This window comes from Benincasa hispida, chromosome 3 (assembly GCF_027475165.1).
Source record: "Benincasa hispida cultivar pf3 chromosome 3, pf3_genome.v1.1, whole genome shotgun sequence".
Lineage (NCBI taxonomy): Eukaryota > Viridiplantae > Streptophyta > Magnoliopsida > Cucurbitales > Cucurbitaceae > Benincasa > Benincasa hispida.
This window is the reverse complement of record NC_143480.1, coordinates 54,370,489-54,442,577: the sequence shown is the minus strand read 5'-3', so window position 1 is coordinate 54,442,577 and position 72,089 is coordinate 54,370,489. Positions and strand designations below refer to the sequence as shown.

Here is a 72,089-nt window from a genome sequence, read left to right as displayed (position 1 = left end):
TTGAGTCGGCAATCTGGCCATTCGCACCTATGCAAATCAAAGAACTGCCCTTCTAGGCAGGAGTTCCCAACTCACTCAGGATTAAGGTCGTGTTACTTATAGTCATCCTAGCAAAATGAAAGTCTCTGTCATGAACTGTTGATGATTTTCTTGTAGACACAAGGCTCATGAACGTTTTGGCCAAAGCCGTAAGATTTGATCGCAGTAACAAACCTAATGTTCCAAGATCGAGACACATGTTTTAACCCATAAATGGAACGATTCAGTTTACAAACCTTTTACTCTTGACCTTAGGCTATGAATCCCTTGTGATGCACCATGTTAATGGTCTCCTCAAGATTGCCATTCACAAAGGTAGTCTTGATATCCATTTTCCATATCTCATAGTCATAATATAAGGCAATGGACAAGAGGATGCGGATAGACTTCAACATGGCAACAGGTAAGAAAGTTTCCTCATAGTCAACTCCCTTCACCTGGGTATATGATATGCAAAATTTGTATCCTTAAGCATAAGGACAATGATGAATGTGATGACATGAACAAGTTAAGTCCCCATTACCAGTTCCCCAGCAACGACGCCATAAACTTGATGACATAAAATTAGTCCATAAACTTGTAACGCATAAAATTTATCTTCTTATGTCATACAACACATGGATGATTGCGATGATATACGATACTACTTCTAGATGTATGCATTATTAACGATATGCTTATATTATACTACGCGTTGTCACAAGTTTCCTTGCATTGAAACCAAGTATAATTTCACCGCAAGTTTCTCGGAATGATCGAAGGTCGAACATGGGGATTGTTTTAGGTTAATTGTGTTACATTCGTGATATATGCAACCGGGGGTTTTTCAATTTAATAAAAGTGTGGCTTATACATGCGATAAAGTAAATTGTGCAGTAAAGTAAAGGTAAGCGATAAAAATGCGATAATAAAGTAAATTGCGATAAAAGTAAGGTGCGATAAAATAAACCTAAGCTATGATGATACAAGATACAGGTTACATGATACAAGATACCGAGGTTGAGGCTGACTGTGAAGATTATACAAAGGTCGTGTTATGCGGTGGCAAGGCTTATGTGCGAAATAGAAAGAGAAAGGATAATTAATATAAACATCGCAAGTTCCTTAATTGCGTTAAAGATATAAGTACAGTTCCGCTTTCCCTTGGCATACACCTCTCGGTGATCGGTAGCGTTTCCCACATCTCTGTAGTGAAACAGGGACGAACGTAGTGAACGCAAGGTTGATTCCATCTCTGGAAGTACTTCTTGCTTTAGTTAACGCATTCTTCTAACCTTCTCTCGACAGATCAGAATGGCATCTTTACTTCTGCTCTCACAGGTGAAGTTGACGTCTAGCATACTTTAGCTAAACATCCTTATTTCTTTAGCACAGATTAAATTACTTGCTTAATTCACATTAATCACCAAGATATTAAGAAGACATCGTGGAGAAAGCGATTCATGGAGGAACGGAAATAGATAGAAATGTGGACATGAAAGTGATCATGACAATTAATTATAAAATCAAGCGTCTGATACATGGTTGTGAATGATTTAGACTAAGAAGATGAAGTACAATTGATGAATAAGAGTTAGAAACAGATACAGAAGAGTGCAAACGTCTTGACACCAATCTGGATGGAGAGATTGCTTGCCGGCGTAGATGGAGTGAATGGAAGGATGAGCTTCCCTCTCAGGCTTGCTCAACCGGTAGAATTGATCTAGGTACAGAGCTTCACGGCTGGGATTTGGAATGATTCTGCCCTGAGACTCACCTCTCGGCCTTGTCTCTTTTCTTCCCAGATCTTCTCCGATCAGCATTCAGATCAGTCTCTCTCTCAATAGCCTCGTATCAATTATCCCCCGTATCAAGTATATCTTTTCAACGAATTCTCTGAAGGTATTTATAGATGAATGCTCTGACTATCTACCGTGTGGTCCCCACTTTATTGTTATGGAAATTCTAAAAATGGTGGAATAAATATTCCTTCTGTTATGCAATCAATCCGTCGAAAATGCACAACGGTTAGTTGTACACGTGTCAAAATCCTCCGCGATTGCATTGATCATTTGCATCTTTCGATTGTGTGTCCGCATGCGGTGTTGTTTATTATTACCGCATGCGGTTGAAGTTGCGTTGATCACAAAGCTCTTGATCGATTGTCACATGCGCCATCCCTGCTTTGATCGTCTATTCATTCCTGAATGTTGGGTGTAATGCGACATAGATGCGTTAATCTTTTTCTCTTGAGCCATGAACGCATACGGTGACTTGATTTCCTACAAAACAGACTTGAAATATTCTTTTCTACCATCGTAATGGTGTCAGTGGGTGTATTGACGACAATTTATAATTATTGTACTTCTTAGCCAATTTCCATACAATTGACGTAACTTTCCTTTCTTTTGGTCGCAATATCTAAATAAAGCAGTACAAATAACTTGTATTTCTACAAGTTATCAGTATAACCCTTTGCTACAAGTCTAGCCTTGAAGGTTTGCACCTTCCCATCAGCACCCTATTTCCTCTTGTAGATCCATTTACAACCTATAGGTTTAACCCCATCAGGTTGATCTGCAAGATCCCATACTGAGTTGAAGTATATAGAATCCATCTCGAGATCTATGGCTTTGACCCATTCATCCCAGTCAACATCCTCCATTGCCTTCTGATAAGACAACGGATCCTTAACCTCACCATCGGCTACCATAGCCAAGATTTTAATGAAACCCATACAGCGAACAGATGGGTTCGCAACCTCTCACTACGTCAAGGTTCCCTCAACTCTTGAGATGGATTTGACCTACCAGATGAAATTCCATCAACAACTCTTGTTGATTCAGCAGACTCTTCAACAACTCTTGTTGAAGTTTCAGTAGTTTCATTGGAAAGTTCACGTAACATGATTTTACTACGTGGATTGTGCTCCCTCATATGATCTTCTTCAAGGAAGGTAGCGTTCGTCGACTCAAACACCTTGTTTTCCTTAGGATCATAAAAGTAACCCCCTCGTGTACCTTTGGAGTAGCCTCAAGCACGTGTTGGAAAACCTCATATGCGGAAGTGATGCAAACTAGCTTTATGCCCGTTCCACAACTTCAAAGGTGTTTTAGCAACACTCTTGGAAGGAACACATTTGAGGATATAAGCTATAGTCTCCACTACAAAACCCCAAAATGAGTTCGGTAAGGAAGCATAACTCAGCATCGACCGAACCATGTCCAATAGGGTTTTGTTTCTCCTCTCCAATACACCATTCTACTGAGGTGTACCAAGTGCTGAGAGTTAAGAAACGATTCCATGTTCTATCATATAGTTCTAGAACTCAGAATCTAAAAACTCTCCACCCCGATCTGATCGAAGTGTTTTAATCCACTTATCCAATGCGTTTTCAACTACAACCTTGAACTCTTTGAACTTTTCAAAGGATTCTGACTTCCGTTGCATCAAATAAACATACCCATACTGGGAGTAGTCATCAGTAAAGTGATGAAATATTCATAGCCTCCCCTGGCTCACACATTCATCGGACCACAAAGGTCTGAATGCACTAACTCTAGAGGCTCTTTGGCTTGATAACCTTTTCCAGTAAAAGGTCTTTTTTTCATCTTGCCTTTAAGGCATGACTCGCACACCGGTAAAGAATTTTCCTCTAACTTGCTTAGAAGTCTATTCTTCACCAACCTCTCAATCCTATTGAGCTTGATGTGCCCTAATCAAAGGTGCCAAAAATGGGCATTTTCCTTAGGAGAAACCTTAAGCCATTTATTTTGAGTTATAACAGTTTTAAACATCTCTATGTTATGGAGGGAATTTGTTGTTAACGACCTTAGCACATACAAATTATTTTCCAGTTTTGCTGAACAAATCTCAACACCATCTTTTAGAATAAACACTTTATTCACCGAAAATTTGAGAGTATATTTACATTCAATCAGACATTTGACATAAATTAAGTTTCGCTTTAACTCGGGAACAACATAGACATCATTCAAAATGATAAATTTATTCTGTAAAGTCAACTGGAGTCCTCGCATCGTCATCTCACCAATCTCAAGCTGTCGCAAGGATCTAATCCCATAAATAGAAGAACAAACATGCTTAGTGGCCCCAGAGTCAATAATCCAAGCAGAATCACCATTCTCCACTAAACAAGTTTTCAAAACTAGTAAATCATATTTACCTTGTTTTGCCTTGGCCTTAGCCTTCTTCTTCTCTTTCAACTAGCAAGGACAGTTCTGCTTCCAATGCCCATTCTGGTTGCAATGGAAACATTTTCCTTTTTCAACCGGCACTGGTCGCCTACCTCGTTGTGCGACAGGTTGTGGGTTAGCAGGTGCCTTCCCCTTTCCCTTACCACCCTTCTTCTTCTTCCACTTAGAAGTGTTAAAAGTAGAAAGTGCAGACTTTGTTCCTGAGGTCGAACCCCGATGGAACTTCTTTGATGATAAAGCAACATTTGCCTCACCAACCTTTTTCTCCTTACTTTTTAGCAAGGATTGGAATGTCTGCAACTCGTTGAGGAGAGTTGTAAGGGTATAGTCTACTTTGTTCAGCATAGCATTGCTGACAAAGTATAGGAAGCTATCTGACAACGAGTGTAGAATGATGCTAACCTGGCTGCCCTCATCGATGTGGGACCCATTCATCTCCGCCACATTGAAATGGACCATCATGTTCAGAACGTGTTCTCAAACAGATGTACCCTCTTCTATTTTGGAGTTGAAGATGCATTTTAGAGCTTCATGCTTGAGCTGTCCAGACGGTTGTTCGAACATCCCATGCAAGGACTCTATGATCTCACGCACAGAGACCTTATGCTCATACTTCTTGGTCAAAACGTCGTTCAGACTGGCCAAGATGTAAGCTCGGGCCTTCTCATTTTCTCGTATCCATTTCTCATATGCCTTCTGAACATTTCGAGTGGTCGTCTGAGTTGGAATAGAAGGACACTCCTCCGTAAGGACGAACCTGAGTAAACGATTAGTAATCCACTAATGAAGCGATCTCTTTGTAAAATGAAAACTTTTTCCATTTTATCCTTCACTTATTAAAAACTGAAAATAACCTCCCACTTTCACGATTAATGGAGAAAATAACCAACCACAATTATCATATATTTTTTTTTATTATAAATAAATATAATAACTAACTTATGATATTATATTTATAACCTATAGTTTTAATATCACATCAAATGTAATATTTAAACCATAGTTCTTTTCTCCTATATTTAATATAAATCATATTTATATTAATTCCTTCAATTAATGTATCTTATACACAAAAACAATTATATCATATAAAATTGAACCAATTTAATTACATCATATATAATCAAATTCCCTCTTGTTAATTTGAACACTTCAAACTAACCCAAAAACTGATTTTCAACTTGAATCCATTGAGCTACCAAGGGGACCTTATGGACCTGTAGCTTGAAGCTGCAACGGTACGTGAATAACTGACTAAACTCTTTAATCACGAATTTCACCATTTGTTAACTGTCGTGCACCCTACTAAAGACCGACAACTGCACTCTTCTCACTACAGATATATTTTTGTGTCCATTGGATATAACCAATCAACAGTACAATAACCCTTCACAGATCACTCGTAAGTACGTTGGGCCAATTTACCGTTTTGCTCCTGTAGTTACATCTAACTTCTTAAGTACCATTGTTTCCTCTAATGAACAATACATCATAGTCCTACTATGAGCGAACACCTCGTGCCATGAGAAAGTGTGGCACCACATCGTTCAATCCCTAAAATCAACCCTTAAGGGAGCAATCTATCTACTTACCCCTGCTTCGGGGAAGGAGTGAATTCCATCTTATGTAGCTGAGTTTCTAGCTTCTCAATTAGAAGAATCTCCAAAGTGGTAGGTTTGAGTCAGCAATCTGGCCACTTGCACCCATGCAAATCAAAGGACTGCCCTCATAGGCAGAAGTTCCCAACTCAGGATTAAGGTTATGTTATTGATGTCATCCTAGTGAAATGAAAGTCTCTATCATGAATAGGACACCCCCGTTCGCATGTCTCCACATGAATGATCCGGATCAGACCATCTATAGCACTTTACAACACTTGTAATATCTACAAAGTGAGTCGCATCTGTAGTGTCACCAGGATAAGGTTTCCCTCATTTATCCATATACTACAGACCATTTAGGTTATCACTTAAGACATGATCCACTTGTATGTCTCTACATACATGTTTAAGTTATAATTATAACCAGGGATCTTAGTTTATTGGTTTGTGGTTAAAACAAATAAAATATCCCATATTTCATAGACAACAGTGAAGAAAATATCTCATATTATTACATCACAAGCGTTTGTTCATACAGTTGTTTACAAACTATAGGACCCTACGAGATTTAGGATATCAACTAGTTAGGTTCCTATTTCAATTTGATGATCTAGGCAACTTAGTCTTAATCTTGAGTTTATAACTCTTGTTCATGAGGGAATGTCCTTTGACTTGTATAGGTGAGGTTGGCCAGTCGACCCAATATGCCTGCCATCTTGGGGACAAAACCGAGTGAGGAGCTGAGTACATAATGATACAAGATGGAATTCACTCATTCCTACCTTAAGGGTAAATAGATGAATGTTCCCTTAGTGGTGTCTCTGGGACTTGAACAAAGGCCCTACCCTCTCATTGGTTAGACCATAAACAGGTTGTTCATTAGAGAAACATTAGTACTTTAGGACTCAGAGGTAACCCAAGGGTAAAATGATAATTTGACCCAGCTGGTGTTACGAACACTCATAAAAGACTAACTTGCTGGTATTGATCTACATCCATAGACAAAAATTATATTTGTAGTGAGAAGAGTGCAGTTGTCGGTCTTTAGTGGAGTATACCTACAGTTAACAAATATTGATTAATTTGGTTAACGAGTTTAGCCAATTAATCTCATATCGTTAGAGCTTCTGATCTATAGGTCCACCAGGTCCCCTCGTTAAATCACTAAAGGATACTTAAAAGGGATAATTAAATTGTTCAAATTAATTTGAAGAAACTATATACTAATGTGAATAATATATAATTAATTATGGGATATGATCTATAATTAAATTGGACAATTATATTTGAATAAGATTTAAATAAATTAATTCAAGTGAATTAGATTCATAAAGAATTAATTAATAAGAGGTATTACACATATACATGCAATGTATATGATAATTAAATATATACATTAAATTGGATTTAACGTATAATTGGCTATTTAATTATTGTGCAAATTAAAATTAAATAAGTATTATTTAATTGTGTAAATTAGATAAGTATTATTTAATTGGGCTAATTAATTAAATAAGTGTTATTTAATTAATTACAGAAAAGGAAAATATATATTAGAGAAAGGAAAATATATTAGAGAAATGCCTTGGTCCTTCCCCATATAAAGACCTCCCTATGACCATTTGTAGAACACACAATACAGTTTCATTGTAGAGAAACTCTGACAATACACAACTCCTTAGTGTTATTGTACAGAATTTTCTTGAGCCTCTCTACTCTAAATAAAAATACTATTCTCATCTCCCTCTCCCAATAGTTGGATACCACCCATTCTCTATTGGAATCCTAAGATAAAAATGAGGTTTCTGTCGTGGTAGTGTTCGAGATCATTAAAGGAGTTGTTCGTGATCAAGACCTTTTGGAGATCCGTTCGTTGGAACCTTGGAGAGACTTGTTTGTGGCATTGGGTAATCTACAAAGGTAAGAATCATCTAATCCTTTCTATAAAATCATGCTAATTTACGTTCTTATTTATTTTATTTAGTGTAGTGATTTTGTTTAATGTAAAATCGAATTGTGGGATGCAAGGCATTATTCGTCGAAACGCTTCCTCTGTAGGATCCGATCCCTTCAATATCCATACCTTCCTCATGCTTTGACATTGATTGTACTACAGAGGTCTGAATGCACGAGTTCTAAGGGTTCTTTTGCTTTAAGACCTTTTCTTGTAAAATATTTTTTGGTCATTTTACCCTCAAGACAAAATTCACACGGAGGTAAAGAGTTGTCTTCTAACTAACTTAGTAGTCCACTCTTGACCAATTTCCCAATCCTATTAAGATTAATGTGTCCAAGTCTTAACTGTCAAAGAAAGGTATTAGGAGAAACCTTTCGCCTTTTATTTTGAGTTTCAGCTATTTTAAACGTCTCCATATTCAAAATAACTTTTGTCTCGGTTGATTTTAACACATATAAGTTGTTTTCAAGTTTTGTAGAACATGTTTGAACACCTCTTGAAATAATAAATACTTCATTGATTTCAAAAGAAACTTTGTACAATTGTTCTAACATACAAGAAATATCTTCTCATATTAGGTACAAAAAATATACTTTCAAGTAAAATGTGCCTATCTCCGAAAAAATACTTCATATCTCCTTATGCATTGGCTGAGACGATCTCTCCTATTCCAATCTTGAAAGTCATCTCGCCCTCCGCAAACTGTCTCCAAGAACTAGTTTCCTAAATAAAAGTGCAAATGTGGTTAGCAGCGCCCAAATTTATTAATCTAGGTCAGATGGATATTCTCCACTAAATTTGTTTCAAGTACGAAAAAATCATATTTACCTTGTTTTTCCTTTTCATCTTTCTTCTTAACAAGTTATTTTGGGCAGTTTCTCTTCCAGTGCCCATCTTCGTTCCAGTGGTAACATTTACCTTTTGCAACTTTCGCCTTGCCTTTCTTTACAGGAGTCTTCTTTTCCCATTTTCCCTTCTTATTCATCTGAATACTTTTATCCTTAGAAGTTGAAGGTCCAGACTTTTTTCCCGATTAAGATCCCTTTTGGAACTTGTTAAGGATAACAACATTTGCTTCTCCTTCTTGTCCCTTATTCTTCATAAGAGACTAATAAGTCTAGAGCTCTTTCAGAAGAGTAGTTAGATTATATTCGATTTTATTCGTCATTGCATTAGTTTTCAATTGCAGGAAACTCTTCGGAAGAGATTCCATGATGAAATCGACTTGATTTTTCTTATCTATGACAGCTTCGTTTGCCTCTGCTATATTGAAGTGGACCATCATATCCAGGACATGTTCTCTAACAGAGGTCCCTTTCTTCATACGAGAGTTGTAAACATATTTGAAAGTATCATGCCTAATAGATGTAGACGGTTGTCTAAACATCGCTTGCAATGAATCCATGATCGCCTTAGTAGTGACCATGCTCTCATGTTTCTTAGTCAAGACATCAAATATGCTTGCTAAGATGTAGGCTCAAGCCTTTTCATTTACCCTTACCAATTTATTATAAACATTTCGAACATTTCGGTTTGTGGTCAAGCTAAGAACTGGATGACATTCCTCAGTTAAAACGAACCTTAAATCCTCAATCACTAGTATTGTGTTTATATTCGATTTTCACGTTAAGTAGTTATCACCGTTAAATTTATCGAAAGCAAGTAGTTGTATGATAGAGTTCGACATCCTAAAAATATAAACAAATTCTATTAGTGAAAAGCTAATAAATCCAATAAATTTTTAGCAAAAGTATTATTGTGTCCACTTAATTTTATCTCATTATTAATTGCAATAATATTTCAGTGAGTCAGAATAACCACTTCCGAGAGGCAGTCAATTACTCCTTCACTGAATCAAGACATTCTTGACTAAATACTAATACCAGAATAACTCTTATTCTTATAGTATTTTAGTTATCGCTTTTCAGTCAAGAACTTACTAATATTTAGTAATTTTAACTGTAACCCTCCATTTTTAGATCTCAGAGAACGATATCAACAAGCTACCAAAGGGTAGAAAATGTTGAAGACGAAACTAAAAGACCCTATCCATTTCTGGAGTTTGCGGTGCTCAGATCCCTAAGTCACAACCTTCCGAATGGGTGGTCACCTAAAAATGACATGCAGGCAGAACATGGGAATCACACAGTGCAAACTAATGGAGGAGACAGTAGGATGTGTTGACACACTTCTTTCTCCCACTTACTATGAACAACTTCCCCTATTCACCTTTCTATTGACCCATGCAAACACTTTTTGAATGGAGTGATCACCTAAAAATTACACAAAGCCGAGCATGAATCTCACGGTGTGAACTCTTAAAGACGTGAGAGCTAAAAATAATATATTATATATCATTTACTCCTAGTGAAGTGTTCTAGATGGTTTAGGTATACTTTACTTAGGTATATTCCAGATAACTAAAACAACCTAAGTCTAGGTGTTTATCCAAGAATAAACTTTTATACTGGATTTAACCTGCAATGTCTAAGTGATAAACTAATTATTACCTCATATCGCTCACGCATGCTCATAAAACTGGGTTAACAAAACTCAAGAATCGGCTTGATCCCTAGGTAGCAGGTGTTCTGTAAACCATCAACTTAAGTACTTCCTACCTTAGACAGGATCTTGCCAAGTGAGTTTGTAACCGAAGTTTAACAAGATAACGACCTATTTTAACTATTAAAACAAGTTGTTATTTGTCAACCCTAGGTGAGCATGGAATTATCTTTGTTATAGATTTTAACTATCTAATTCTTTTTATAACAATTATAACTTAGATAAATTTATAACATACATCAGCATTTCATAATTTAATATAATAGCTTATATCAAATCTCATGAAATTATATACAAGCATACTATACATTATAACACTTATAACATACTTTAAATGCATGGAACATGCTTTCCTATAGTGGGATTTTAAATCTACATGACATACTTTATGCACATAGAAGATCAATTTAATTAATACATACATTCACAATGCATAATTAATTAAACACACATTAAAATGGACCAGTTTTGGCATCCTTATCAAGCAAACACCTAAAATATTACAATAATAATCCATAAACTGCTCCGAATCGCTCCCGAACCATTCAAACTAGCCCAAACTAGCTAAAAAAAGCTTGAACCAGACCTCAAAGGCTGAAAATACGATGAACCAGACCGTCGAGGCTTAAAACCAGTGGAATCGAACAAAAAAATGGCTGAATTGGTTCAACTGGACCAGATCCTCATGCGCACACGCTTCTGGGTTGGATGAAGAACAATGTTATGGTGCTATTGAAGAGTGTTGTGGTGCCTCTTGATAGAAGGAAAACCAGCTTCATTTTTCTATTTCGCATGCTTCAAATCTTCTCTAGTTACTGCCTAATTTTAACTCTCATGACTTATAGACCCTTCTTCACACATTAAGACCCATAAACAATCAGCCAATTGCAACATAATTGAAGGTAAATCTACATGCCAAAATTGTAATATATCCATTTCAGCAACCATTCCATTCATCTCATGAAAAACACTCACCAAGCTAAAATTAACGTAAATTGAGTGCTTAAATTACGGGTGTACATGGGTTGGGTTGGATTGGGTTGAAGGTGTTTTTAGGATCAACCCGAAATTTCGAGTTGGTTGGGTTGACAACTCAAATGATCCAAATTTCGAGTTGGTTGGGTTGGCAACTCTTAAAATTTGGGTTGGGTTGGGTTGTCGGGTTATAACTTATTTTTTTTCTTTTTAATTTAAAATATGTAAATTTATATAACTAATAACTAAAATCTCATAAAATTCAAATGCTAAACACCAAATATCTATGATATTTATTACAAACTTTAAACAAAGGCAAATATCATAACAATTTTAAAAGAAAAATATTAAAAAATCACAAATTAATTAATACAAACTATTCAAACTTTAGACAAATATGTATATATATTATTAATATATATAAAATTTGGGTTGGGTTGGGTCAACCCAATTTTTTTTTAGCCAACCTACGATCCAACCCAACCCAACAAAAGTAGAAAAAGTCAAACCCAACCCAACCCTAACATTTTGGGTTGGGTAGTTCGGGTTGTTAAAGGAACTCTTATTCAAGAGAACCTATGAGTGGAAGCAAGATCTTTCTAAGCCTATTGACAGAATTAAAAACACAAGATCTTTCTAAGCCCATTGACAAAATTAAAAACATTCACATACATACAAACCAGTTATGCATCTTAGAACAAAATTACAGCATGCTTTCATAATTAAATACAAAAGGAGAGAGGCTTACCTTTACAGAACGTTTCTTCTTAAGATCTCTCGCTGTCGTGAAGAATTGGAACAACAACCTCTCGTTGTCGCTACAATCGTCTAGCCAATCTCTCATTGTTGCTTAGATCACGAACAATCTTCTCCACGAACAAGCAACCCCTTAGACACCACCACTCGGCAACCTTGGTATTCTCGCAGTGAGAATCCAGGAGGTGTGGGCTCTGTTGGATTTGGTAGAGGAATGGAGGAAAGAAACGATCGAACTATACGATCAAGCAAGTGGAAGAATGTACTGTATATCACATAGACTGAGATGCTTGATTGTTTAGTAAATTTCGCTAGGTACACGACGGTTTAGAAAAACACATTTGATCGTTTAGTAAATCTTGCTTGGTACTCGATCGCTTAGTAAATCACGCTGGATCGTTTACATGATCGTTTAGTAAAAGGCGCTTTACACGATCGTTTAGGCTCTCGCTTAAAAGGCTATCGTGTAGTCTCTGGTCAACTAAACAATTAAGAAAAGCACTTAATGAAGTGATCTCTTTCAAAATGAAAACATTTTTCATTTTTATCCTTCAGTTACTCAAAACTGAAAATAACCTCCCATTTTCACGGTTAATGGAGAAAAATAACCAACCACGATTAATTATAAATATAATAACTAACTTGTCATATTATATTTATAACATATAGTCTTAATATCACATCACATCTAATATTTAAACCATATTTCTTTTCTCCTTTATTCAATATAAATCATATTTATATTCAATTCCTCCAATTAATGTATCTCATACATCATGTCAACTATATCACATATAATTGAACCAGTTTAATTATATCATATATAATCAAACTCATTCTTGTTAGTTTGAACACTTCAAACTAACCCAAAAACTAATTCTCGACCCGAATCCATTGAGCTACCAAGGGGACCTTATGAATGTGTAGCTTAAAGCTCCAACAGTACGTGAATAGCTGACTAAACTCTTTAATCACGAGATCCACCATCCATTAACTATTGGGCACTCCACTAAAGACTGACAGTTGCACTCTTCTCACTACAAATATATTTCTATGTCCATTGGATATAACCAGTCAACAGTACGATAACCCTTCACAGATTGCTCGTAAGTACAGCTGGTCCAATTTACCATTTTGTACATGTAGTTACATCTAACTCCTTAAGTACCACTGATTCCTCTAATGAACAATATATCATAGTTCTACTATGAGTGAACACCTCTCGGGCCATGAGAAAGTATATGGCGCCACATCGTTCAAGCCCCGGAATCAGACTTTAAGGGAGCAATCTATCTACTTACCCCTACTTCGAGGAAGGAGTGAATTCCATCTTGTGTAGTTAAGTTTCCAGCTCCCCAATCAAACAAATCCCCAAAATGGTAGGTTTGAGTCGACAATCTAGCCACTCGCACCCATGAAAATCAAAGGACCGCCCTCATAGGCAGGAATTTCCAATTCACTTAGGATTAAGGTCATGTTACCTATGTCATCCTAGTGAAATGAAAGTCTCTGTCATGAACGGCATTATATAACGAGACTAAACACTTCGTGGTCCGATATTATACAAACTCCTTTGTATAGGACACCCCTGCTTGCATGTCTCTACATGAATGATCAGGATCAAACCATCTATAGCATTTTACAACACTTGTAACATCTACAAAGCGAGTCGTATCCGTAATGTCACCAGGATAAGGTTTCCCTACTTTATTCATATACTACAGACCATTTAGGTTATCACTTAAGGCATGATCCACTTGTATGTCTTCACATACATGCTTAAGTTACAACGACAACCAGGGATCTTAGTTTATTGGTTTACGGTAAATGCAAATAAAATATCTCATATTTTATAGACAATAGTGAAGAAAATATCTCATATTATTACATTACAAGTGTTTGTTCATACAGGTGTTTACAAACTAAAGGACTCTACGAGATTTACGACATCAACCTCAACAGTTTGGGTATTCGGGTTGTTTGAACACCCCTAGCTTAAATCATGCTCTGATACCAATTGTAAGTGCTAACAATTATCATGGAGAAGCAATTAGGATCTTAAGCACTCTAACTACATTAATTTTAGAGATCATGCTAGCAAATTCATAAGGGAAATTTAGGGTTTTAGAGCATAACCTTTGTAGAACTCGAAATCAACAACTCCTTTACACAAATCAGAACACAAGCTCATCGTGGACCACCGCTAGAGTCTTCCCTACTATTCTTTGGCCTTACAACGGATTCTGGGATCCCAATTGTGGTGAGATTGAAGAGAATTTTGAGATAGGATGTGTGTTCTAGTGTCAAAGTTGAGAAGAACAAATTCTTCTCTAGAAAAACAAATTGCATGAAGTTTTTCCCTTAATCTTTTCTCTTATTTATAGAATAAATATATGCAATCCAATTGCATGTTTAAATGACACCAAATCCACTCAAACAATAGTGGAAATTTATTTGTTTTCGTAGTGGAAAATGTGGGATCTTCCCACTTTCCAAATTTTCATAAAATTAATTTAAAAGAAATTTTGATTTTTAATTTTGAATTTGATAAAATTCAATTTTAATTTTATATAAAATTAATTCAAATAATTAATTTTAAATAAAATTAATTTTAAATAATTAACTAAACTATTTAATTAATTAAATTAATTTAATATCAAATATTAAACTAATAAAACACCAATCCCGAACGTGAGTCTCCAATCACATGTATAATATTTAAATAAAATTTAAATATTTACAACTTTCCAATTTTTTTAATTCGACAATTAAACATTTTAACTATATCACATATAATTAACATTTTATTTCTTAATCCGAATTTAAACATTTCAAAATTTCTCACCACACTGTTCTAAGGTTTAGTCCATTATGAGCTAGCAGGGGGACCTAATGGACCTAAAAATCATGAGCTCCAATGATCTGAGATTAACCGGCTAATCTCATGATAGAGTAAAGATGCAAAATGCGGAAGCAAACAGAATCATTAACTATTCTAATTACACTTAATTTGAGCTCGAAGCATGCAAAAAACAGTTTTTCAAGTAAAATGGTTTTAAGTATGTATACCTTTTGTAGAATCTCTCTTGATCGTTGAACTCCAAGAAATTGATCTCCAAATCCTTAGTAGACTACCAAGAGGAGCTTCTCTACTATTCTCAACCTTGAAATGAGTGGCGGAAACTTAGATTTGAGAGGAATTAAGAGGGTTTTAGAGAGTTTGAAAGAAAAAACAATTTCTGATTGAAAATCTCAGAAAATTAGGTTGCATGACCTTCAAATTTCTGAAAGATGAAATATTTAATAAGTTTAAACATGCAAACACTCAAACATTTAGCTAATTGAAACGTCAATTAGCACTAAGTGAGTGTACAAGGTGTCCAAATGTGGAAAATCCACTAAAAATCTCAATGTTGGATTTTTTCACTCAACTCAATTTCAATTTAAATTTAATTCAATTTTTTTTCAACTTAATTAAATTAAATTAAATTTAAATTTCTGAAATTAAATTTTCTAGTTTGCATAGGATGCCCCCACTGAAATTAAACTCTTTTACATAGGATGTCTCCACTCCCATGTCTCCACATGAACTATTTTGGGATCACATTGTTTATATCAATATACAAAGTAGGCTACATATATATTGTCCCCAGGACGAGTTACCTAATCTCATCCATATATTTATAGACCTTTTTGGCTATATACTAATATGAATCCAATTAAACAAATGAATACAATTTTAAGTAATAAGTAATTTAAACAATAAACTCATGGAAACAATTTTACTTTGAATTAAACAAGAAAATAAGAATCACACTTTAAAGCACAATGTTTAATTGTAATAAAAAGATTGGTGATGAATATAGAGAATTTAAAACTACCAATCAAAAAAAATAAATATGAACAATTAATTTAAAGAATAAATATTGCAATTAATTTAATGTACTATACTATAATAACACAATAATTGCAAAATTAAAGTAGTATAGAGATAGAGAAATTAACATCGAAGATTTTTATAGTGGTTTGGCACAATCGGCCTACATCCACTTTCTAAGCTCCTATTGGGTATGTGAATATAAATCTTACCGACTCTTTGCGCGGATTAGAACCTAACACGAACATAAATCTTACCGACTCTTTCCATGGATTAGAACCTAACCGGTACACCGCTCTTTTTGCGAGTTTAAGAGCAAACTCAATCGTTTCCACGGGTAACGATCAAACCGTTACAACCACTCTTTTTTCGGGATCAAGAGCAACCTTTACAAAATTTTGGAAATGTTAAAGAATACTCTTACAACTCTCTTAATAAAGTGGATTTACAATATTAAGCTCACAATGAATCAATCCTCACAACATAAAATATCTCTCTCAAGAAGAAAATGAAAAGAAGAAAGTTGAAGCTTGGAGAGAGAGCAACGATGGTGGCTTAATGAGTTATGGAGGATTGAAAATGATAAAAATTGTTATGTTAATTTAGAGGAGAAGATGTGTTTAAATAGAGAAGAAAAATGGTTGAAAACCACATTTAATTAGGGTCATTGGATCTTGGAAAAGAAAAATCAATAGTGAAGGTTTTGAATCCAACTAGCTTTTAGACACAAACAAAAAATAATATAATAATATATATCTTTTAAAATCATTTCTTTTAAAACCCAACAAAAAGCACATGGCCACCATGTGTGCAAAATTAGTCGTTAGATACAAATATAAAATAATATTAAATTCATTTTCCTGTTACATTCATTTTCTTTTTAAAACAATCCAAAGATCAAAAGCCCACCATGCGTCACTCATCCATTACTTCAAGTGGCACCTTTCAATTTATCCACTTTGATGAGAAAACTTATGCCACGTCATCAACTCAGGATTTTTCTGTTAAGCTTGTTTCGCTTATATTTTCTTCGTTTAAGTTCCAATTTGGACAATTCAAATTGCGTTAAAATCGTTCTTCCATATGCAATAGATACTTCAAAATACTAAAATGGTCACTAAATAAAAGCAAGTTTGTTATCATCAAAATATTAGTTAATTAAAATTAATTAATTTGAAGTTAAAGGTAAAAAAGCCAAACCTCTTTTATGTCTCTACATAAAGTCACAGTATTCATACTATAGCCATGGATTCATTTATTGGATTTTATAACATAATGCAATTTCAATTTCAATAATACTTTTATTGAATAAATTTTTTAATAATACTTTTATTGATAAATAGAATATGTTTTCATGATTACGAATGGTGAGTTTTAGGACATTCCCAACAATTTTCCACTTGGACTAAAACTCTAGTGGACTACAAATATATACAAATATATAATATTGAGAAAACAAAAAATACAATAAACTAGGGTATGTTTATACCCTTGATATTCTCCTACTTGCCTTAGATTTATGAAGCTCGTAGTCCCAGTTCGACCAAGTGACCCTTAAACACTTTAGCCGTGAGGGCCTTCGTAAATGGATCGGCAAGATTATCTTCTTTTTGTGACTATCACGTCTCTTCTGTGTACTATCTCTCTTATGAGATGGTACATTCCCTCGATGTGTTTATCACATTTGTGGCTTTTCGGTTCCTTTTAGTTAGCAACTTTTCCACTGTTATCACAATACAGGGTGATATACAGATGCATATTTGGAACCACTTCCAAATTCATCAGAAACTTTCTGAGCCATACTGCTTCTTTAGTTGCTTCATATGCAGCTACATATTTGCCTCCATCGTGGAATCAGCAGTACAACTTTGTTTTATGCTTCTTCACACTATTGCTCGTCCGTTAAGAGTGAATACCGATCCTGAAGTAGATTTCCTAGAATCTACATCAGTCTGAAAATCAGAATCAGTGTATCCCATAAGAATCAAATCCTTAGGATCATATACGAGTATCTAGTCTCTCATTCTCCGAAGATACTTGAGGATGTTCTAAACAACAGTCCAATGGTTATGTCTAAGATTTGACTGAAACCTACTGACGGTTCCTACTACAAAGCATATATCGGGACGTGTACATAACATAGCGTACATCAAGCTCCCGACTGCTGATGCATAAGGAATTCTTTTCATTTCCTCAACTTCTTAAAGTGTCTTAGAACAATATTCCTTAGACAAATGAATTCCGTGTCTAAAAGGTAGCATAACCTTTTTGGAATTACGCATGTTACATCTTGACAACATCTTATCTATATAAGATGTTTGGGATAGCACTAGCGTTTGTTCTTGCAATTCTGAACAATTTGAATTCCAAGAACATATTGGACATCTCCCAAATCTTTCATTTGAAATTGCGATGCTAACCATTTCTTTATGTCAGCAAAGAATCGTGTATCATTCCTAATGAGCAGGATATCATCAACATAAAGGATCAATAAAGTTATAGTCTTGTTGATTATCTTCTAACACAAGATTTGTCAACATTCTGCTCAAAACCATAAGATTTTATCACAGTATCAAACCTTATATTCCAGGATCGAGATGTCTGTTTTAATCCATAAATGGATCTATTAAGCTTGGAAACTTTTTGCTTTTGACCCTATTCAATGAACCCTTCTAGATGAGACATGTAAATACTTTCGTCAAGATGACCATTCAAAAAGGCTGTCTTGACATACATTTGCTAAATTTCATTATCATAGAAAGCAATAGTGGATAAAAGTAATCTTATTAATTTAATCATGGAAATAGGAGAGAAGGTTTCTTCATAGTTTACCCCCTCTCTTTGGGTAAAACCTATTGCCACGAGTCTGGCTTTATAGTTTTGCACCTTACCAATTTGGTCTCGTCTTGTAGATTCACTTACAACTAATAGGTTTTACCTAGGGATGGCAACGAGGTCGGGGCGGGGATGGGGAACCGTGGGGATTTTTAATCCCCATCCCTATCCCCGCCCCATTCCCCGTTTTGGGGGGTGGAGGTCGAGGTCGGGGATTCGGGTTCCCACGGGAAAAAATCCCTACTTTTTATTTTATTATTTCATTATTTAAAATGAACTAAATTAGTATTTCTATTGAAATTTTGAATTTTATGTAATAAATTAATATTATTGTTAGATATATTTATTTAAATTAACAATTAAAAATGTATTTTAATGTTTTTTATTATAAAATTTATTATATTAAAAAATTAAAAAAAAAACTAACTGAAACAGTAGCTTAAAGCTACTATTTTAGTGGTTTATATGTGTGTGTATGTTAGTAATTAAAAAAATCGTGGCGGAGGTGTGGATTGAGTTCGGGGTGGGGGATGGGGCGGTGATCCCCTCTCCGTCCCCGACTGGGGACCCGATTTAAATTCTCGGTTTGACCCCCATACCTGGTCAAATCGGGAACCCGACCCCTCGGGAAATTTTGCCATCCCTAGTTGATCTACAAGTTTCCAGGCATAATTGAAGTACATCGACCCCATTTCTAGGTTCATGGCTTCTATCCATCGATCTCTATCTACATCATCCATTACCTGTTTAAAGGTTAATGGATCCTCTCAGCCATCATCAAGTATGATGACATGAGTTTATGTTAAACCTATATAGCGGTCAGGATGTTGAACAATCCTCCTACTACGTCGAGGCATACTCATCTCATGAGAAGTATGTGATGGAGCAACAACTTTTGTTGAAGGACCAGTTTGATCAACAACTCTTGTTGATTTATCTCTCTAGACATCTCATCAAATACTAGTTTGCTACAAGGTTGATGATTTCTTGTGTGATCCTCTTCTAAAAATGTAGCATTTGTCAATACAAATACCTTACCTTCTTGGGGATCATAAATATTCCACATTTTGTATCTTTAGGGTATCCTACAAATAGGCATATCTTTGAACGTCATTCCAACTTCTTAAGGTTTTGCACCAACAAGTGTGTCGGGTATCCCCAAATTTTAAAGTGATGTAAACTACCTTTACGTCCTCTCCATAACTCATACGGTGTCTATGAAACACTTTTTGAGGGAACTATGTTTAGTATATGTATAGCAACTTTATTGCATAACCCGAAAAGGATTGAGGTAACTAGGCATAACTCATCATTGAACGAACCATGTCTAACAAGGTTCAATTTCTTCTTTCTGCTACACCATTCTGTTGTGGTGTATCAGATGTTGTGAGTTGGGATTGAATTCCATGTTCTATTAAATAGTTCTGGAATTGTAAATCCATATACTCACCACCCCGATTTGATCGAAGTGTCTTTATTCTTTTACCTAATAGGTTGTCACACCCCGCTTCAGATTACCCTCTTAACCTGGATGGTGTGGTGCCTGCAGTAGTTACCAACCCTCTTGCTGGCACTTATTGCCTATCTAACCTGTTAAATTTGTTCAAACCCTGAATACGTACATTTCAACAATATACTGAACTAATTCACTCAGAACCTAACACATTTACATTACAGGGTTTTATAGCATTTCATACATAAATATAACAACTTAATGAGCCCCATCTAGGATACTAATCCCTATCTTACAGATACATGTGTACTAACTAATACAGGTCTTCAATTAAGCTTCCTTCGACCTGACTCTTTAAGTGGCAGAGTAGCAGCAGAAAAGTATTTTGGGAACTGACCACTACCTGAAAGGAAAACATTTGAAAACATGAGCTAACAGCCCAGTGAGTGACTAACATTTAAAACATAACGTTCATACATAAATTTGATATTAAAACTGAAAGCTTTAACTGAAAACATAAACTTGGCAACTATTATTCTTGTCATCATCAACATCATATAGCCCTATTTTATGCTTTGTTGGACTATGTCTTAGTCTATTAGTCTAGAGTGGCCCTCTTGCTCACTCTTTATCATCCTTTATTGCATTACTACTTAACTAGGAAGGAACCCTTTTGTTCTCTTCCTAAAAACATAATTTGCAACCTTATTTGAGAGAGAACCTTTACTCAATTCCTCAACGTCAAACCATAGTTAGTGTAGAGTGATCTCTACACTAACGCTAACAACTTTTCTTACACTCATGTGATTCTAGTTTAAGTACTGTCATACCTTAGGTACTACTGCTCAGATACCTTCTCCGTGTATTTCAGTATCGAGCTGCTCGGATACCTTCTCCATATCCTTCAATATCGAGTTATTCAAATTCTAGGACAAAGCTTCAGTATCTTCTCATCTAGTCTTTCAGTACTGAGCTATTCAAATCTAGGACTAAGCTTCAGTACCTTCTCATTTAGTCCTTCAGTACCGAGCTACTCACACTGAACTTTCTTATTCTTATCTCTTAATGACTTAGTTGACCAAAAGTTTTCTATACTAATGCATCCTCTTGTTTATTGAAAAGCATAGCATAAATATAACATTAATGTGAGATGCATTGCTTGGTAACTATTTGAGAATAATTGTCATAAATAGCTTTCAGTAAACATGCATTGCTAAACATTCATAAGCTTTAGCAATTTACTTAAAACATTTAAAGTATTTAGAGTCACTCACAGCTCATCGGGGCTCCTAACAGTTTATATGCCTCTCCTAGCTCCTCTTGACCTGAAAGGACATAATCCCCGATTAGATTCCTTTGAATTCTCAGCAAAATGCTTCAGGTAGCTCGCTTACTAATGGAACTTTCACCAACAAAATAGCATTACTAGTAAGATGATCATCATGAGCGAGATCATCCTCATCAACGAGACTTACCACTTCCAGCGAGATTTGTGACTTTTCTAGCGAGATTTGTGACTTCTAGCAAGATTTGCATCCTTAGCGAGATCCTCCTCTTCCTAACATTCAACGTCTATCGTCTAGCACTTGTCGTGCAGCTCATCGTCTAGCGCTGATGTCGATCGTGCAGTACCAACGCCCATCGCTTAATGCTATCGTCCAACGTATAGCGCTATCGTTTAGCGAGATCCTTCGTATCGTCTAGCGCCCAGCGCCTATCGTCTAGCTCAATCGTTTAGCAAACAATCTCGCTCTCAACGATCTCACTGATCTCGCTCTCAACGATCTCACTGATCTCGCACATAGCCTATCGCTTAGCTAGTGTGAGCATTGTTTACCTCCGCGCAATTACTATACGATCACCCAACGCCCGCCTACACGATCGCCTACCTCATCGTGTAGTGTCGTTCACTTACTAGACGATTGCATACCCAATCGTATAATGTCGCTCATCTGCTACACGATCGTCCAGCACCTTTGCTCGCACACACTTGAGGCTGCCGCAAGCCTTATCAACGCATCATGTCTTTCAACTCATGCGTTCATCCTTAGTACCAACGCATAATTTATCCTTGCCTTCAACACTTAACCTCTACAAGCCTTGATTGCTTCACACGCAACCTCATGCGTCTACACTTCTCCATCAACGCATGCCTACACTTTGCTTCCATACTTAGCCAATTTTCACTTGTTATATTATCTAAAACTCACCTGACTAAGTATTTCTAACACTTAAAATTTTCTTCCTCCATCTTCCTACTTTCTTTACCTCCTTTCATATTTTTACTTAACATGCTTGTTACTCACTTTTGTAGAAAAATAGAGTACGGGGTTTATATAGGTTCTCAACCTCAGTCTTATATTCTTTGAACTTTTCAAGAGTCTCAAACTTACGACGTATTTGGTAAACATAGCTATATCTGGAATAATCATCAATGAAACGACATAATATTCAGATCCTCCTCGAGCTTTAACATTCATCGGACTACAAAGGTCTGAATGTATAAGTTCCAAAGGCTTTTTTGGCTCTAAGACCTTTTTTTGAAAAAGATATTTTAGTGATTTTTCCCTCAAGACATGATTTAGATGGAGGCAAAGGCCTGTCTTCTAACTAATTTAGATGACCATTTTTTACCGACCTCTCAATCCTATTGAGATTTATGTGACCAAGTCTTAAGTGCCAAAGATAGGCGTTAGGAGAAATCTTTCTTTTCTTATTTTGAGTTTCTGTCGTCTTAAACATCTCTATATTTAAAATAACTTTTGCCTCAGTTGGTTTTAACACATATAAGTTATTTTCAAGTTTAGTTGTACACATTTGAACATCTTTTGAACTAATGAACACTTCATTTACATCAAAAGTGACTTTATACATATATTCCAGCAAATAAGATACAGAGATTAAGTTCCTTTTCATTTTAGGTACAAAATATACATTTTCAGGTAAATGTAAGAATCTCCAAAAAAAAAAATAACTTGATGTCTCCCACTACTTCTGCTGAAATGACTCCATCTGTTCCCACCTTGAAAGTCATTTCATTTTCTGATAGCTGCTTCCAGGAACTAGTTTCCTGTAAGAAAGTGCAAATATGATTAGTGGTGCCTGAATCCAGTATCTAGGTTAAGTGAGAACTTTCCATTAAACATATTTCTATGACAAGTAAATCGTATTTACCTTGATTTGCCTTCTCAACTTTCTTATCCCCACTTGTAGTAAAACTCTATAAATAAGAACTTTCCCCTCTTGTATGAAACACATTATTCATTCTAATAAAATATTTACAATCTTGATTTTTTGAGGAATACTCCTTTTAACATTTAGGCTACATCATTGTCGATGTGAACAAAAATATTGAGATCTTAATTTTACTTGATAGGAATATCAATAACATATCGATATCGATGAATATTTATGGATAAATATAAAAACAAAAAAAAATTCAAAGAATATTTAACTTAGTAAGTAAATATTTTAGGATTATTAAATAAGTTGACATATTTATCATTTATGATATTTATATTGGTGACATTTTATGACGATAATCAAATGTGTGGACATGTGAAAATGTAAATATTGATGAAAATATGGAAAATTGCCCAAAAAAAAAAAAAACTTCTCTATGGTTGATCATTTCTTGAAAACATGTTTTTTTATTTGTTTGTTTGTTTTTCTTACCATTTTTAAATGTGAAATACCATCTATACCCTCAATGTTTAATACTTCCCTTCTCTTATTCCTATCTTTCTTTTGCTCTCCCCTTTCAACAACTAAAAGACGAAAACTCAACACAACATGAATACTCCATTCCATTCTCAGTCAGTATTTATTCTAAACCAACATTGTACCATCGACATTCAATATTTTTGATAAAGCACGAGACAAGTAATGGAATATCACTTTCAGTCCATCTCTCTCACTTTTTGCATTGTCTCACTTTCAGTCGATTTAATATTTTCAAGTAAAGGAAGATGTTTGAACATTTTTCTCCATTTTATAAACATGGTTGGAAATAACACAAAAAAACATATGAAAATTAGTGGTCATTTAGCTAAAATGGAGTTTATCAACGAAGATATGACCAAAACAAGATTATAGTTTGCGAAGAAAAAATATGCGATTGCTGACCTTAGGTGTGCGAATGTTGAGTTCTTGCCGACCTCAGATATGAGCCAAACAAAATTGCAAGATGAGACCTTATCAACTGTGCATTTTTTCTATGTGAACAATAATTTTATCTTAAACATATCTTGGTCAATACAACTTCATTTTAGCTAAATGACCACTCCTTTTCATACATTTTTTCGTGTTCTTTCTAATCATGCTTATAAAATAGGAAAAAAAACGTTAAAGCATCTTTGCTTTCAATTGACTTCACAAAATTTAAACTTAGGTCATCCTTTGATATTTGATATCTTGGTAACATAAAAGAAGAGATATAGATAGGAGAAACCAAAAAAAGGAAAGAGAGAAGTGAGAAGAGATTCATTTAAAATTGAGGGCAAAATGGGTATTTTACGGTCAAAAAACAACCATGTTTTCAAAAAAAAAAGTTTTTAGATTTTAGGTCGTTTGGGCAAGTTTCCCAAAATTTGAAAGAAAAGGAAAGAAAGAAACCTGATCGGTGACTGTAGTTCTTCACACAATCTTGGAACTGTCAATTTGACGAAAGGGACAATGCAGCAATGCCCTAACTAAATCCTTTCATTAGCTTCATTTCATTCACTGACCATCACTCCTTTCGATTTTTTGCAATCCATTGAGCTCAAGAAAGGAGATTAAAGCAGTAGCGGAGGCAATGGCGATCACTGGCGGCGGAGGCGGCTATGGAGGAAAGATTTTCAAGTCAAAGATATGACAGCCACGAATTCTTTCACACAAGGTGATGTTATAGTCCGTTGTTTTGTTTGGATTCAATCGAAGGACATTCAAGCTTTTTTAGGCATTTCAACGCTGATCGCCGGAGCTACCTTCAGGTAATTGTTTTCGTTGGCCTTCTCCTATGCTGCGGCATCTTTTCTCTTCCTGTTTCCTGTGGTCTGTTACGTGATGAGAAACTGTTCTTTGTCGCTTCTTGTGTTGAAGATGTTGATAATTTGTGACGATGATTTTTGTGCATGTTATTGTGATGTTTTCTTGTTCAAATTTAGCATTCTAAAGTAGAGGCATCTTGATGATGAAACTGGTATGGTTTGTAGAGTATCTTTAGAGTTAATTATGGCAACAGGAGGATGAATCTTGACAATTATTTAACAGAGCTAAGAGAGAGAATGAAACAGAAAGAAGAATCGTGATTTTATTGACCACTACTTATCAAATCGTAATTACGGACTCGATGCTTTTAGAAATGGAAGCAATTGTAGCTCTTCTTACTTACTCCATTATAGTGTACTATCTTCAGCTTCTCTACTTATGTTTCAACTACAGTTGGGAGCTGTGAGAATTTACTCATTGTCCACACTACAAGTAGAAGATATTCTTTTATGGGTGTTATTATTGTCCTTCCGTGGTGGGCTTCTACTTGAGATTTTGTATGGAACAGCTGAAACATTGCTAGGTACCCTAGCATAGGTGCGAGTCATGTTAAGGGAAGAAAACAAGTTTTCAAGAGATACCGAGTATGAGTCTAGTACAGTACTATGAATTAAGTGAGCTGTAAGTTTTGAACATTGGTTTCTGGATTTTGCCTTCCTTTCTTTGTCAGTATAACATCATGATCTAATAGGTATCCCTGTAGAGCTATTGATGATCTATCCTAATTTCTCTGTACTCCATTTTTTGTCCTTGTATTAATACAATAGTTAACTCTATTCACGACCGGACAGAAGATTTCTTACCTTTCATTAACAACTCATATATAATCTAGATTCAAATAGGATCTGTGAACCTCCAATTAAGTTTATGTTTATGCATGCAACGAGGGAGCATGGATATTCAGCATGCCAAAATAGTTAGTTATATGATAGGAGTGTCTTTTGTTGAAAAGAGTAGTATGTGCCTCTTCAAGATCACAAGATAGTATATAATAGATGAGCTATCTTTTGGACTTTGGAGGCACTAAACTTCTTGGATGGAAATTTAAGTGTTCTTGTAGATGAATTGGTTATCAGAAATAGTGAAAAGGAGACTATAGTTTGGTCTATAGAAAAAGAGGAAATGGTTTGGTTTGGTTAGACATGTATATGGTGATGCAAGAAAAATTGTTGTATGAAAGTGTTAGTTGGACAATTGTTGAATAAACTTGATTTCATTGTGGAGGGAAACTTTGTAAATGGGCTGAAAATGGAGTTACTAGCATTGTTATGTGTGCTCAAATAACTGGGCCAATCAGATAAAATGGAGGCAACCCAATTAGCAGGCCTTAATATTACGTTGGAATAGGGGAGGGTATGAATCATATGATTCAGTAGCATATTTGACTGCAGGGTTGGAAAACCCAATGTCATATTAGTTGGACAAGTGTTGAATAAACTTGATTTCATTGTGGAGGGCAGCTAGATAAATGGGTTGAAAATGGAGTTACAAGGATTGTCATGGGTTCTTAAATCATTGGGCCACCAAATAAAATGGAGACAACTCAATTGATGGACCTTAATATGACGCTGGGAATTGGAATAGAGGGGAGGGTATGATTCTGTAGCATATTGGATCGTGGGGGTGGAAATTTGTTTGGGGAAACTTTGTCTAAATGCTCCCTTCTCTCCCTCATGTTGCCTCGGCTTTTGCAGGCTATTTGAAAGAGTAAAAGTTTAAAGACTTGCGATTTATGGAGGCCATTATAAGTTCTTGGTCATTCTATTTAGCCTTTCCAAAGTACTTTCGACCTTAAGCCTACTGATCAATATAAAGAAATGCAGTTTTTGGATTGAAATTGATTAAGTATGCAGAGTGCATAAAGTGTGGGTTGAGGGGATGCAAAATGCTCTGAAGTCCAAATACTACTAGACGCAATTTGTGATATATCATGTATCTGGTCAAGCTTAATACTTGAAGTTATATTTTCATATTAAAGGTAATTACATTAGCTATACTGCAATTCGATCTACTAACGAATTGATGCTTGATGGCACCATTGGACTCTTGGAGAAGTTGAGTTCAACTTGAAGATCTCAGGGATTAATGCAAAGATAGAGAGTGAAATACCTTGCTAGCTTTTTACATATCAACTTGTACAAGTTTTAACCAAAAGCTATTGTTATTTATGTCATAACTAACAACCATAATGCTAACTATCTTCAATTCTAACAGTGATCATTGTGTGCACATGGCGTTATTGTACAAGAGTCTGAGTAGGAGAGTCCTACATACATCTGCAGCTATGAAAAGAAGAATCACAACAGATGCCCGTCAGATTTTAATGTCTCCACCTCTCATATCCATTGATTTTCCTGATATTTGGACTAGTTCCAGCTGTTCTGATTATTCTTCCATCACAACATCGTATGGTGAGTCACCATTTCACTCTAACCCTTATCGCATGTCATCTCCTTTTCCCCAGTTCAAATTCAGATGGTGTCATTGTATAGGTTTAGTATATTAATTTGTTCATCATTGAACTTTTTCTTATTTGTGTTTGGCGTCTGATGATCTAACGTCACTTGCAGACAACCTACAGAATGCAACAGTAATTGATGGTAGAGTGATTGCTGAGGAAATTACATCAGGAATAACTAGTGAGGTGAAGAGGATGAAGAACTCTACTGGAAACGTTCCTGGCTTGGCTGTAATCATGGTTGGCCAAAGAAGGGACTCACAGACTTATGTTCGTAACAAAATAGCTGCATGTGAAGAAGCTGGGATCAAGTCAGAGATTTCTAATTTGCCTGAAAATTGTACAGAAGATCAAGTTCTTAGTGCTTTGTCACGTTTTCATGAAGATCCATCTATTCATGGTATACTTGTGCAGCTTCCTCTACCGCAAGTAATTTCTAAAACTGGGCCATGATGACATTTAATTTTGCAAATTTCATCCGAATACCACCAACATGATCGCACAACTATCTTCCTTGGTTTCCGGTTTTTGGGGAAGCATTTTTCATCTGTTATCATCTCCTCACTGCTCATATCTGTTCATTGTTTCCATAAAGTACTTCCCAATATCAATTAAACATAGATGTTTTGCAAATCATGATTTGGTAATTGTTGTCTAGCATGGTAGTTTCTATTTCGCTATTAACTCGAATTTAGAACTCATTGTGGGGATTTCTTAAGGATTATGGAGGGAGACTGACAATTCAATGTTGTGGAACAGCATTTGGATGAGGGGAAAATCTTGAACTCTGTGCACCTAGAAAAAGATGTTGACGGATTTCATCCGCTTAACATGGGGAATCTTGCCATGAGGGGTAGGGAACCACTTTTCTTACCCTGCACTCCCAAAGGCTGCATCGAGTTGTTGATCAGATCCGGTGTAGAAATCGCAGGGAAGAGGGCTGTGGTGATTGGAAGAAGTAATATTGTTGGATTACCCACGTCTTTGCTGTTGCAGGTCCACATTCACTTTTATGTCAAAAATTTCTTGTGGGTTGTAGAATTACATTGGTATAGAAAATGAAATATTATTCTCCATTTTTCTGGTTTTGGTTATCTGCAGAGGCACCATGCTACTGTGAGTATTGTGCATGCATTTACTAGAAATCCTGAACAGATTGCTCGAGAAGCTGACATAGTGGTTGCTGCTGCTGGAGTTCCCAATTTGGTTCGTGGTAGTTGGCTTAAACCTGGTGCAGTAGTTATTGACGTGGGGACTAATCCAATTGAGGTAATTGATTTAAGACCTTTATGCATCCTTGATGCCCATTTGGTAACTATTTCCATTTTTTTATTTTTGGTTTTTGAAAATTGAATTTATTTCATTTTATTTTCTTACGTGATTAGTACAAGAGTTGAATTCTTAGTCAAATTCCAAAAACAAAAATAAGTCTTCAAAAAATTTTCCCCAAAAATTGACTTGATTTAAAGGTGGAATGAGTGTTTATAGACTTTATTTTCAAAAACTATTCTCATCCTTTCAACTTTTAAAATTCTTTTTGGCACTTTGTTTGCCAGAATGTCATTAACCGTATTAGATTTTAGACTTTATTGATGATTAAAAATTTTTATATGTCGATGAATATGTAACTTCTCAACATATTTTCCATGCATAATTTTAAATGTCTATTTTTTCCCTCCCATGATAGCAAACATCAATTTATCTCCCTAAATTTTGGGTGTTGTATCAATTTAAACCCTAAACTAATAATTGTAATTTAGGGGATTGTATTAATTTAAATCTCAAACTAATAATTGTATCAATTTAACTCTTATAAGTGTGTCCGTTTAAATCCTAAACTTTCATGATTGTATTAACTTAAACCCTCTATTATGTTTTATTTGTGTTTAGGGTTTAAATTGATGTATTTATGAAAGTGCAGGTTTAAATGAGGTTTAAATTGATATAATTATTAGTTTGGGGTTTAAAATGATACAAATCCCAAAGTTCAGGGTTTAAATTAATACAACCTTCAAAGTTTAGGGTTTAAATTGATACAATTCTTAGTTTAGGGTTTAAATTGATACAATCTCAAAGTTTAGGTGTATAAATTGAAATTGTCCCTAAAATTATAGTTAGAATTATTTTTTACTTTTTTAGCCATAGGGACTAGATTTGTATTCCTAGATTTGTAAGAATACAGCGAACCGTGTCAATTATTAAGGCTCTGTTTAATAATCATTTCGACTCCTTTTGATAATAATTTCTTTTTTAGTTTTCTATGTTTGAAATTTATGTTTTTTCCTTTCCAATTTTTCGATTATGATTTCATATTTATTAAAGAAACACTTCAATTTCTTAGTCTCTACTTTTTTTTAAAAAAAAATAAAAACTTAGTATTTGAAACCTACAGTAGAAAGTAGAAACTTACGAGTCAAAATAATGTTTATTGTTGAGAATTTTACATTGAAAAAAATCAAGGGATTCCATACTCCTTATAAAATAGATGGGTTACTCCTCTCATTATCAATTGGTTTTGAGATGAAATCTCATTTTATCTAATATCTATAAATTTAATTTTTTAAAAATAAAAAATAATCAAATAATTATTAAACGGGACTTTGTTTTTTTTTATTTTAAAAATTAAGTTTATAATCACAACTTTTCCTATGATATTTTCTTTGTTATGTTATCTACATTTGTTTTCATAAATGTTATTAAAATTCAAGTCCATTTTTGAAAATCAAACAAAAGAAGATTTTAGAAACATGTTTTTTGGAATTTGTTTGAGAATTCAAGTGTTACCTTAGAAGCTCGACAAAGAAATTGCAAGGAAAGAAACAAAATTTTAAAAAATAGAAAACGATGAACAAAATCAAAATGGCTATCGTGGTTTAAATTATTCAAATATTAATTTATTTTGAGTTACCTTTAAATTTCATAGATGTAAACAATTTTCTTGAAAGATTCTTTCACAAATTATGCACATGGTTAAAAAACTGGAGATGCATTATTTAGACCAGTTTTTAAGATAACGGATCACACCACGGATTGCCAGGATCCTAGCTGTGAGTATGGGTATCGACTAATAGGAGATGTTTGCTACGAAGAGGCATCAAGGGTTGCATCTGCTATTACACCAGTCCCCGGCGGAGTCGGACCTGTGACGGTTGCTATGCTCTTACTCAACACACTTGAATCCGCCAAACGAGCACTTAACTTTACATAACTCGATGTTTATTTGGACATGATGTGCTCTTTCTGTGGTTTTGGTTTCATTGACACATTCATCTGTTGGTGGTCGTAAATTTTGTAGCATCATGACCTTGTTTCCATGTTGGAATTGTTCAACTGAACCAATCAACCTTAGAGGCTTGACGAGTTGAACTTTTCCCTATACCTTCTTTCTATATTTTTAAGTTTTCCTATGCTCTCTTTCTAAATAAATTGCACTTCTAATCTCTACAGTTTAATTAAATTAATTCTTAAATTTAAAAATTAAAAGTCTTGTTTGATAACCATTTGATTTTTTTAGATTTTTTTTTTTTTTAAAAAAAATAAGCATATTTTATTCACATTTCTTACAATGATTTATATTTTCCTTGGGTACAATGGTTGAATTATTAACCAAATTCCAATAACAAAAACTACTTTTTAAAAGCTATTCTTTTTAGTTTTCAAAATTTGACTTGATTTTTAAACAAGTGGTAAAAACTAAATAACAAAAAAACAAATTTGGAAGTGAAAGTAGTGTCTATAGATTTAATTTTTAAAAATAAAAATAAAAAATAATATGGTTACTAAACATGCCTGAACAACCAAATTTTTAAAGCTGATTTTAATCCAAGTTAATATATTGATTATTTAACTGAAAGGTGACATGATAACTCATTTCTCCTCACTTTGGTTAGGTTTCCGTCTATATTTTTAATTGTCCAATTTTAATCCCTATAATTTTTAACAAACCTTAAATCTAGTCTCCACAAAATGTTTTTTTTAAAAAAAAAAAAAAATTGTTATCTACGCTATTATCATAAATTTTCAAATTATAGTCCTATTTCATTTTCTTCAATGAAAATTGTTGTTATTATTTAACCAATTTTGATCAAATTTAATTTTGAGGAACTAAATTTAAAATTTATTGAAAGTATTGAGATTAAGAATCAAAGTTGAACAAATTTTAAAATTTTGAGGTCAAAATGATATACTAACCTAAATCTTTCTTTATTTTTGGTTTTTTTAAAAATTCTCTATTAATCTTTTTATCATAAATGGTGGAAATATATTTCTCAAATGACTAATTATTATTAACCGACTAATTTTGTAAAAATTACCTTTAAGATATATTTAATGTATAAAATGCGACATAATTTAACCTTAAATACTTTTAATAAGAAAAAACTTTTAATATGTATTGCATATATTTTGTTATGGGTATAATATTATTTATCTAAAATCTAAATGTTTAGAATACTTTATGTTTGTGTTTAAATATGCAGAAAAATTAAGGTTTAAAACTAAAACTTGTATACAGAAACAAAAATTAAAAGATTAGTACGAATTAAATTTAGTACTATAAGATATATTGTCATATAATTAATTATTTAATCACTCAAAATAAAAAATAAAAACAAATGAATATTTTAACTAAAATTAATTTAATTTCTGAAAACAATTAAATAAGTATAGACTATTTAAAATGTTAATGATTAATATTAAAATTTTACGTGAAAAAATTAAAATAATACAAAATACTAATTGTCGATCTATTAATTAATCTATCAAGTATTTAACAATCAGCTGATATTAATTCTACTTAAAATCTCACCTATATGAAAGGCATTAGAAAATTAAATTTTAAAATATAAAATCGTGTAAAACATATGAAACAAACAATTAATTTCGTATTACATTCATGACGAGAGAACAGGCGTTTCACAAGGTGATTGATTCGAAGCATCATACAAGAAAATGACGTATTTTCATAATTACAAATGGCTTCTCTCTTTTTTTCATGGGTTAATTGTATTGCTTACAAGATTCATCATCAGCAAATCTTGCAAAGAATAGGATCTCAACGTGCGATCAAAACTCTCTGAGATGATGAAACTATGAATGTATATGTTACAATCTAAATATTGTTGTCTACAATGGAGTGCCCACCCGAGACACTTATTCTGCAGCGGGTTGCACCGGCTCTACCACGGGAGGTATGCAGTCGACCTTATAGCGCAAAACCTACAGTGCGGCGAGAAATCCACATGTCAAGCTTGTTATCAAGAGCAAATCATCTAAACTAGATTATTGCCAGATCAACAATTGGCCTTATGAATATCATGATCAGATGGACAACACAGAATTTATGTAATTTCGCTTAGAACAGTTTAGGGGAAGGAGCGGAATGCTGTTGAATGGGGAGCGCAATATCGCTCCGCTTAGATAAGTGTAGAACATAACAGAATTTGGGTAGCAAAAGGACTGATACCAGTCAGTGTAGTACAGATGTCAAGTTTCTATTGTTATTAATTAACTTCATTTAGTAACTATTTTATTTCTTGTTTCCTGTTTTTGTTTTTCAAAATTGAGCCTATGGATTCTACTTCCACTTCCAAATTTCTTCCTTTGTTATCTATTTTTCATCAATGGTTTTTTAAACAACCAAACCAAGTCAAATTTTAAGAAACTAAAAAAAAATAGCTTTAAAAAAGTTGTTCTTATTTTTGAAATTTGGCTAAGAATTCAATTATTATACTTAAGAAAAATGCAAATCATTGTAAGAAATATGAATGATATAGGCTAATTTTCAAAAAATAAAATAAAATAAATAAAATGGTTACCAAACGCGACCTTAGTTTTTAGTTTTGGTTTTTAAAAGTTTAGCCAACAAATGCCCCTACCACCTTTACATTTCTTGTTTTGTTATCTACTTTTTATCCATATTTTCAAAAATCAAGTCAAATTTTGAAAACTAAAAAAATAACTTATAAAATCTTGTTTTTCTTCTTAAAATTTGATTAAGAATTGAACTTTTTTACTTAGGAAACATGCAAACTATAGTAAGAAAAATGTGAGAAAATAGGTTTAATTTTTAAAAACTAAAAACAAGAAAAATGATTACCAAATGGGACCTGACAGATGCAAACACAATCTCTAAAGTAGAGATCCTGAACCAACAAACTTCCACACATTTAACTAACAAATAGTTACATGAAAGGAAACCCAATCCTGTAAAATATATAGTCGCTGAGAATGTGATACTAAAAGTGAGTTAAACAAAGTAAATAAACTGCAGCAAGATCAGTGTCCAAGATTTTTACTCCTTTCCTATGGAACTCTGAACATGACCCTAGGAACAAGTTTCTGACCTTTTTGACCAAGAACATATCCATTTCCATGCTTCACTTTTCTCTTTTATTCTCTTAAAATTTTGACTTTAGAAGGAAACCAAATACAAGGAATCTCAAGACTTTTCTTCTTTCTTGTTCATTATTCAAGGGGCTACTCCTCGTCCTAGCACGGGTCCGACTTTTGAACTTGAAATCTTTGTAGTCATTCTCCTGTACTGTTTTTGTTCACATCTTATTTCTTTCTTCATAGGTCTCTCCTCTCGATCTCTCTTTTCCTAAATCGTCAAAGGATGTGTTTTATATAAACAAAAGGTACCATTACTGTCAAAATGAGTCTAGCTCAACTAACATAGTTCAAAGTAGAGGTTTGATTCCCCCATCCACATATTGTCAAAAAAACAAAAGGTACCCATTACCATTCTAAGGCCAAAACCAAAAGCTCAAGGGTAAAAGCTGCCCAAAAATGGGAGGGGTTTGGAAGTTCATGTATTGTTGGAAAGCACAATCACTAATCACTATATACCCAGGTGGCTAAAACTCTGGCATTTCCATGCATGGGGTATAGAAATCTCATCATCGTTTCGATCATAAACTAAAGGTCCATTCAAGGTCTTTCTCTATGAACACTTGTGTATGTCTATTCAAACTTGAGAAATCGCAGGCAAACCAAATAGATTATAGGAGCTTAAAGATAATTTTAAGAAAGAAGTTGGGCTATCGTGTTCATTACCTTCTTAAAAAATGTTGAATATGTATTGTCCCAAACCAGCTTGTAGTCCCCAGCAATGCAAGTGCAGAAGTTTCCCTAAAGATAGTCCCATCAATTTATGTTTGTAATTTCAACACTAAATATAAGCAAGATGTTATCATTAACTCACTTGATCAGACTCGTAGCGTTTGTGAGGCAATATCAGCTGCAAGAAAACAGTTCAAATCCATCATATAAATTGAAGTAAAAGAGTATGAATGCAAAAGACTTCCTATCGGAGATAAATGATCGAAAACAATTAAACACAGGGAAATTACTAGTACGTTTGGAAGTCACAAGGTCACTAATCAACTTACTGTCTTTACCCCTCCAGGACTTTCACACTCCACACTGAATCCAATATCCTGAGCAAGCATAAAGTGCAACTCCATTTTAATAAGAACATGTGAACATTCAACCAAAATGAGGTGGATCTAGACAATGACAAAGAAAATGGCATCGGCTAGAAATGCATAGCATACTTATACCATGTAATATGCATAGCTTTTCAGTATCTATCGAAACTATGTTATATTTGTACTTTGTAAAAGGTACATATATATATACGAGAATGATTACGAGAATGAGAAATCCTAATCTAGAATATACAAAATTACAATAAAGGATGACTCTACAAATTAATTTAAATATATCTTATAACACTCCTCTTAAGCTGGAGCAAATATGTCAATCATGTCCAACTTGTTGCATAAATAGCTTATTCTTGCTCCATTTACAGCTTTGGTAAATATATCACCCAACTGTTCTCCAGTCTTCACATATCCTATAGATATTAACCCTTCTTTCTATTTTCTCGCGAACAAAGTGACAATCCACTTCAATATGTTTAGTTCGTTCATGAAACACTGGATTGGATGCAATGTAAAGTGCAGCTTGATTATCACACCATAATTTAACTGGCACGATAACGTTGAAACCCATCTCAAATAAAAGTTGGTGTATCCACACTATTTCATATACGGATTATGTCATAGCTCTATATTCCGACTCAGCACTCGAATGAGAAAGTATATTCTGTTTCTTACTTTTCCATGACACTAGGTTTCCTCCTACAGAAACACAATATCCAGATGTTGATCTCCTATCCTTGCGAGATGCAGCCCAATCAGCATCTGAAAAACATTCAACCCTTGTATGACCATGATCTTTATATAAGATCCCACGTCCAGGTGTAACTTTTAGATGACATAGAATTTGTTCTACTGCAGACCAATGATCCACCGTAGGAGAAGACATAAACTGACTCACAATGCTCACATAATAAGCAATATCTGATCGTGTCACTGTTAAATAGTTCAACTTTCCAACAATTCTCTAGCAAGTTGCAAATTTGGCATCATCGGAGTACTACATGGTTTGACTCCTAATTTTCCAGTCTCAAACAATAAATCAAGTACATATTTCCATTGTGACAGATACATACCTTTCTTGCCTATTACTTCAATACCCAAGAAATACTTCAATTGTCCCAAATCTTTAGTATGAAATTGACCCCGAAGAAAAGTCTTGAGAGAAGATATACCTGATATATCATTTCCAGATAATGATATCGTCAACATACACAACAAGCAAAATAATAACATTATCAGATCGTCGATAGAATATAGAATGATCAGAAGCACTTTTCTTCATACCAAAACATTTGAGTGCTTGACTAAACTTACCAAACCATGCATGAGGACTTTGTTTCAATCCATACAAAGATTTTTTAATACCACACACCTTATCACTCTCCCCTTGAGCAACAAACCTAGGTGGTTGCTCCCTGGAATTTTCCTTCTGAAGATCACTATGCAGAAAAGCATTCTTAATATCAAGTTGATGCAAAGGCCAATTATGAGTAGTAGTCATGGACAGAAATAGTTGAATAAAAGTGAATTTAGCAATAGGAGAAAATGTATCAGAATAATCAGTCCCATAGATTTGGGCATAACCTTTGGCAACAAGACGAGCTTTCAGGCAAGCCACTGTTCCGTCAGGATTGGCTTTTATAGAAAACACCCATTTACATCCAATAGCCTTCTTTCCTACTAGACACGAGACTAAATTCCAAGTACCATTCTCATCCAATGCAGACACTTCTCAATCATTGCACCTACGCCACCCAAAATGAGATCAAGCTTCATGAACAGCATGACGAATAGAGATGTAATAAAGGAATAAGTAGGAAAAGACAACCGGTTATACGAAACAAACAAAGTAGGGTAAGCACAAGTGCCTCTACCTTTTCGAAGGGCAATGGGTAGATTATCACTCGATTCCGGATCAGATGTTGAAAAAGCTATCGGTGTAGGACATGTGTCTGAAGGTGGCTGTGGAGGACGCCTAGAGTAAACTCGAGTGACCAATGGGCGAGAAGGAAGGGACACAGAAGAAGGTTGAGTAGGAGATACAGAAGAGGTAATCTCATAGATAAAAAGATCATCCTCCTCTCCTTTACAATGACTGAACGGTGAGGGACTAAAAGGTATATCTTCAAAAAACGTAACATCGGGAGAGAAAAAATACCTGTTAAGAATAGGACAATAACAAAGATAACCCTTTTGAACATGCAAATAGCCTTAAAAAATGTATTTAAAAAAATTTGGATCTAATTTGGTACGATGTTGATGAATATTCCGAACGAAACAAACACAGCCAAAGATCTTAGGGGCAATAGGAAACAAAGATTTTGTAGGAAAAGGAGTACGATAAGGAATCTCTCTATTGAGAACAGGGAAGGCATTCTATTAATCAAAAAGCAAGCAGTGGACACCGCATCAGCCCAAACTTGCTTTGGAACATGCACTTGAAAGGATAAGGTGTGGGTTGTTTGAGACACAACTGGACAAAGACCCCAAATATCATAATGAAGTAACTCAAAAGGAGTGTTGGCTCGTTTATGGACTCTAGGACTAGAACTACAACGATGAAATTTAGCAAACTAACATGAATCACAATTCAAAGATGACAAAGAACAAAATTAAGGATAAATTTTCTTCAACATGAACAAAGAAGGATGACCCAGACGACAGTGGACTACAAACGGGGATGTGACGGCAGAGCAAGCTACAACTTTTGTATCTGGTGGTCAAGAATGTAAAGGCCGACTCATGTCCTCTATCAATAATCTTCTTCATCATACGATCCTAAAACAAGCAATAACCAGGAAAAAACGAGACAACAATTAAGGTCGTGTGTAAGTTGGCTAATAAAAATCAAATTAAAAGACAACTGAGACAAATGTAATACAAAGGACAAAGAAAGAGATGGGGTCAGAGGAATGGTGTTGAATCCAAGAACAGAGGAGGTGGATCCATCTGCCAAAGTGACAGATGGAGATGGGGTAGGGGACAAAGGTGTAGAAAATAAGTTAGAATTACTTGTCATATGAACGGTGGCACCTGAATGACCCACTTGGTAGATGATATAAGAAGGCATTTCGAATTACCTGTCATCAGCAATAGTGGCAGTAGGGTTCGATGAAGAAGATGCCTGTAAGGATTCCTAAAATACTTGAAAGCAAAATCGTCAGTAGAGATGGTAACAGACTTTTCGGCCATATCACTGGTGGAAGCTATCCGAGCATGCTGAGATCGTTGAGCCTTGTACAACTACTTTCGACGATCACGTTTCAGATGTCTTGGCTTACGACAATAGTGACAAACAATCTTCTGAAAATCTGATTTTCGATTATCATAACTAGGCTTCTGAAAATTGTTGGTCATCCCTATAGTAACCTGAGAGTTATTATTCTTGCTTATAAGAGCACTACTAGGATGAGAAACAGACAAACCAGATTGAAAGCTCTCAATACGAAGAACACGACTAAAGGTCTCCTCTAACGACAGAATCTTAAAATCAGAAAGAATCTATGTTTTAGCCATTCCAAATTCAGGTGAGAGTCCATTCAGAAATATCATAACCACCATCTTTTCTCTTTGGGATTGTGGAACTTTGACATTTGGGCTAAAAGGTAACAATAAGGCAAGTTCGGCAGCTGTCCTTTTAAGCCTCATAAAGTAGCTTATAACAAATTCTGCTTTCTATTCGACTTCAAAGAATTGCATACAAACTTCAAACATTCGATGGACGTGTTCTTTTCCCGAGTACAAAAATTCTAAGAACTCTAAAAGTTCCTTAACAGAATTACAATGATCTACCAAACCAACAACCTCACTCTATATTAAAAAATCAAGTTTAAGTTTAACAATGACTCAATCCTATTCAAGTACATTGTGGTTTTCAACCGCATCATTAGCAATGTGAACTGGACATAACTTGATGAATACCAGAATGATTTTATAAAGAGAACATAAGTTTCACTTGAGTAGAAACTAGAGAAAAACAAAAAGAACTCTCCATCTACATAAAGCTATAAATATATCTTCGGGATAAAGATGAGACATCTAGAAAGCAGATGCAATCAAGTCAAAGAAGGTTTGGGATTTAGTAGCTGTACCATATTCATCTTGCCTTGAACCAATGAGAAATCCCACGCAATATATGAATTGATAGACTCCACACTTAATGAAACCTATAAAAGAAATCCACAATAAAAATGGCACAAGTAGTAAGTGACAAAAGATTTATCAGCACAATAGAGGTAAGATATGCAAGCACTTTGATAGTTCGATTTAAGATTTAGACCATCCAAACTTGCTAAAAACTGGCAGCACTTTGATTAAAACCAATAACATAACTGTTCCAAAACATAAGCCTTCCATCCATATGGTTCATAATTGACAAGGCTGATTAGAATTTATTGCACAAAAGGACATTAATTAATGTTCTTGCAGTCAACTGTACATAACTATGTATAAATTTTCCATGAATTAATATTTATTATTAATTATTATTAAAAAAAAATCCATCAAAGTAAAAACTCTTTTAGGACATGTTTGTGTTTCACTGATAGAAGAAATTCCACAAAGAGAATCGTAGCCAGAGGGTACAATAAAGATATCAGTTGAAAGTAGTGTATTTTGTCTTAAGGACATTTTAGTTGTTTGTTATTCTATGCTATTTTTAGTGTGTGCCTTAGTTATTTATTTGGCTCTGTTGTACCCTGTAAAGGTGTGAAATTAATAAGAACTCCTATATCATGGTTTTTTCTCCCTGACCTAGGGTTTTCCATGTAAACTGTGCATTTTCCCTTTCTTCCCTTTTCTATTTCAATATGGTATCAGAGCAAGTTGAAGAAACCCTAGCCGTCATTGGTGAAAACCCACTGCAAGGCTCTCAGCCTATACCGACAAACAGAGTCGGCGATTCAATCGTTGGAATGAGTGGAGCCACTGCTGAGGACATCCACGCCTCTGTTGTACAGGCGGCGAATGATCGTTATCCCATGACAGCTCTTCCGATTTTTCTTGGGCAGACGACGTAGCAGACCTTCCCACTTGGCCAGACCTTCCAGCCGCCGACGCACGGTGGTCAGACGGCACCATCGCAACAGCAGCCGCCATTCCAGAGCACCTGCGCCAACTCCACAGTCGTCCGCACCCGCCACAGCTGTCTGCTCCCTGGCCTGCTCTAGCCGCTGTGCGATCGACCTCCATGGCGCCGGATCTGCTCGAAACGGCCACTGGGCAGCTAGTTCCTCGCCCTAATCTGCCGAACTTTGGCCATCTTGATCGGACAGACATGGGTGGCCAGTGGTGCGTTGCTGAGTTAGGGGAATCATTGTCATTCCACAGTGGGCATCGACCGACTCGTTCGGCGACAACCAGCCATGTGCAGCCTACTCCGGCCAACCTTGAGGTTGGCAATTCAGTGGGTCTTTCCCCAATAATGGTTCAGCAGAAATTTAATAGTCTCCAACAGCAAATTGCAGCACTTGGGGCAGCCCTCAGACGTCCACAAACCTCCAGTCGAACTCAGTGAACCCAGAATTATCTTCACATCTTCCAATGTACACAGAAAATCCGGTAAATGCTTTCCCTGCTTTACCCACATCGAATATTTTGTCTGGGTCTGTGGGAAACTCTGCAGGGTGTATTACAGGAGAAAAACTCAATGGTCAGAACTACTTTTCCTAGTCTCAATCAATTAAGATGGCCCATGAAGGGCGTCACAAATTTGGGTATCTAACTAATGAGATACCGAGAACAAGGCCAGGTGATCCTCAAGAGCGTGTTTGGAAGGAGAAGACTCCTTGCTTCGCTCAGTGTTGATTAACAGTATGGAACTGCAAATAGGCAAACCTCTCCTGTATGCTGCAACTGCTCGAGACATTTGGGATGTCGTTGAGAAATTATACTCTAAGCGACATAATGCGTCACGGTTATACACCTTGCCGAAACAGGTCCACGAGTGCAAACAAGGGACCATGGACGTTACATCCTATTTTAACAAGTTGTCTTTGATATGGAAGGAAATGGACTTATGTCAGAAAATCGTCTGGGATTGTCCATGTGGTGGAGTACAACATACAAAATTGGAGGTGATCGATCGTGTCTACGATTTTTTTGTTGGTTTGAACACCAATTTTGATGCAATTCGTAGTAGAATACTGGGACATAGACGGTACCTTCCCTTATGGAAGTCTGTTCGAAAGTTCAATTGGAGGAAGATCGATCGAGTGCCATGAACAATCCCAGTCCCAATTCTACTGATTTTACTGCCTTTGGTGCAAAGTTGTCTAGGTTTGATAGTGATAAGCAAAACAGTAAAACCCCTCCGATCTACAAACATTACAAAAAATCGTGGCACACGAAGGATCAATGTTGGAAGCTACATGGTAGACCACCGAACGGCAAACGTCGCCCACTGAATGACAAGACAAAATCTGGCCAAGCTCTTGTAAGCGACTCCACTGATGTTGCATCGCAGTCTCAGGTGGCTAACCAAACTAATCTAGGTATTATTGCCCAATCAGGTACCTCTCAATCCTTTAGGGTGTGTTTGATACGTGATAAAAGTAGAGAGTTGAGTTGAATTGAGTTGATAATTATTATCTTGAGAGTTATTATCTGGGGAGTTAAATTGTCTGTATTTGTTTGCAGAGTTAAGTTGAGTTGATAATTATTGTTTGTGTTTGTTGTGCAGAGTTGAGTTGAGTTGGAGATCTGATGCAGTTTTTTGTGAATGAGATTAGTTCTATTTTTTCTGTTTGTTTTTTTATTTCATTCTTTTATTTTTTAGTTTTATGTTTTGCTATTGTTGATTAATTTTCAAATATACACGTATTTTCTCAAATCATTTATGACATAAACTGGACAATCTCAATTTTTTTCTTAGAACATAATAGATTATTTTTCATATATTCTTTTAAAAAACTGTAATAATTCTAATTCTCTTCAATCGATAAAACATACCAACAAAGTATATTTCATATTGCTGCTCAATTAATTGGTATATTGTATATTGTATGTATATATATTGAAGGTAATTATCCCAATTACTAATTGGTATATTGTATGTATATATATTGAATCTTGCTAACTTAATTTTATTATTTCACATATCATACAGTTTATTTTTATATAATATGGATAGTATATTTGGAATTGAAATTGTACATAGAATAATTACCTTTCATTTGATTATGATGGTGAGAATGTGATGTAGTACAGTAACATTTTTCATAAGATCACAAAAATAATATGAACTGACCGAACATGTGGCCGTTTTCAAAAAAAAAATCACAAAATATATGTTCTTTTCGATACTAATAATATCTGTTTCATAATACAAATACAAAAATTACATGTCATGATGTATGCAAAAGTTATCGTTCTTTTCGATATGACAGTCCATAGAAAGAAATGAAAATAGAATCCAAAGGTTTGACGATAAACAAAAAAAAAAAAATCAGATATGGATCCAAACGGCAAAGATGAGGGAAGAGAGAGAAATGAAAATATATTGATTTTTAGGGTTAGTTTTAAGTGGGTAAAAAAGAGGAGTTTTGAGTGGGTAAAAAAGGGGGTTTTAATAACCCATAGGTTTTCTTTATAGGCTTAACAAACATGGGTAATAAATACCCACCCAACCCAACAACTCATACCCATTTATCAAACACCTCCTTAGTCTCCTTATTGAAGGGAAAGAATCCTGGATATTGGACTCTGGAGCAACAAATCACTTAATTGGTTCATCTAACCAATTTCTCTCTTATTCTCCGCTTGCTGGTAATGAGAGAATTCGAATTGCAGATAGATCCTTTGCCCCCGTTGCAAAGAAAGGTCATCTGTCTCCCTTCCAAGGATTGGTCTTACAAAATGTGTTGCATGTTCCGAAAATTTCCTACAACTTGCTGTCTATCAGTAAAATAACTAGGGATTTAAGCTGCAGAGTTATTTTCTCACAAGATACTATTTTGTTTCAGGACTTGAGCTCGGGGATGACGATTGGCACTGTCCGACATGATAGGAGACACTATTTCCTTTCTGACGATGCTGTCTCTAGGAGTTGTTCTAGTACTAGTTTATTGTCTTCATTTACAACTTCTAAAAAATACTATTTATTATGGCATTTCCGTCTCGGTCATCCAAATTTTCAGTATATGAAATATTTATTTCCCCATTTATTTCATAATATAGATGTTTCTACTTTATCTTGCGATGTATGTATGGGCGAAACAACACCAAGTTACCTTCTTTGTTTCACCTCCCTCTTTTACTACTATCTACGCATCTACTTTGTTTCTTTGTTTGGTCTTTCTTTTTTGCAAATTCTGATTTTTGGTGTATTGGAGGGGGTTCCTTATGAGAGCCCAGCGAACTCATCGGAAGATTCCTTCGAGCTCCAGGTCCTGTTGGAGCCTTGATACTGTTTATGATGATAATGGTTGTGTTGAAGGCGATATAATTGAAAACGATGAGATTGGTCCAGACAAAGGCGAGACTGCAGGTAGTGGTGAGTCGTCAGGGGAAAGGAAGGACTTGCCACAACTAAGCAAAGGTGATCACCAGTCTAATGAGAAACCAGGAAAAACCAGGGAGAGTGATGCTTCTCTTGACATTTCCATTGCTTTACGAAAAGGGACTAGGTCATGTACCAAGTATTCCATGCATAGCTTCCTTTCGTATAGTAACTTGTCGTCTGGGTTTAAGGCCTTCACTACTTACCTAGACACTGTAGTAATACCAACTGATGTGCATATGGCTATGGAAATTTCTGATTGGAAGGCTACCGTTATAGAAGAAATGAGAGCCCTGGAAACTAATAAAATATGGACCATGTAGCTCTACCTAGAGATCATAAAACCGTTGGATGCAAATGGGTGTTCACGGTTAAATACAAAGCTGATGGAACTATGGATCGATACAAGGCCAAACTGGTTGCTAAGGGGTTTACTCAGACTTATGGGGTTGATTACTCGGAAACCTTCTCTCCAGTGACAAAACTGAATACGATTCGAGTGCTCCTCTTAGTGGCAGTTAACAAAGACTGGCCTCTCCATCAACTTGATGTAAAGAACGCATTCTTAAATGGTGAGTTAGAATAAGAGGTTTATATGAGCCCTCCTTGTCTGTAAACTCAAAAAATCCCTATATGAATTAAAGCAGTCTCCAAGGGCGTGGTTTGATAAGTTCACCACCTTTATTAAGTCCAAAGGGATCATTCAGGGGCATTCTGATCATACTTTATTTACAAAAAAGTCAGCATCTGGGAAGGTGGCCGCTTTAATTGTGTATGTTGATGACATCATTCTATCAGGGGATGATAAGGTTGAGATTGTCAAACTAAAGCGGAAAATGGTAGATGAGTTCGAGATTAAAGACCTAGGAAGCTTGAGATATTTCCTTGGAATGGAAGTGGCAAGATCGAAAGAGGAAATATTTGTGTCTCAAGCAAAAATATATTCTGGATCTATTGAAGGAAACCTGGATGACTAGATGTTAACATATTGATACTCCTGTTGAAGTTAATGCTAAGTTGGGAAATTCTGTCAACAAAATTCCTGTTAATAAAGAGAGGTATCAACGTCTAGTGGGAAAATTAATTTACTTGTCTCATACTAGACCGGATATTTCCTATGTTGTTAGTGTGGTTAGTCTATTTATGCAGACTCCTTGTGAGGAACATATGGAGGAGGTCACTCAAATACTGAGGTATTTAAAGTCTACTCCAGGAAAGGGCCTAATATTCAAAAAACATGATGAGAGGTGCATTGAGGCATACACTGACTCAGATTGGGCAGGATCCGTTACAGACAGAAAGTCAACGTCAGGATACTGTACCTTTGTGTGGGGTAATCTAGTTACTTGGCGGTGTAAGAACCAAGGCGTCGTTGCAAGAAGTAGTGTCGAAATGGAATAAAGGACTATGAGTCTGCATATGTGAGGAGATATGGTTGAAGAAAGTCTTGTCTGACCTTCACCAAGATTGTGATGCTCCGATGAAACTCTATTGTAATAATAAGGCAGCTATAAGTATAGCTAACAACCTGGTGCAACACGACAAGACTAAGCCTGTGGAGATAGACAGACACTTCATTAAGGAAAAGTTGGATAATGGTAGTATTTGTATTCCCTACGTTCCTTCAAGTGAACAGGTTGCTGCCATTCTCACCAAAGGGTTACTAAGACAGTTTTGAAGTCTGTGTCAGCAAGTTAGGTCTCATTGATATTTACACCCCAACTTGAGGGGGAGTGTTGAAAGTAGTGTATTTTGCCCTAAGGGCGTTTTAGTCGTTTGTTATTCTCTATTATTTTTAGTGTGCGCCTTAGTTATTTATTTCGCTCTGTTGTTCCCTGTAAAGGGGTGAAATTAATAAAAACTCCTATATCATGGTTTTTTCTCCCTGACCTAGGGTTTTCCACGTAAACTGTGTGTTTTCCCTTTCTTCCCTTTTCTATTTCAATAATATACAATGGTTTTAACAAAAAAAATATCAAGTCTAAGAACAGTGAAATATTTTCATCAGAAACCAAAATGAACAAAACATGTAAATTTAAAATATATTAACCCGTAACCTTTTTCTACTTGTCTCAGGGGATAGGATCCAAAGCTGATGAATCCGATAAATAAGCAAAAAGAGTGGGAATAAAAGAACACTGAAGAAAAAATGAACCTCATAAGTCTTTCCAGCTGGAACACTAATTTCTTTGTAGCTATCACTTTTCCTGCAGAAAGAGATAGTGATGGATAGACAAATAGTTACAGAATGAGAGAGAACAAAGTGTTGCTAGAAAGCAAATAAGTATGAAATTTTAAGGGTGCATTTGTTGGTTTCAGTAAAAGAGTTGGCATTTCACATTTGTGTTTTCGACATGTGCTTGATAGCAGATTAAGAAACTGGATGACAGCTTGAAAAGTTGTTCAAAACGAGTTTGATAATATATATATATATATATATATATATATATATATTAATGAATGGCAAGTTTGATAGTATATTTATATACAATGAAAATAGTTGTGGTTACAAACTAAATATTTGGTTGAAATTTTTGTATAACTATTATTCACCATATTATATAACTTATAATATATTATATGATACATCTTTTAATTTCAATAAAAGATAAACGAATGTACAACATGACTATTTATTGAAGTTTTTATCTAAATTTAAATTATGAATGCAATAAAATCATAAACACTGTTTTTATGTTTCTATAAATTTCTACCATTTGGACCTCGAAACCCAAATACAATTTTCAAAAACAAATCTATCAAACAAATAGTCATTCAATCCCTCTAATGCAATCTTAAAACAAGAAACAGAAACAAAATTGCATACTAAACATGCCCTAACCTTTTCACATTGATTGATTTAATACAATAATCCTATTTAGGTTGAGTTTATTCTGTGGTTGGTCTTATACAGGGTGTTAACACTATGGATTGGATTCAGAGTCATTTCTCCTTTTGAACTTAAGTCATTCATCGTGGATTTGCCAGTTTTCTAGGTGATTTGAAACCATTTGTTTGTGGCTTTTGGTTTGTATTTGCTGATAACAGGGACAATTGTCTAATGATGGAGGAGATTTTGCTTCATCCTCCTTTCAAGGAGAAGGGTTGGTCTTTTTGCAGCTCTTTGGGGCATTTGCATTGAGGGAGTAATAGAATCTTTAATGGAGTAAGGAGATCAAGTGAGGAGGGTTGGTTTTTAGCTAGATTTAATGCCTTGCTTTAGGTGTCTATAATTAAAATCTTGTAAGTATTCGTTAGGTCATAGTCCCTCAGACTAGAGCCCTTTCCATGCCATGCACTCTCCACTCAAGGAGTAGCCCACCAATGAACATCACCTTTATTTATTATTATTATTATTATTATTATTATTATTTTATATAAACAACTGCTTTCATTGAAAAAAAAAATGAAAGAATACAAGGACGTACAAAAAATAAGCCCACCAAAACACCCCATCTAAAGAAAGGGGTTCCGGCTAAGAAAAATTCCTCTTAGAGAACAGTTACAAAAAAGCTTCAAACCAGAAGCCCAAAGAGACACATTGTCCTTAACTGAATTCCCAAAAACCCATTGCACACCGAAGCAAGAAAATAATTTCCACCAACAATTACTTGAGAAGGAACAATCAAAAAAAAGATAATGCATTTCTTCCCCATTAGCTAAGCAAAGAGGACATATTGAGAGTGAAATAAGTTTGTTCTGTAGCTTGTGTTGCAATGTGGATAAGCAATTGAGGGAACCATATAGAAGAATCCGCACCAAAATATTAATTCTTTTAGGACTCTTTGATCTCCTAAGAGCTTTATAACATGCTTTATCAATTGGAGAAGCAATCAAATATTTTGACAAAGATTTAACCGTGTACCTTCCTGAGGTATCCAAAGACCACAATCTGGAATCCTGTAACCCTCAATCTTGCTTAGCAGTTGTTGAACTTCAATGATCTCCTCTTCCTTTAGTTGCCTTCGAAGTGAGAGGTTCCAAGAACCGATAACTGGGTCCCATTGATCATTACACTGCCTTTTGGAGCAGAAGCTATTCGGAACAGCTTAGAAAAACAGTCTTTAAAAGATATTTTTGTACACCATGAATCTGTCCAAAAGAAAACTTTCCTTCCATTGCCTAGTTTAAACTTAGCGAGGGATCCTAATTTACTCCATGTTCTTGAGATGCTGGTCCAAGGACTTCTCAAGCTTAAACCACATTTGCCTGATGTGTACTAAAGATGTGGGTCAACTCCGTGAATACTTTTCACAACTTTGCACCATAGGGAGTCTTGTTCCTTTAGAAACCTCCAATTCCATTTAAACAACAAAGTTGTATTTCTGTTTTTCAGAATACCAATCCCAAGGCCTCCATCAATTGGAGATTTGGAAGCTAACTCTCATTTTACCAAATGATTCAGCTTTCTGCCTTTATGGCCTTCCTAGAAAAAATTACATAAAATTCTCTCCAATTCATAAATCACCGAGCAAGGCATTAGAAATAAGGAATGTAGTAAGTGGGAAGATTGGCCAAAACCGCATTACATAGAGTTAAACGACCTCCTTTGGACAAGTTATACCTTTTCCATCTATCAGGTTTATGGTAGATCTTATCAATAATAGGGTGCCAAAAAGAGTATTGTTTTGGGTATCCACCAAGAGGTAGGCCGAGATAAGTGAAAGGCAACCTGCCGACTTTACAATTTAGCCTATTAGAAGTAGAGATCAAAGAATCCTCATCAATATTAACTCCATAAAGTGCCCACTTCTCCCAATTAATTTGCTGTCTGGAACACCATTCAAATAAACCTATTGTTTGAATAAGAATATCTAACATTGCTTCATAATACTTGCAAAAGAGAAGAGTATCATCCGCAAAGTGCAAAATTGACAAGTGCACCTTGTCTTTGCCAACTAAAAACCCTAAAAATCCTTCATCCACTGTCATGGGCTCTTTTAACCAATTCACTTAGCACCTCACTAATGATGAGGAAAAGAAATGGAAATAATGGATCCCCTTGTGTAATTCCCCTTGAAGCTTGAATACGTTGTCTAGGTCTTCCATTGATACAAATTGAGAATTTTGGGTTTTGAATGCACCCATTAATCCAATCAATCCACTTTGTATGAAAGCCCAATAGATTAAGGATTCGTTCTAGAAAACTCCAATCAACCCGATCAAAAGCCTTCTCAAGATCTAATTTTAGAATCCACCCGTTCTTCTTGCTTGCTCTATAGTCTTCAACTGCTTCATTTGCAATTAGAATGGAATCTAGAATTTGTCTTCCTCCCATAAATGCACTCTGTGTACTAGAAATGATGCTTGGCATTATCTTTTTAATCCTTTCTACAAGTACTTTAGAAATGATCTTGTAAGTGGAGGTAGTTAGACTTATAGGTCTAAAGTCTTAACCTGTGACGAATCAACCTTCTTAGGAATTAGGCAAATAAAATTTTCCTTCATACAAGCATTCAGCTTTCCATTAGAGTGAAATTCCTCAAATTATTTTTGAAAGACAGCCCTGAAATTCTGCCAAAATTCAATGAAAAACTCTATTGTAAAACCATCCGGCCCGGGAGCTTTGTTTTTGCCAAGAGATTTAATTGCTAGGAGGATCTCCTCGCTTCGAAAAGGGGCAATTAAAGCTGAATTTTGAGCAGCCGACACACGGTTCCAAGTAATATCAGAAGGAATGGCTCGAAAACCTGGGATTTTCAAATACAAAAACGTGAAATAGCATATTATTTTTTATTCAATCTCTCGATAGGATTGAATTGTTGACTCGTTGCTTGAAACTAATTCAGTAATCATATTCTTTCTCTTTTTTGCTGAAAGAAATCTATGGAAAAAGCCAGTATCTTCATATCATCACCCAACTTTAACCAATTCAATTTGCTTTTTTGAATTTTCTCTCCTCTAGAAGGTATAAATTCATAAGATCTCCTTTGATGGCTAATCTAATGTCCATTTCAATAATTGAAAGATCTTCTCTCTCGGCTTTTGAATCAAAAGAGGCAAAACTCAGATAATAAATCTTTCCCTTTTCTTTTTCTTTCTAGCTCATATTCCGCAAACCAGTATTTAACTTTATCTTTTACCTTGCAGCATAAGGCCTATTGTAAAACCTGCCCAACCTTTTGATTGGTCACGATCCAAGACTTTTTGGATGACCTTTGAGCATTCATTAATCCTCATCCAACTATTGCAAAAACGAAAAGGGGAAGGACCCCAAGAAACTGCTCCAACCTCTAAAAGCAATGGAAAATGATCCGAAAATAGCCTTGCTTTTCTGCTAACTCTTGAGTTATCAAATAAATCGTCCCATTATTTATTGATGAGGAATCTATCTAGTAGAGAATGTGATTTTGAGATACCATCCCTAGACCATGTGAAATTTCCCTTAGATAATGGTACTTCTAACAGCCCTACATCTTGAATGAACTTATTAAACTTTTTCATTCCTCTTGTAACTCTTCCAATAGGAAATATTTCGTGACTCCATCTTGTTATGTTGAAGTCTCCTCCAATGCACCAAGCTTCCTCACAATAAGCAAAAATTGAAACAAGTTCTGGCCAAAGATGTCTTTTTTTCCCAACAAGTAGTTTTGCATTGAGTCATGATTTTAACAAAAAGTGAGTATCCTCCCTTTACCAAAAGTGAGTTCCAAAGGCAAAACTTTGCTTTCATCCCACATGGTAAGAATACCTCCAGATTTACCAAAAGCCTCCACAAATGTCCAGTGGATGTCATTAGAGCTCCAAATGGATTTAATAAATTGAACATCAATAAAAGATCGCTTTGTTTCTTGAATCAACACTAAATCAGGATGCTGATTTTGTAAGAAATGATTCAACATTCAACATGGTCTGTTCAGATTTGTCATTAAGTCCCCTCGTGTTCCAAGAAACAATCTTCATGCTTTTGACACCTCCTTAGGAGGGGCTATTTCCTGCAACTGGAAACCACAAGCCGCAACTAAAGAGGAAAATTTGGAAGGAATTTGAGATGGAGAGAGGTATGGAGCACTCACAAGAGATTGTTGTTGCTTAAAAAATTGTGCTCTATATGCTCCCCCACTTGATCAGTATAATAATCTTCAATTTTTTTCAGGCTCTTCATGATCGGATTCTTCACTACTCATACTAACATCTGATTCATCGTCCGACTCTTGAGAAGAGGGCTTCTTATATTCTTGAGAAAATGTGTCGTGGATGAAGGAAACTTTCAACCCTGGTACCCTGAAATTATGATGAATGATTACGGGAGAGGAATGACGTTTTCTTGAAATTTTAGGCTCTTGTGCGATGAGTACTCAAACACATTTATCTTCTAGATCATCTGGATTATGAAAATGATGCACCAAGGAATCTGCTGTCTTTGTAAACTTTTGAGGTGAAGAACATACCGGATCTCTAAGACTCAAAACCTCTTCATTAATGATGTGAAGTTCTTGCTCAAACTCTATTTCTTCTACAACTTTTTTTTGATTAAACAGATTCTGATCTGAAGGCAACACAGAGCAGAAATTAGAGAATGATTGTTAAGCTTCTGAAGCATTCTCGAGGCCTTCTTTTTCTTTTTCTGACGCAACCTTTGAGTTTTCTTTTTGAAGAGTGCAACAAGGAGCCGAATGGACTTCTTGGCCTGCTAAAGAATTTTCAATGAACATATTATTACTAACCTCGTTGTCTGGGTTGGAATTTTCTCTCTCCAAATTAATAGCCGGCTGTAAATCAACAGACAAATTTAATTTTTCAACCTTGCTCACGTTATTTGGTGCAATGTCCTTTGGAATACCTTTTAAAACTTTAATATCCTCCTTCAAAGAGTCTATCAAGAAGCCTTCATCCATCATTGCTTCTTTAATGCGACAGATGTCCAGGGAATTTGAAAAGTCATCTGCCCCAAAACAAGTTTTGGCAAGTCGCTGATTGTTTTGAGCGATCAAAGGATTAAATCTTTCAAAAGTATTCCAAGCAATAAGTCTTCAAATTCCCAAGAAGCGGGAATAAAACCACAAATATTCTCCTTGATCTTAATATAGGCTGATGAACACTCTAAAAAATTTAGTGTTTTTTATGAGATCTCAACTAAACCACCTAAATGATGCCCAATAGCTTCAAAAACCGAATTCTTCCAAATTAGTAATGGAAAATTCTTAATTGAAATCCAACCACCATAGCATGAAGTAGCTTTTGGGATGGAATGAACTTGTTTTGACCAATGTTCAAGCTTCAAATACATCCTTCCACATTCATACCATTTATCTGATAAGAACTCCTCAGCAATCTCCATATGAAACTTGCATCACAAAAGGGATTAATTGAAACGTTTCCTTGGAAAAAATCCTCTATAGTTGTTTTTACTTCAAGCCATGAGCGGTACTCCATTAGTCTTGTTACCACAATTAGAGAAGGTAGATTTAAATCCAACATTTCTTTTTCTTTTCTAATCCAAACTGGAAAGGTGGGAACTTGATCTTTCTTGCAATCTTCAACTCTTTTATTTACTAATGTTGCCTCTCCAGAAGTGGCAACTGCTTTTGCATATGATCTTCTAGAATAATGATCAATCGTAATTGGATTATGAACTTCATGCACAGACTCTGATGGGCAAGATGGCAACTAACCTTCAAACTTGAACTGATCATTTCAGCAAAAGAAAGCCAGCCTTGATCATTCGCACCTGCAGGGATATGAATATTGCGGCTACCTCCTGAGGAAGGCCAAAATGCGATTTCTGCAAACCAAACAGCCTTGGTTCTAAACTTTGCTAATCTTTCAACTCCCTGATCTAGCATAGCCTTTTTAGAGAAGAATGCCTAAGGTTTTTCATTAGAAAGCTTATGCAGCTCCATTTCTAACCATAACATTGTTTGCAGACCGAAAGAAACTTTCTGATTTTTTTAGAAGTCTTCCACTAAAAAACTAGAATCCTCTTGCCAAACGAAAAAAAAAATGGTCATTGATATTACAACTTTTACCTTCCATATTGAGTTAATCCAAAACACGAAGATAATATATGTTGAAAGTGGCCGGAAAAGGGGAAAGAAATGCTGAAAGAGCTTCGGAATTACTGATTGGAGGAAACTGAGGAGAGAGGAGAGAGCAAACTTACCTTTCCATCTACTCCGGAATACCATGCCTTTCTTCAATAGAAATCTTCCTCCCAATCCCAGATTTACAAATCAAGAAGAATTTTCTATCTATTGTTACCTTCCCCATCTCTTAGATTTCCTCACATTTTGAGAGAGAAGTTTGAGAGAAAAAAGTTAGAGAGAGAGTCTATACTGTTTCGTTTTATAGTTTGTTGCCGACATAACGGCATAACTTCTTTTTTAAATGGAGTCTGTTTGGCCAATTTAGCTCACATCCCATGAAGGGACTTCTTCTCCACCGTAACCATAATCAACTACTTTGTAATTTTCTCTCTCCTCTTCCGTTTAGCTTTCACCGTCTCTAGCTCTTCTGCCATTTTCAGCATCCACAAGTTCTCCTCCGCTCGTCTCTCCACTTTTCCAACCATGTGTCTGTCAAAATGTTCTCCCTCCTCAGTCCCCCCCCCCCACCGCCTCATCCTTTTGCATGTGACTGTTAGGCAAGTTCGTCCTTTGTCATTTTCCCATCCGGCCGCCTCTACAGTTTTTCAACCATGTGTTAGCCAATAGGTTTCCCCTCCACTTGCCTTGTCTCCTTTCCGCCAGTACTCTTCTCTTTCTTCCTTTCCTCCCCAACTTCTTCTCCATCTTTTGGTTAAATTTTCACCATATTTGTTCTGCCCCACACCTCGATTTCCATATCCTCTGTTGCCATAAAAAATCGCTACCGCCTCCACTACCCCGCATCGAAGACTCCTCGCAACCAATAACTTCAATGACCTTCGAAAGATTGTCGCATTTTTCCCAATATTTGTCCCATTTCTCATCCTATTGTCGATCACGATCACAAACTAAACATCCTCAACCCATTGTCGCGTTTCTCCCAATATCTGTTGTATTGTTGCCCTATGTTCGTCGTGTTTGGTCAAGCATCTCTATAACTAACACTAACTTCAGCAAACAATTCGCATTTCATGATCTATTCCCAGAATCGATGCTCTGGTACCAATTTGTCATGATACCAAAACACAAAAAGAAAAAAAATAAATATATATGTATATATATATGAAAACACCAAAGGAACTATATTGCAATAACAAGAAGAAATTACAATATCAATAGCTTTTCGAGAGGGCTACACCTCTCCCACAAGCAATCCACTAAGGACCGTCTTACCATAGTATGGCCTCCATGTTCTCCCGACACTCTCTCAATTTCTAACTAATTCACTCCTAACTAATTACTCCTATGCCCGTACTAATATCCTACTACTATTAGTACTCTCATAGCCTCATAATAATTGTGGTGCATCAAAAGGCATGAACTAGGGCAATTTCGATGTTTGAAACCCGGTTAATAAGAATAATACTTTCTTGTCTAAATGGCTTTGCTATTTCCCTCCAAAGCCAAGACTTTGCACATAAATTAATTGTGAGCAAAAATGTGTTCAGGCTTGTAGGTGGGGGACTCCAAGGCAATTTACAGTGACCCTTGGTCCCTTGTAGGAACTCATAGAGAGTATCTCAAAATAGTATCCTTCTGTTCAGACAAGTAGTTTCTTTATCATTGTGGATGAGACTTGTGTTCGGTTATGTGCGGATCATAGCATTGGCTGTGATCCATTGTCTATTTATTTTCCTCGCCTTTACTTTTTTATCTTCCAACAATAATGTCCCCATATACCTTCCTTAGCCTTTTGGCTAAGATCATGTGTAACAATAATGCCCCCATTGCATTGAATTATACTCGAGCCAGTTCCTCATTTGAAGATGAAAATCTCTGTCGACGGACTCTTGATTCTGCTGAAATTTTCTGCTCTGGTTCTATGGTTACCAATTTGGTTTCCTCATCCGTCACAGTCACCTTATCTGTCCAATCACTAGAGGCTGGAAGTTCTAAAAACGGTCTGATTCTTTTCTTGCTTGACGTACATACTTCCAGATAATAGTGAAAACATCACATAATTTATCATTAAGTCTGCTGCAAGACAAGATCAGTCGACATCTTGTGATGAAGGCTCTCTTGCAAGTTGCACAATTTTATTTTTGAGTTAACATCGTTGATGTGATTTGAAGTTCATCTGTTCTCAAGTTAGGTCAAACTAGAGCATACTTGGCAAGAATTTGAATCATTTACTATCAGTTTGTTGTTCTCAACTTCTATGTAGGAAGCTTCCTATATGGCTCTAGATTTTAGTTCTCATCCCTTGAGGAGCATATTTGTAAGTTTCCCTCCCGACCTTCAGTTTTTTTGTTTGTTTTCCTGGTTTTTGGTCCGGTCTGTCCTTGTTTCTTTCTTCAGATGTTGCTGTTAAGCATGTTACCTATCTTAATGAAAGCAATGTCTTTTATCCCACATAATATACACACAAAAATGTCAATGTACCTCTCATCTGCTGCACAGGCCACATCTGCTGAAATAAAGAACGGAGCATTGTTGAAGACCTCGCTGGAAAAATATGAGGACAAAATTAATAAAATGGAGATACTGAGAACCAGAATCAAAATACACCATGGCCTTGATGGGCTTGTGAATTTTTCTCGGAAACAGGCATTTTATTCATAAATGATCAAGAAACACTAATCGAGATACATGATTGCAATTCTCTCTTGAGGAGAAAAGAGACCCCCTTATAACTACTGAATTACAAAACTGCCAAAAAACACAAAATCGACAACCATTACAAAAGAGCCTTCCAACTAAAGCCAATTGCATGGGAAGAGTAATGAAGATGGGAAAAAGAGGACTTAGAAAGAGAACATCACTAGGAGGCATGATTCTTTACAAAATCACATCTATTTTAGTCAACTTGAATTCTGACAAAATATTGTGTCACCATACATTGTAAACAATCATTCTTGTATCTAATTGTTCCAGAATAAACCTTTAAGATACAAACAACCAAGACATATCACTCTACCCCAACACCCCCAAAGTTATATCAATTACATAATTTCAACATATTTATACTTTCATAGAGAAACTAACGTCTAAAGCATGATGAAGTTCCATGTACGATTCAAAATATTCAAATCAATAATAAATCGAAAACTATCCATGGCATGCAACCCATTGTGGGCCTTCAAAGTACCCAAAAGGACTAAACATATTGGAAGCTAGTTATGCTAGAGGCAGAAATATTACCGAATGAACCCGAGGAACCTCTCAAGCTCAGAGGTGTACACATCAACCGCTTGCTCCAATATAACAAGATGCTCCCTTCTGCTCAATATAATTGCAAACATGAACCATCAAGGCAAAAAAAAAACAAAAAAAACAAAAAAAAACAGAGGCAGAATGCCTTTTCCCTCGATGGGGAAAAGAAACAATAAATTACTCCTAATATAAAAAATACTATAATTCAATGAACCACTGTAACATAAAAAGAAGTAAAGATTTCTTACCGTTTCCCAGCATCAAAACGTCTCCATGATAATGAAATACAGAGTCGAATAAGGCGGACCATTGTGGTAAGTTTATACAAAGGTGGTCCATAGCGTTGTCTTTGTTCTTCCATTGGCCTGTTAATTTTCACACATTATCTTAAAATATAGTATACTGAATGGTTCAACAACTCTCAGGAACTGTTCTTACTAGTTATTTACAATAATTGAAATTAAAACTAGATAAAACTTAAAAAACTGTAGCGAAAGAAGTTACCCATCGTCATCATTTATTTTCTGAATGAATTCTAGCAATACCTGCATTAGAAAGTAATGAGATTGCGAATTATGACATATGGTGTTTATAATTTTGATTTGATAGCACCATTCCAAGGTGCTACTTGCAAAATAGATCAAAGAAAAGTCACAGGGCTTCTTCCCTGAATATTCTTTGAAGGGCTGTCAAAACATTCTTCCTTTAGGTTTGTCTTTCCATCCATAAATCCTAAAGAAGAGCTTTGTAGCATTGGTCCACGGGATTCTTTTTTCCCTCTGAATGAATTAGCGCACAAAAATTGCTCCATAGTTTCTTTGATTGTTTTAGGAAAGCTACATTAAATGCCTATAATTTTTTTACCAGAAAACATCGCCACTTACAACCAAATTTACAATTGAAGAAAATATAATCCACTGTTTCATTCTCCACACACAAAATATACCCGACAGACAAGATGGATAAAATGGTGAAATTTATATGACCGATCACTGGCATTAACTCCTCCCGACCAGAGTCAGAGTGACTAAACAGTTAACAGTTTGCCTTCATAAAAATATTAACAAAGTGAACACTGTTAAATAGAATAGCCTCTCACAATAGTTTCCCCCTTATCAAATAATGTTGTCACTCCCGCAGAAGTGGCCTAACTATCTGCTATTAAATCTCCAAGTCCCCTTTATTACATCCTTCTCCTCCTCAAATAAGTGAACCTGCGAGGTTGCTTATCACTCATCAGAGAGCACAATGACTAGCAAGAAGATTGATTGGTGCTCCAGCACAAAAAAATGCCCTTCTATAACCAATTTCATCACCTCAATTATCTTCTGCACCTTTACAGTGCTGCTACTTCCAAAGACCGTGTTAAGGAGTTGCATGAAACACACTCAGAAAGTACGTTTTTAGAGTTAGAATTTTATTAGTTTTATTGTTAATTTGCATTCGTTGATGCACTTTCATATTTAACTGGTAGGAATCAAGCATTTGGACCGGAACGGGTTATTTTTAGATTAAAAATGATGAAAATACCTCTATAATAGGTCAAAGTTTGACCTAAGACAAGAGAAGGGATCAAAGTTGATGAAAAGTTGCGAACTAGGCAAAAAGAGGCGTCAAAACCACGTGGGTGGCGCTGTTCCGCTGCTTTAAAGCCCACAGTTCATATTAAACTTTTTATTTGGATGGTCGTTATAGGCGAATGACCACTTATTTTCTTCGTCTTTTTGTTCTCTATCCATCTATAATATTAGATTTTAGAGTTTCTTTCATCTATTTTCGGTAATCAAGTCAAGTAGTGACAGATTTTATCTTTTATTTATCCAATTCCTACACAATTTGGGAAAACATTTGCCTATATAAAGGAGGGTCTTCAGCAGCTCTCATCATCGATTTAGAGCTTTTGAAGCCAAGAGAGGGAGTTCTGAGTAGAATACATAGGCTCCTCAGTGCCGAAGCCGATTGGAGAGCATTGGAGGGTCAATTCCATCACAGAAAGATATCGAAACGCTGGATAATTCTTCCTTTCCCTTTATTATCTTGGATTATTTTCTGTATTTTCATATTCCTGCTATGGTTCAGTCCATGAAAGCCACGTTAGGCTAGATTTCTCATAGTTTTAGGGATAGATGAATTATTTGGCTTAGTTATTAAACACTTTGCTTCTTGAATGTCAATTTACATTTATGTTTTCTAGCAGGACCTTTTTTAATGCTTTCGAATGTCTGATCAATGTTGGAATGGCTTTATGATTTGAATCTTGCTTGAGAGAGTAAGCTTTAGATCAAATCATGCATGCTAGACTATCATTTGAAAACACGAGAGTAGTCAGATAACGGTAGAGGTTATTGACGAAGAGTCTTAATCCTTTGCTTAATTATTTAGTTTCAAGAGATTAATAATTAGTAATTAGGTTAAAAGAAAAGATCGATCTTGAGAGGGACAATCCAAAAAAAAGACTTCTTAATCTAGATGTTATGTTAATTGGTTCAAGAGTAAAAGCAATTGTAATTAATAATGTCTTGGATTAACTCTATTCCCTAAAATGTCTCTTGTTGATTAACTTCATATTTGATCACTTTTATTGCTTTCTTAGATTAACTTAGTTGAGTTTACAACGCAAGTCGGTCCCCAAATAAAATTGGAACGATCTCTGAATAGCTAAAAGATTATCAATCCGATTCTCTAAGGACGATACTCTGTCTTGGACTAAACTGGTAATTTAACTTAAAATAAAATAAACACAATCAAAAAACAAACAAACAACAGATGGAAGTAAGCTTTTCTACCGGAAGGGGGAGGACTAATTCTCTCACTTCTTTCTTTATCAACAAACGCAGGAGGTATAGTCATTGGCCAGGGAGTAAACATAGGTGTATTTACAGTAACCCAGAATATTGTACCTCTGGAACTCCAACCAAATATTTCACAAGGGTTTTGTAGACACCTGTTGCAGAACCAAGCTGTGCTAACTGTCTCCTCCTGAAAAGGTAATCAATAACTACCGACTACATTATAAACCCACATACAAGCTCAGCCAAAATAAAGGCACCTAAATCTAACAAAAAATACCTTTCCATCTGTTGGTTCCATAAGAGAGCATATCGATCACGTATACTTCCTCCAGAATTAATCAAAGCATCAACCTCTGCTTGCTTATTTCTCTCTGATCGTTCTCTTTGCTGTCTAATTATCGTTCCTCGAAAATCTTGAGGCATGTAAGTCATAACTGCAGATATATTTTTCTTCATAAGAAACTATCAAACATATAGAATATAGAATACAAATGAACCATACAAAAAAGATGCAAGAATTGTAAGAAAAGGGAATCATCACAAATACAACAGCCATCCAAGAAGCACTCTGGAAAAAATCAACGGTTAACTCCCACTGAAAGGCTAAAAAATGGAAAATTGAAGACTCAAAAGCCAAACGTGAAGTGTGATACTAAACAATACTTCCACATCTTTCGCAACCCAATAGCATCATATCACAAATTTAGAAGTCTTTTTTTTTTTTTTTTTTTGGGGGGGGGGGGGGGTGTGGAACACCAAATTTTTGGGATCTCAAGGACAATGAATGAAACTGAGGTCTATAATTTTCTTTTTCGCTTCTAGATAGCCCACTCTTCATAAATAGTTTCTCCAAGTGATCCCCATTTTTTGTTCAAACAAATTGGATATCCTCCTTAATATCTCCTTTAGTTGGCTACAATCCTTCTCTTGTTTATTCATTTCTTCTAATACAACGGTTCTTTATTAGCCAGAACAAATATAGAAATCAAACAATCTTCAACCAAACTACATTGTTTCATAATAAGAGTACATATCGAACCATCAACCAAATGACAGGTGAAAAGTTTTGAGACAAGATACACTTTCAAAAGAACGTCCTCTTCAAGAATAATGATCTGTGAATAGTAACCTGTGTTGAACACGTGCTCAGAATTTTTAGATTGGAAAGCCACCAAAGCATGTAAGGTATTCCGAACTTTTTCTTCTAACTTTCCAATAATATTAGCAAGTTCAGATTCACCAGTTGCAGACTCCTGAACCTGCAGTTTAAATGCGTAGATAAGTTTGGGCTCAGCTTCTAAAACTAAAACAGCTCAAGATGCCACCACAACGTTAGGACTTCTATCGATAATATATACGCTTCTTCCTAAACATGATTGACCCACAAATCTTACCTCTTGAGGCCAACGAGATTTTTCAAGCAGAAAGAGAATTTCTTCCACATTTTCCCGATTCTTCCACATATTCTCATCAATTTTATGAGGAGGATGTTGGTTTGCTTCATCAAGAAGGATGCTTTCCTCTGAAATGATGATGATCCCCACAAGAAAAGCAACCAACATCAGTAATCAAAGATTAAAATGAAGTGGTTCACAGCAAGTGTGAGAAAGCACAATTCAGAGCACAATAATAGGTGTTAAATCATCCATTATGATGACAAATTCAAAGGAAAAACAAGAAGGCGAAAAAAATTGAACTGATCTCAAAATAGATCTAGAGATAATTTCGTATTAAAACCAACTTCTGTGACACAATGACAACAAATGCAATAATAAAAATTAAAAATTCCAGTTATCTCTTTATATCACGTCTTTGAATGGTTGCTCAGAAACATAATTTAAAAGTTTTAAATCACAATAGCCCAACTTGAACGGTGAAGATCATGAGATTAACATATATTAAGTAAAGTACTAAATGCATGACATTCCAAAGACATGCGAGAACTGCAAACAAGCTCTCGAATCACACTATAGGAACACTCCAGGGGCGAAGATCTAAAAGCAAACAAGCTCAAAGCTTCAAATGATCAGCAACCAGTGAGATCATGCCCGAGACCGCAAGCAAAAATTCGTTAAGAAACAAGTCAATGGTGAAACCTGAAGTAGGCGGGAGTTCATCAAGCAAACTGTTCGCCAGAGCGAGCATCTCAGTCGAAAGGCGAGAGACATGGTCAGGTAGAGGCGTAAATGGGTACTTGTCATAATACGAAGCAAGAAAATGCCTGGTTATCGGCACCAGACCCTCCATGGAAGCCATTTTTCGCCGTTACCTTGGTTGTCTTCACCGAATCAAAATCTTTCAGTATAACTGCTACACTCTGAAATTTCCTCCTCAGATCGTTTGAAGCCGAAGAAGATATCGTCAAAGCAAATTAGCAAACGAAGATATTCCACCGTCGAGAAATTCTCCAAGTTCTTCTGGTAAGCCTTTGATCGATCGTCAAAATACTCGTAGAGGTAGAGCAACAAGAAGACGGCTCTACGCCGCTACCCACGGTTCTTCGATCGACTTGTCGTCATCAATCGTCCATTCTGATATGTATGATCTATCCTCTTATCGACTTGTCGTTTACTTTTCTCCCTTTTTTTCGTGCAGTTTTTTTTCTTTTTATGTGTTAGTATATTGCCACGTGCCCTTTACGTGGGAGGGTAAGTCAAATTGTTTTCCCAACCTAGGTACAAGGGGCACAGGATTGGGTTTGGGGGATTGACGATTGGCAACCCAGATAAATCTCCAATTCAACCTTTAAAATTCGATTTGGATTGGGTTATTGGATTATTTTTTTATTTTTTTATTGACTTAAAATATTTAAATTTGTGTACAACACATATTAATAATTAAAATTTCATAAAACTTAAATATCAAATATCAAAATCCAACTATTACAAACATCATAAAAATATATATAAGTTATAATACTTATAAATTATAATATATATTTTTATTAATATTAGAAATTCGAGTTGGGTTAGGTTAACCCGAATTTTTAAAAGTGCAACCTAAACCCAACCCAACTCAAAAAACATAAAAAATTCAATGTACCCCAAAATTAAAACTAACATAATCCAACCCTTACAATTTGGTTGGATAGTCTGGATTGTTCGGGTTGTCGGGTCATTTGAACACCCTACAAGTTTAATCCTCTCTGTAAAGAAAAATTAAATTGGTTCCTATGATTTTAAAAAATGTATTTTAGCCCTTCTTATGTTTTGATAAAACTTTATAAACAATTTTTATAATTTGATAAAATTCTTATAGGTTGTTTGGAGTGTTGAATTGGTTATTAGAGTCTCAAAGTATTGTAGTCGATGGGTTATAATAATCTTTATTAGGGTGTAGGATATTTTAGTTTAGATTATAATAGTCTATTTTTGGGTTACATAATATTTTAATTTGAGTCATACACGAAGAGGGATGATGGTTACAAATTAGTAAATACGGTAGGCAATGAGGGTTTTTATAATAATTGAGAACTTTAACTATTATAATGGGAAGTATAAATATTGTAGATAGACTATTTTTGTTTGGGTTATAATAGTCTGTATTCGAGATGTATATTAATTTTAATATGGATTATAATAGTCTGCCTATATGTGTGAGAAAGAAAAACCTCATATGAGATTGATATCATGATATAAAGATAGAGAATTATTTTTTATTCACATTATGTTTATGAACGTATATAGCAAATAATGTCAAATGGGTCAAGTGAGTGATTGTCAGATTTAATTAAATTTTAATATTACCAATGTGACTCATGCTCTTTTATCTTTTGGTCTATTATTTTTATTAGGTTAATTAAGTAAAAGATAATTTCCTAATAATATTGAATGGGTTATTAGCCCAGAGGACAAGTTGAGAGCTAAACACCCCATGAACTATTTTATGAGTTTTATCAAACTACAAAGATTAAATTCTGATTACATGTTATAGGGGTTAAATTCTAATTTTCTCTAAATCATAAGGATCAAATTTGTAATTTAACCCAACATTTTTTTAAAATTCAAATTCAACATGTGTCATTAAGATTCAAGCCTTTCATTTCCTACACTTTGAATCATGAAATAGAGTCGAGTTAAGTAACTAAATTTATAAACGTTATGTTAATCTATTTGTTATTTGGTTACAAAAGAAGTAGATCTCGTTTGATAATCATTCAAGTCCTATTTAGTAAATATTTTATTTTTCGTTTTAGCTTTTGAGAATCAAGCCTAATTTTTATAAATTTTTTTACTATGGTTTGCATATTTTTCATGTACAATAGTTGAATTTTTAGCCAAATTTCAAGAACAAAAACAAAAATTTAAAAACTATTTAAAAAATTCAAAAGTTGGCTTAGTCTTAAAAACATATGAAAAAAAGTTGACAACAAAGCAATAAATTCTGAGGTGGAAGAGTATTTGGTTTTTAATTTGTAACTTTTTAACAAATAGGGCAAGTTATACAGGAAAATTAAAAAGATATTGTCCTTTTAGAAACTATTTAGGAAAATATTGTTATTTTCAAACTATTTGTAAAAATATTGTTTTTTTTAAAAGAAAAATAAGTCGATGGTTGAAAATTCGACCTAGATAGGTCGAATTTTGAACCCTCGACCTTCCTTTCACTTGTACGTCGAACTTTGAACCCTCGACCTTGCCCTTCCTTAATATTATTATTGAGTTTGTTTAATTATCATTCCAGAGACCTTCCTCTATCAAAAGATCGTATTTCTAAATTTTCATAAGGTCTCCCTGAAATTCCTTCCAAAGCTTGTTGAATAATTTTTACGGATTTTGTCATCTCAGCAAGTCTCTAAATAACGAGCTAATGAATCACTTTCTTTTTGCCACTGAACTTCCCAATCAAATTCGAGAGCGAGATTATGAGAGAAAGCGAGATTTTGAAAGCGAGAGCGAGAGCGAAATAGCGAGATTTTGATAGAGAGCGAGAATACTATACAAATTTCCCTTTTTTTCCTTTTTAATTATTACACATTCCACCTTCTTCTTTCTAATCTTTTTTTTTTTTTTTTAATTTTCCATTTTATAAAAACAATTTCTAAAAATATTTTATTATTTTATTTAAACTCTAAAATTAATAAATTAGAAAAACAATAACTCATAAAAATAAAAAAAATGTAAATTAAATATCTCATTTATATAAAAATAATTACAAAAATCAATGTGTCCCGCAAGGCGGACGTCGTCGATTTCGAGTTGGTTGTAGTCGTCGACTTCGAACTTGAGGTTGCTCGGGTTCTTCTTGATGTTGCTCTGGTACCTCTGCAGGCGCTTCATAATATAAATATTCATTATGCTCTCCACGACCCCGACCATGTCCATGCACATATGAAGACGAAGAACCAGCCTCTGAGTCATAATGTCCTGAACCAAATGCTGGCATCATCATCATCGGACTAACATAATTAGTTTGACTCTGCGTTTGCGTCATATGGGGCAACTCTTCCACATTATGTGCAACCTCATCAAACTCATCCTCTTCCCGAACAAGTCCTCTACGTCTAAGAGCTGGTGGAGGAACAATAGGTATATCGTACATATAATGAATTTCCTCCATATAGCTTTGGTTGTCACTACATATAGTAAGAACCTGGTTCGGATCATTCGCAACCTCACGGAGTCTACTGTTATTCAATCTCTGTGAATTATAAAACAATTAGATAATATTTAAAATAAATTTAAATTAAAAAAAATAGATAATATTCATTCATTTACCAGATGACCCACAGCTGCTCTCGGACGAGTGACGTAGCGCCTTGTGATATTATTATACCAATGAATATATTATGGAGTGACATCTGTGTCAAACTATTCAAGAGAAACCCTCACTGTAATAAACCTTGCACGATAGTGCCATCGCACAATCAAATGTGCAACTTTTTCGAACCAATCTCCAGTCCTTAGGTCAATATCATGCAGTACGGGTTCAGTATTACAAGGCGATGGGACATCCTACTGAAAACCGAATTGTCTCATCACCCTGTCAGGAAGATGCCACTCACCAATGTGAAAACATATGAGAGGACTCATCGTCCGCCATATGTTTTGACTATTCGTACAAAAATTAGGCAAAGTATGCATAATAATTTTGTACGGTTCCCAAATAACCTGAAACACAAAATATTATATTAGAGAATATTAAAGACAGATACAATAAAAATGTGTATAAAATAATCAATTAGGTTCAGTACAATGTACCTGTTTAGGTTGAAGCATATCAAACATGTATCTATACTGGCTGACTACATGTGTGGTTGTCCTAGTCACGCAAAATTTGTCTCTCCGCCTAAATTTTTAAATTAATAATTTAGAATTTAAATTAACTAGATCAGTGATATAAAAATTAAATTGAATTAAAACAACATACCGAGAACCGTATGTCGGTTCAACTAACTGAGCGTCATTAACATGTTGTAGTTGTGGAGCCATTGTTGGAAATCGCTTCCAAGCCCATAGTTGCAAAAGTATGAGAGGCCCAGCCATCTCTCGAACCTCAGGTCTTGTTGCTTTGCATAGTTGTCTATACAACCATGCCAAACATGCTCCACCCCACGAATACCGCCCCGCATCATGGAGGTTAGCTAACAGTGACAGGAACATCAAGTGAACAAAATGACTTGATTTATCTGAAAACAGACTTCCACCCATCATTTGTAGTATATATGCTCGCGCATATCTTATGACGGTTTCCTAGTCTGCATCATCTGTGAGCTCACGAAATTGTGTTCCTAACCATATTAAACTTAACCTTTATCCTTTAATCTTGTCGGCAGGTGAGGTCGCACCGAGGTTATCTAAGCAAGAGCATTTATAGGCAACATTCGAGCTCCTTTAAGGACTCCATTTGTGCACTCTGATAGATTTGTCGTCATCCACCCATATATGAATCCTCCATCATGTGCTTGAGTCCATTGCTCTAAACTAATGTTGTCAAAAAATTTAGACAGCTCCGATTTATTCCTTTGATATCTTCAATTGCTTTGTTGAACTTTTGAATTTGAAACTGACACCCGACACGATAAACATAATTTTTCAATGAATTAAATTTATACTTTTTATTGAAATTGCTGACGATATGTCGTAAGCAGAAACGATGGTGACATTTCGGTCCCGTCCAACTATTTGCTGGGCTGTTCACTGCTGCAATTATACTAGCATGTCGATATGAAATTAAACACACATTTTCATGTGTTACAATTTCTCTAAGGTGTTTCATACTTAGTGATCTCGAACAAGTCATCATATCGTTCATGTAACAAGTGGCAAGCATTCGGCATTCCATGCTCCTTTTTCTCTTTTTTTTTATATATATTTCTATTATTATTTTTTTTAGTATAATAATCTAATATATTCAATTTGCTGTCTAATGATTATTCAATTATAGTATAATAATCTAATATATTCAATTTGTTGTCTAATGATTATTCAATTATAGTATAATAATCTAATATATTCAATTTATTGTCTAATGATTATTCAATTATAGTCTAATGATTATTAGCTCTTTTTTCTCTTTTTTTTATATATATTTCTATGGAAAGTTCAAATAAAGTGAAGACTCTCGCTCTCTCCTAAAATCTTGCACTCTTACTCTCGCTCTCTTCTAAGATCTCGCTCTCTTTCAATATCTCGCTCTTTCTGTTATTGTTGTTATCTTTCCATTAATGATTACTAGTTTTCATTTCTTCTGGAACAATCATAAACACTTTTTTTTATTATGGATCTACTACCAGAAACTCAATGCGTAATCTTAGCATTCAATGTGTATTCCTGAATAATCTCATTTTTCAATTATTCAACCATTTCATTTTACCAAGTTCAATGTTAGTCAGATTAGTCAATATAAACTAAATCTTGCTCTCTCCAACATCCACGCTTTGAATCTCGCTCTCTTCTAAAATCTCGCTTTGAATCTCGCTCTCTCTTGAAATCTCGTTCAACATCTCGCTCTCTCCTACTATCTCGCTTTGAATCTCGCTCTATCCTTAATCTGCTTCAGCTCACTTATCTCCTTAATCGCTTTGAAGTTCGACATGTGTGTAACCTTGGACAACCTAATATACAAAATTTTGTTCGTAGACAAAGCTAATTCGGATTGTCTTTCATTCCAAGGCATAACTTGTATCCATGCGCTTCGTATTCGCCTGGAGTTCACTCCCAGAAATATAGTCATTCCCACCCCCTCACATCAATCCCACAAGCCTCCGTCTAATTCGAAATGATAAAAAATGCATAGGTTGTTAGAAGCAACTTGAATACACAGATAATATAGTATACCATCTCATTACTTTATTTCCTCTATGAGGGAAAAAGAAAAGTAATAAACCTGCAATCTCGAGGGTGGATGTGTGTCGAAACTTCAACCTTCGACAACCTAAGCGAAATTCACGAGATTTCCCTTGTCGAGGGTTGAAGTTTCGGCCTATATATTGTTTTCAAGTTTTTCTTTGTTCGTCGAGTTCTCAACATTCGACCTCCACATTAGTCGAGTTCTCAACGTTCGACCTCTAGCCTCGAACTCCCAAAACAACAATATTTCTCTAATAAATTTCAAAACAACAATATTTCTCTAATAAGTTTTGAAAACAACAATATTAATATTAAAGGTCCCAAGTTATACTCTGAATTTCGTTGTTTTGTGATCTACTTCTTAAAAGTGCTTGAAATTATGGCAAGTTTTGAACAATAAAAAATGTTTATAAAAAACATGTTTTTGTTTTTTAAATTTGACTAATAATTTGAATTTTTTTTATGAAAATTTGAAAATTGTAGTAAATAGTTTGTGGTAAGAGTGCAAGGAAAAATAAAAAAATCGAAAAAAATTGCTTAAGCCAACCGAATGGTTCAAACGACACGGGTTTTCACTAGGTCCAGTTTGATTTTGGCTTTGATATTTCCTTGACCCATTAATCACTTCGGTTTCGATTTTCTACACAAATCACTTCGGTTTCGATTTTCTACACAAATCGAGTCGAATCAAATTGTTTATACTCTTAGTTCGAGAAAAAAAATATAAATTTTAAAAATAGAGAAATGGTTATGAAACCACAATTTTTTTTTTTTTAAAATAATTATTATTCGACTCGACATGAGGAATAGTTAAAATTAAATAGTCAAACTTTAAAAAATGACTAAACTTTTATATTTTGGAAATATGATTCATACCCTTGGTTCAGCTAAAAGAATGCCTTTATAAACGATGAGTGTCTTAGGGAAGAATTTATACGTATTTGGTAAATCAATTTAAATTAGTTGTTTGGTATAGATACTTTGAAATTAACTAAAAAGATGAATACGTTAAATCAATTCAAAATGAGAAATTAATGCATAAATAACGTTGATTGCCATTTTTTTTTATCGAATCCTAGGAGTGTTCATGTGTTGGGTTGGGTCGAAATACTTTTTAGACCCAACTTCGGGTTGTAATTTTTTTCAACTCAAATAACCCTTATTAAAAAATGAACCAAACCCAACCCAACCATGAAAATATTTGGGTTGGGTTGGTTTGGGTTAATCGGGTTATGCATTTAAAATTTTGTTCTAAAAAAAAAAGCAAAACGTAAATATATAAAAATCTAATTTAATTATTTTTATATATTAAATTAAGATTAACAACTCAATTTCAATTTATATAGTGAAAATTTTCTTTCTATAATGCAAATAAACTATTTTTAAGAGTTATTGAAGAATAAATTATTCAAAAAAATTAGAATTAAATAAAATTAAAATCAATATATATAAATAATTGTGTTATAAATAATAAAAAAATTATTTTAAAGTTAATAATAAATTCGGGTTGGTTCGAGTTATATTAAGTGAACCCATCTACCAACCCAACCCATAAAATTTTCATTTATTTGAACCCAACTCAACCCAAATGAGTTGATAACACAACTCAAACCGCACGGATTGGGTTGAGTTGAACGGTTTTTTCGGGTCATCGAGTTTTTTGAACACCCCTATCGAATCCTACAATAAAATCATGTCATATATGGACTTGAAGAAAGATGTCAAGATTCAACCCATTGTTAGATTTTATTTGAATATAGTATTATCATTAATGTGGTCACGTGTATTATCTGCTATTTTATTTTTTAGGTCTATTATTTTATTGGATCAATTAAGTAAAAGATAATTTCTAAATTAAATAAAAGAAGATTCCCTAATTAAACATGGAGGTGTCTATATAAATATCAAACTCTAGAAATTGATCCTTTCTCCGTCTCATTGAGTAGTTTTTTTCTCCTCCTCAGAAAACCTAACTAAGTTCTAGAGAAAGAAACACAAATCCTTTAAAGACTATATCATGGATCAAGGTATGTTATGGTAATAACAATATAGTTCTAAGATCTTGACATTTATTGTTTTATACGATATTGAGGTTTTATTATATAATCATGAGGTAAAAACTCACATGTGGTATCAAAGCTTTGATTGATAACTTGTGATTAATGGTTTATGATATGTTTTTATATTTCCGTTGCAAATAATTGTATTTCATTAATTAAGATGTTTTTACCAATTCTTGTGAGTTGTTATGGCCGACATTTGAGAATATTGAAGTATAGTGGTTTTTCTTTCTTTTGTAAGTGGTTGGCTTTAATCTAAAGAAAGATTAAGTAAAATTAGAGTTGGCAACAATGTGAGGCAGAGTCGGGGATACACTCCACATCCTCATTTCTGTGGGGATTTGTAATCTTCTTCCCTGCCCCATTCCCTATTTTGAAGTATCGGGGTCAGGTTGAAGAATCCTCGTTCGGAGATCGGGTGATGTGGAAAAAAATCTCCGCATTTTATTTTTTATTGTTAATTATTTTTTAAAATGATACATTTTTTAAGTAATAAGTTAGTATTATTATTGTTCAATAATAAACAAAATTTAACATTTCTTTAATTTAAAATTTCATAAAAAGTTAAAGTTAATTATAGCATGAAATGAAATTAAAAAAAAGAAAAAAAAAAAACAAAAATGGTAGTTAAAGCTACTGTTTTAAATATATGTATTAAAAAAAATATTCGAAGCGGGGCTTCGGAGACCTGTTTTGTGTTTTCGATTTGATCTTATCTCTGATCGCATCAAAGATTTTTTGCTTCGATCAAGATGGGTACTTGCGAGAATCTAATCCCGTGATAATTTTTGCCAATCCTAAGTAAAATCCAAATTGATTTATGCCATCGAAACTGATTTCCATATGAAACCTATGCACACACTCAATTGATTTTAGGCCATCCATAATTGATATATGAAATCTAAAAAAAATAAACATGCACTAATAATTATTCTTAATTATGAAGGCTTTGATAATAGTGTTTATGGAGAGTTGGATACTTAACTCCATCATGATTAGTAAATTAAATAATGTAATTTGTTTATATTCAAATGTATCATGTACAATTAATGATATTTGTGAAAATTTGAGTTTAATGTTCATGTATTATTCATAATTAAGTTTAGTAAAGTAAATTATGTATTTCTTTTATCCTTATGCCATTAAGGATATCGTGAATAAAGTATGTTTTTATCTTTGGATTTTAAATTACACAATGGAATGTGTAAAGGTTTACATTTCATTGACAAAATTACTGGCAATATTAATATTTTGTAAATTGTATGATATAAATTATTTGGGATTATGTTATTTCGATATCAATTATTTGTTAGTCATCAAAGTGGCCAAATTAATAAGATTTATATAGATATCAAAATGAAAGTTAATTCATGAAAACAAATAAATTTTAAAATTCAACGAAAAATCTTTTTATTTTATTTTTTTTTTTATAAAAAAGATGATTACACTGTCAATTATTTATGTTAGTGATTGTTTTATTGTGATATATCTATATTATGAATAATTTGTTAGTCACCAATGTGAACAAATTAGTAAGCCTTACAGATGTTCTATTGATAATATTTTGTGAATTAAGGTGATAAATTATTTATGAAATTTTATTGCAATATCTATATTATGAATAATTTGTTAGTCACCAAAGTGGTTAAATTAGTAAGTTCAATAGATATCAAATTAAAGTTTATGCGAATTAGTGGTCAAATTAATATGAATCTATGTTATATATTCAAGTTTATTTCTCAAAACAATAATGTATAAGCATATTTGTCATGTATTTGCAAGTATTTGCTTCCGCTTCTCTTCATTCATAAGCTATGTCTATAATCAAGTTTAATGGACTTAATTTCTCTGATTAGTACGGACAAATCCGATTCCATCTTTGTATCTTGGATCTTGATTTAACATTTTGAGTGATAACATGTTGCACTTACTAATGCTAGCAGTATTGTGGAAAGATCTTTCATAAGTTTGGGAAAAGATCAAATAGATTGAGCCTAATGTTTTTGCGAATGACTGTAGAAAGCAACATCAAGTCCATAATTACAAAACTGAAAATGCTAAGGATTTTATTTATGAAATTTGTGGAAAATTGTTCTCAATCTGAGTCGGTTGATAAGTCTTTGCTAAAACACTAATGAGTACCTTAACTACCATTAAATTTGATGGTTCTCGAACTATGCATAAGCATATCTAAAGAAAGAATTGAAAGATTAATAAATAATGAAATCCTTCTAGATTTGAATTTTACTGATCTTAGAACTTGTGTGGATTGTATTATGGGAAAACAAATAGAACAAGCAACCACAAGGAGCTCACAACTCTTTGAAGTTATACATACTGTTATTCGTGGGCCTTTTGATTTTCCATCTTTTGGTGGAGAAAAGTATTTCATTACTTTTATTGATGATTTTTCGTATTATGATTATATCTCACCTTGTTGCATGAAAAATATCAAATGATAGATGTCCTAAAGATATTTATCAATAAAGTTGAAAGATAATTAGAAAGAAAGGTGAAAATTGTAAGGTTAGATAGAGTTGGTGAATATTATGAGAAATATGATGAAAATGGACAGTGTCTGGTCCATTTGCTAGATTCCTAGAAAACCATGGTAGAACTGCTCAATACACAATACACAATACCAAGAACACCATAACAAAAAATGGTGTTGCACAAAAACATAATCATACATTAATGAACATGGTTAAGAGTATGTTAATTATTTCATCTTTACCCATATCTTTGTGGATGTATGTATTAAGAATCCCTCAATACTTATGAAATAGGGTTCTTAGTGAGTTAGTTCCAGAGACACCTTTTGAACTGTGCACAATAAGGAAACTCAATTTAAGGCACCTGTATGTTTGAGGTTACCAAGCAGAAGTATGAATGTATTATCCACATGAAAAAAAATGGATTCAAGAACAATCTGTGATTTTTCATTAGTCGGCTAAATAAATTGAAAAGGTCTACAGATTTAATTGTCCTAGCCACAGTACGAGAATAGTTAAAACTAGAAATGCAA

At 34.7% G+C, this 72,089-nt stretch overlaps 2 protein-coding genes across 8 annotated transcripts; one reads left to right on the top strand and one right to left on the bottom strand.

Moving 5' to 3' along the window:
- Window positions 1–24,813: 24,813 nt before the first annotated feature.
- Window positions 24,814–31,118, top strand: LOC120072803 (Amino acid dehydrogenase family protein). The gene is made up of 6 exons (XM_039025314.2): window positions 24,814–25,224; window positions 27,497–27,693; window positions 27,853–28,169; window positions 28,500–28,736; window positions 28,842–29,009; window positions 30,778–31,118. The coding sequence occupies exons 1-6, from the start codon at window positions 25,103–25,105 to the stop codon at window positions 30,946–30,948; spliced, it is 1,212 nt and encodes a 403-aa protein (XP_038881242.1). The 5' UTR covers window positions 24,814–25,102; the 3' UTR covers window positions 30,949–31,118.
- A 1,485-nt stretch (window positions 31,119–32,603) lies between these two features.
- Window positions 32,604–61,485, bottom strand: LOC120073287 (retinal-binding protein). 7 transcript variants are annotated; one of them, XR_016528212.1, is made up of 16 exons: window positions 60,810–61,485; window positions 60,108–60,235; window positions 59,843–59,972; window positions 58,991–59,147; window positions 58,822–58,900; window positions 56,426–56,466; window positions 56,170–56,286; window positions 55,910–55,987; window positions 55,151–55,213; window positions 45,838–45,889; window positions 39,277–39,351; window positions 36,259–36,357; window positions 35,132–35,179; window positions 34,945–34,980; window positions 34,797–34,871; window positions 32,604–32,957 (listed from the first exon to the last, which is right to left on the bottom strand). XR_016528212.1 is itself a non-coding variant. In XM_039026036.2 (15 exons), exons 1-15 carry the CDS (start codon window positions 60,967–60,969, stop codon window positions 32,892–32,894), a joined length of 1,305 nt encoding a protein of 434 aa, XP_038881964.1. In that variant the 5' UTR covers window positions 60,970–61,485; the 3' UTR covers window positions 32,604–32,891. The 7 variants fall into 7 exon arrangements, 4 of the variants coding, with proteins under 4 accessions (XP_038881964.1, XP_038881965.1, XP_090167698.1 ...); XR_016528213.1 differs by lacking the exon at window positions 36,259–36,357 and having other exon boundaries at window positions 35,093–35,179; XR_016528214.1 differs by lacking the exon at window positions 36,259–36,357 and having other exon boundaries at window positions 35,099–35,179.
- Window positions 61,486–72,089: the final 10,604 nt, after the last annotated feature.

What these genes read in the sequence shown, in the direction of transcription:
- LOC120073287 (XM_090311572.1), bottom strand. Translation starts at nt 60,969, where the DNA reads ATGGCTTCCATGGAGGGTCTGGTGCCGATAACCAGGCATTTTCTTGCT. An exon ending in TGGAACCAACAGATGGAAAG is followed by an intron (nt 58,901 to 58,990) that starts GTATTTTTTGTT and finishes TTACCTTTTCAG; the next exon opens with GAGGAGACAGTTAGCACAGC. An exon ending in TTCAAGGCAAGATGAATATG is followed by an intron (nt 35,180 to 39,276) that starts GTACAGCTACTA and finishes ATGCTTGCTCAG; the next exon opens with GATATTGGATTCAGTGTGGA.
- LOC120072803 (XM_039025314.2), top strand. Translation starts at nt 25,103, where the DNA reads ATGACAGCCACGAATTCTTTCACACAAGGTGATGTTATAGTCCGTTGT. An exon ending in TTCCATCACAACATCGTATG is followed by an intron (nt 27,694 to 27,852) that starts GTGAGTCACCAT and finishes CGTCACTTGCAG; the next exon opens with ACAACCTACAGAATGCAACA. An exon ending in TGGGGACTAATCCAATTGAG is followed by an intron (nt 29,010 to 30,777) that starts GTAATTGATTTA and finishes ACGGATTGCCAG; the next exon opens with GATCCTAGCTGTGAGTATGG.